This window comes from Phaethon aethereus (assembly GCF_964289735.1).
Source record: "Phaethon aethereus genome assembly, chromosome: 4".
Taxonomy (NCBI): Eukaryota; Metazoa; Chordata; class Aves; order Phaethontiformes; family Phaethontidae; genus Phaethon; species Phaethon aethereus.
Window position 1 is genome coordinate 20,438,689 of NC_138578.1, and position 72,089 is coordinate 20,510,777.

The 72,089-nt window shown below is 42.3% G+C and overlaps 1 protein-coding gene across 1 annotated transcript; it reads right to left on the bottom strand.

Moving 5' to 3' along the window:
- Positions 1 to 3,222: 3,222 nt before the first annotated feature.
- On the bottom strand, positions 3,223 to 57,325 carry RASGEF1B (RasGEF domain family member 1B; the record flags this gene model as incomplete). The annotated part of the gene is made up of 13 exons (XM_081999618.1): positions 3,223 to 3,751; positions 39,789 to 39,861; positions 40,520 to 40,643; positions 41,853 to 41,948; positions 43,911 to 44,006; positions 45,289 to 45,368; positions 46,115 to 46,217; positions 48,535 to 48,630; positions 49,926 to 50,000; positions 50,099 to 50,311; positions 54,595 to 54,732; positions 55,279 to 55,401; positions 57,149 to 57,325. The coding sequence occupies 13 exons, from the start codon at positions 57,323 to 57,325 to the stop codon at positions 3,223 to 3,225; spliced, it is 1,923 nt and encodes a 640-aa protein (XP_081855744.1).
- Positions 57,326 to 72,089: the final 14,764 nt, after the last annotated feature.

A 72,089-nucleotide genomic window follows, 5' to 3' on the forward strand; every position in this document is an offset into this window, starting at 1 on the left:
AGTGGAGTAGAGGCAGAGGATCACTGCCCTCAACCTGCTGGTCATTCTTCTTTTTATGAAGCCCAGGATACAGTTGGCTTTCTGGGCTGCCGATTCAAAGAAATATAAACTCAATAACATCAAAGGGTTATTAAGCAGACATCTTTATTACAGCGCCGGACACATGGGGGATATCTCCTCCTAACATGCGTGCCTTGAAACAAAAGTTCATCCTTTATATACCTTAAAGAAATGAATATTCACACATTTTCCGAGAAATCTCCACCTCCCTGCCCATCTACTACATTTACATAGCCAAGCGATTCTTTCTTATCATCCTTGTTTGAGCACTCCTGCTAGGATGTTTCTATTCTCAAGGTTCATTTCTCAGTCCTTGCTGACTCAAAACTCTCAAACTGTTCAACTGCTCAACCCTCAACTGCTCAAAACTCTTCTTTGTTTTAATTCCATGAGGTCTCTTGGTTCTACAGGCATGCATTTCCTTGTGATTAACTATTTACACATAGCTGAAATGTTAGCACTGAGGCAAGTATAACCTAAGGACTATGAAAGTAGGCTGTTAAACACAATCACATAGTTATTAGGCCAAAGAAATCTGTACAAAAGCCAAACCAATCATGCAATCAACAACCCTCCAGAAAGTACACACAACTACAAAAGGACATTTACAAAGCCCACACCTGACTAATTACATATGCTAAAATAAACTCATAGCTGTCCCAGGTCCTTGTTACACTGCAAGTGCACGTTGCTGCCTCATGTTCAATTTAACATCCACCAGTATCCCCAAGTCCTTTCCTGCAGGCCTGCTGCAAGATATGTTTTTCTTCAGTCATAATCCTCACTCTCATGAAAGATGTTTACATGACCTCATTAGTCAGTTAAAACTCATACATTTATGTTAAATTAATATTTTAGTATTAAAAGTTAACTATTAAAAGTGAACTATCCTAATTAACATAGCAAAAAACCCGCTCTCGAGAAGGAAGGCCCTACCAACAGAAGCCTCTTCCTCATGGAACATGCACAGTAAAAAAGGAGGACGCTGTGACTTTAAGTGCAGACGAGGCTTGCAAGAACCAATAGGAACAAGAGTGACTGAGCCAACTTGCAAAAATACTGATAACTGTTGCTCGAAATGTATAAATACCTCCCGTGTGTTAACTGAGGTGTGCTAGCTTTGTGGACCTAGCACCCCACTTTGCACAAACATGGAATAAAAGCAGGTATCTCGACTCTGTGTGTTATTGGCTCTTTGCATATCAGGTAAAGAACTCCGTTTTGGGACAGCAAAGCTTGGCAAGCACTTCTTTTTTTGTGTAGAACACATGGCAAACTCTCTAATACTAATTACTCTGGACAAGTTGGTATACTTCCTAGCACTATATAATCAAACAAATGGTGAGTTCCACTTCACTCTCAAATTACTTGCACTAGAGACCATAATTAGCAGAAAATTCCAAGTTTAATGGCCATCTGGAAGACAAGAATTTAAATGAAAATTCAAGAATGTGCAAGTACTGAAGAGAAGAAAACAAAGGTACAAACAGACTCCTAGAAAAGCTGTAAATGGTGGGGAGGATGGTGTGCTTTTACTGACAATGCAGTGCATACTTAAGCAGTCAGTTGTTACAAAAGGAGCAAATATCAATAAATTTAGGAATAGTGTGTTCTAAATTGTTATGAATCTATGGGAGACTTAGCAGTAACAATGACAATCTCTGAACCAGATTGTAAGAGATTAAAGGAGGGAAAAGGAAGAGAACTGCTTCTTTATCTTGTTATGTTACACTACATCTTTTGGAAAGACAAGAAAACAGAGATGGCATCCAACAAAAAAGAATAAAATTTTCTTAGAAGTGCTGAGCCACTCAATCAAGAAGGAAAATTTCTACTTCTGTTTCTACTGCATGATCAGAATTACATTTAGATTACTTAAGATGCAATATTTTTTGTTCTGAATGGCAAAGTCTGTCCTGCACTTAGCTAATCAGCTGGCTCTTCTCTTTGCTTCACTCAGTACTGTTACAACTCTGTCTCTGAAAGCACCCTAGAGAACCACCTAGTGGACTGCAGTTCAAGGATCACACCAGGGAGAAGACAGGTAATTACAAATAGAACACTCCTAAAACAAACAATTACTTAAACTGCCCAGGTACTTGTGATAAAATGTTAATACGGTTCCCTTGTTCTGGAAAAACACTGCTAGCCGAAGATTTCAGCTCCTTATGGTGACTCAGGCAGCCTTTCTGGTTCACAAGACAGCCTCTAACGTGTAATGCTGGACATGACAGATGAGAAATCACATCTGGTAACTCTCAGGTCTACCACAGTACAGACTCAAATGTGCCATGAATTCTTAACAGAATGATGAAGCTCCCCACAAATCCGAGGCATTTAATCTGGTGGCTGAAGTCCAGATAGGTTATGGCTACCACCACGTTAAAACAGATACTCAGGTTTTGTCTGAGTTACTTACTGCAAAGTAAAAGAGGGTCTAAGGTATATTTAAGGCTACCAGTCTCATACCTCTGTCCACAACCTCAGCTGTGACCATGAATATTTCTGGCTCTTGCAGAGGCTAGAAGTATAATTGGATTCAAAGAGGAGCAAGTAAAATTACGTTCCTACACCATGACTGTCAAAAGCTGGAGGGCAGGAGGAAGCTGCTAAGAGGATAATCACACCGTACAAAACATGTCATTATATTTTGCACTAGACTGACTTGAAACTGGGCTGACAAACTTTGTACCCAGCTCAGAATCAGTGTCTGTATTGTATCTGGGAGAGCTAGGGCCACCTGCTTCTTCCCAAGACATCCATGCTATAGGAATAAGAATCTGAACCCATGTGAAGGCATCCAGCCTTCTGCTCATCAGTGCTGCAGAGTATAGCTTAAGCTGCAAGCACTAGGCAAAACTAGACCTGAGAAGAGGCTTAGGCTCTGCTTAGCTGGCAGTAAAGATAAATCTCCAAAAGACTGTAAGACCCTCCTCAACTAGAACACAGAGGCTACCCACCACTCTTCATCTGAAGTCTGTGGGACACAGATAATTCTTGGTTAAAGTTACACACAAACTCAACCAGCATCTAACTACCACAGTGACAAAACCTATATAAAAAAGCTGGACACTTTTATCTTGATTTATCATGAGGAGAGGATATCATTGTGATAAAAGTAATATTCTTGTTACACAAGCTTATAATCCCCCTGGAATGAGCTCACCCAGAATCCTTTCGGACTCCCATTTTTTCAAAGGAAAACATAGCTTGCCTTTTCAAATCAGACAGCCATGTTGTCAGCTCTCCAGATACACCTTCCTTGGCTCCTCTCCTCCTATTGGCAGAGACTTGAATCCTTGAAGCCACTTTAAATGGAGAAGGATGAAGAGAGTGCTCTCCTTGAGTGCTAACAACATCCTGCAGCTTGTTCAACTGTATACACTTGCTCTGAAGTTCCTTGGTGAGTTCTGCTATGACCTTAGTCTGCATAGCCAGCTGTTCCTGAAGCTCAACAGCACGACTTTGATCCTCTTGCAACTCTTCATCTTTTCTCTTCAGCTCCTTTTCCAGTTCAAGCACCCTGCTGCAAAGAACATCAGATTGCCCATTGATCACATTGATTACTAGAGCTGGGTCTTTCAAAAACTGATGGTTGCCAGCATAGCCCACAGAGAGGTTTGCTAAATGTCTATCTGGTTGCCTCAGATGCTTGGGTTTCACAGATCCATTCCCCGTTTTATCCAGAGACCTACGTGAGAAAGTAATAAGAAAATTCATGGTAAGTAATGAATTTAGTATTTAACTGTCAGCTGAGATAGACAACTATAGTAAACATAGTTGATGGCTTTCATCCTTTGCAGTCCTGAAAGTCAGAGGAGAAAAGGGCAAAGAGAAGAGGTAGGTAGGTTGGTGGATACAAAGCAAAAGATCTGAGCTACCGTTTATTTTTTATGAGTTGGAGAAGAGATGTGTAAGCTCCTATCACCCTAACAAAGACAAAACAAACAGCTCTACTGCTGAAGCAAGAGAAGTGTTAAAAGCAAAAAAAAAAGTTGGCTCACTTCCCCATTGAAGAATAATTATTGAGTACACAGACTAATTTAACCAGTGGGTGCATATCTGCCTGGCATAAAGGATGTGTGATTATTAAGCATATGTGTTAATAATGATTTTAAAAAAAACTTTAAGGGTTATGACCATAAAAGCACAGTCATACTGATCAGAATAGGGGTCTGGCTAGCTTGTAAACTGTCTCCAACCATGGCCATAAGGACATGCCCAGGAAAGGGTATCAACAGGATGACCATATAGGCTGCTTGACTGAAATACTGTCTGAAATTTCATATTTCCTGAGCCCAATATGCTTTATTTAATCCTCAGTGGATTAAATCCTAGTACTTGGTCCCATTTCCCTTCTAACCCCTGTAAACATCATATCTGCAGACCCTGGCAGGACCCTAGTAAAAGGTTGCAGAGGTCTGCTTCTTGCATGTTTCTTCCAGTACAAAACCAGGGATGCCAAAGTTAGGAAAAACCAGCTTCAGAAAGACTTATCTCTATTAACCTTTTCTATACTATTTTTTTAAATTTCTGTCCTATCTCTCTGCTTGAATGTATGCCTCAATTCTTTCCCAGAATGACAAGTCCTAGGTTACTCAGTCCTTCCTCATACGGACATCACTCCAAAGGTTTGACCAACCTTGCTGTCTTTTGCTGATGACAAATCCAGGGCAGCACAGAGTTAGAACTAATTTACTCCTACCAAGAACAGGCAGCTGGCACTGTTTCTGCAGCTCTCTCAATCATTTAAAACTGGCTCACATTTCTTAGTGTAACAGCTACTGCTGTCAAGGAACAACTACCTTTTATGGAGAATTACTCCTTTCCATTGTCTACTCATGAAAAATGACCAGGAAAAAAAAGAGCTTGGACTCCTGTCAGAACACCTATGCTCCAAGCACTTGCTGCAACTAGCAGCCTTCTGTAGATTTGCAGTGACCCACCTTCTTCTCTGGACACTATTTTTGGCATATTTTATTGCATTATTTTAAAAGGAGCAAGAAAGAACTGCCTGCTGCTTAGACTGTATTAAATGCACAAGTTGAGGGTGGAAAAAACCTAATGTGTTCCTTTTGTCAGTCCAGTGTTCAACACTCACTAACCCACTGTACCCCAGAACTAGTCCTGGGGAGGGATGCCCACTTATAAACCCAATCTGTGGGCCACAACAGTGCCAAGTTACAGTTTGGTTTAGTTCAAGCCTAAGGCAGCCTCCACCAGGAAAGAAGGAATGAGCTTAAGGCTGTATTGTGTGGGCCTTAGCACCACACAGAGCTTTTCCCAAAACCCCTGCTCAGGCTCTTCATGAATCCTGTTCAATTGTATCCTGCCATTGCAGAAGACCACAGCACAGGAAATACCTGTCTTAGATGAAACAGAAAATTGTTTCCTTGAACTCTGATTTTTGCCTCATCAATAAACTATTTTAATAAGTTTTATAAACTTTATAAACTTTATAAAGTTAGTGCACTAACCTGGCCATCATGCTGCTATTGTGATCAGTCATCAGCAGGCCCAAAGTAACTGTTGGTCTGCATCATGAATGAAGTACAACTTCTTCAGATTGAGCCCCAAGTGATGTGGTTTAAGCTAATCTCTTTTACCATTTCATTGGAACCAGATAAGAACATTTCCCTGACAAGGTACACAGATCAGACAACAAGAAATAAATTGGGAAGCTTCACCAATTTGCTTTTACTGGCTAGTATAACCATACTTTTAACAGATGCACAATTCTCGTCTGGTTTGCAGCCTTCAATGTGTTAGAATTGAAATACTTGACAAGTTAGCTTACATTGCAAATCTAATTTTCCTTACAGTCTTTCTTCTCAACTCTGTCGTGCTTATTGGGACTTTGCATAGTATTTTTCTTTTGCCCCAATTACCTGGATGCATTTTGACAGCTTGGTGCTTCGGCTCGATAACAGGGTAGTATGTCAGAAATAAAGGTAAATCTGTACTGCACAGGAGAATTTAAAAAAATTGCACATCAAGGTACCAAATCCTATAACTCTGAAGAGGGACCTATGTGTCATTGCATACGGCTTAACCAAAGATCTTAGCTCAGCATTCAACCATATTTAAAAAAAACAAACCAAAGCAACAACCAAGCTAAACTAAATGTTACAATATATAGAGTAAAAACGGAGATTACAGGAAATATGTCATCACACACAACGCAGTGGTGTCACCGAAATCGGGAATAAACCTCGTAACACCAATGTAGTGTTAAAAGGCAGGCATTCTTTATTTTCAGCGCTGGGAACACGGGGGATAGCTCCTCCTCAATCGTGTTCGCTCGATCAGTTCAAAAATCAAACATTTATAGGCCTATGTTTACAAGATTAATACATATGCATCAAGTTTCCATACAATGATTGGTTAAGTATTCCTCGCCTACAATGTAAATGACCACGCATGCTCACTATAATTTCTTGGGATTTTACTTCCTTAATCTTTTGAGTCGGAGGGTTTCTTGAGTGGGTGGTCTCTGAGTCGGTGGTCGCGATCTCCCCCTGCCGGAATTACCTTTCCTACAAAGTTCACTTAAACTTGGCAACACTAAATAGGCCTTCACGGGCTGTCGGTCCAATATGCAATCATTCACCCCACAGTCCTTTGTTTTAAGACAAGACTATAGAATGAATAATTACCCACCCACCGGACCGTAGAACTGACCAAGGTGTTCCTTCTTTCTAGCTACTTGTTATTAGAACAAAACATAATACCATGTTACACTTAACTCCTTGATAATTAAATCAAGATGGGAAGGGTTAGGTGGGTTCTCGAGCAGCACTGCTGGTGCATAACACTGATACGTAACCTATTGCTATAGTTACGTCTTTTATTACTATCCTATTTTCTAATTATCGTTTGATTCCCCCATCAACTTGGTTACAGTGGCAGCCTCTGCTACTAAATGCAGTGGCAGTCACTGCATTTCAAAAAAACGGTATCACAGACCTTTTAAAATGACCTTTACAAAAGGATAGGGTGACTGCCCCTGGGCACAGAAACACCTACTATTTAGAGTGGATCCAGAAACAGAACAGGTGATGTTCGATTGAGATGAAAGAGATGACGATTAAAGTTCATAATATAATTAAGTGCACTAGAGTGAAAACGTTAGGAACTTCTGTCTTCCCATTGTATGTGCACAGTGTACAATGGAACAAGCAGTCAGATCTGACAGATCTTTGTTTCCACATGGTGCCCTTTATTGGCTACAAGTATAGGAAACTCATGGCCAAGTATATAGCAGGAATTAAGAAAAGACTGACAGGTAATTCAGCATTACAGTGGTTAATTCTAATGGAAAACTTAAAACCTTATTCTTGCAGAGTTTGACCAATCTTTACTCATAAGCAGTGAGACAAAAGCAAAAATAGAGCATGCTATGTATTTACTACAGGGCACCCCGCATGCTCTGTCGAGGGGTCTGCCACCGGGAGAGGCACGGCCAGGAACCGGGCAGACCCAAAACCCACCCAGCAGAGAAGGAGCTGCCCCCGCCCTCCCGCCGCGGGCTGCTCAAGGGACTCGGCGCAAGTCGGCCCCGAGTGCCCAGGCTTGCGCTTCTCAGAAACTGGATCCCCTCCAGGGACGCGGGGTGCCGGTGCTGCTGGGCCAGCACCACCGCCGAGACCCCCACCCGCCGGAGCCCGGCATCAGGCCGGGGAGGCCGCAGCTCCTCCGGGCTCCCCGGCCGCCGCGGCGCGGTCCCGGCCTCCCCAGGTCCCCGCATGCACCCGCCGGCGCCGCCCGGTGCCGCCTCCTCCTCCGTCCCGCGGGGCTGCCCTCACCTGCGCACTCGGCTGGGCCCGGGGCCAGAGACAGGACGGGGTCGGGCGACGGCAGGGACAGGATGAGGCTCCTGCGCTCGCTGCGGAGCCAGGGCCGGCGGAAACGCCGCTGCTCGCCTCGCTCGCTGCGCGTCACAGGCGGCCCGTTACGGGCGACCAGGAGGTGCGGCGGGGGCGGCCGCGGCGGTGCGCGCCCGCCCCTCCCTGCCTCCCTCGGCGGCGCAGGGACTGAGAGGGTGCTGGGCTGTCCCCCGCCTAGGGAGAGGCAGCGGCTTGCAGGGCGTCGGGAGCCTCCGGTGCGGTGTCCGGGCTTGGCAGGGAGGCGGATTCCCTGTCCCAGGCGGGCAGGGATAGGAGCCGCAGGGACAAGCCAGGCTCCTCAGCCCGTTCCACTTCTCAGAGAGTTAAATGCAGGGCCCAGCTCCCTTTGGAGAGGTCCTAGCGTGACTATCGGGCACACAGCAGAGTTGCAACAGAGATCCTGCAGCCCTTGTTCTCTGAAACTGACCCCCACGCATGGCTGTACAACCCTCCTGCAAGGCACTTTCTCATGTCCCAGGATCTGTCCTCATTCAGGCTGGAGCACCACAGCTCACCCCAGAATGGACCATTGCCTCTGTGTTCAACATTGGCTCTTGGTAGAATACAGGTTTCGCAAGAATTGCTCTCTCCTAGCACATATCTTTATGGTGATTCAAGACAGCTGTCTTCAAATCAAGGATTGTTAGACCTAAACAGCCTGCCAAACCATGAGTGAAAGGATTTTACAACAGCCAAACCTGCATGCACAACTCCTCCTGATGCTGTCAAGCAGACTGGGTCTAACCCCAACCTGTAGTCTCTAGGACACGGCTCTCCAGTTTTCTCCTCTACACTTATCCTCTCCTTTTGAGACTGTCTTTGCATTCACCCCAAATTTTTTCTTGTCCCACCCACAAACAAAGTTGCTGAGCAAAAGTTCCAGCACTGGAGAAGAAATACCAAAGGCAGTCTCTAAAGTCTTTGCTGGTATCCATTCTTTGTGCAATTCCTGGCAGCCCCACCAAGTGAAAAATCTCTAAAAATGCATATCTATGAAATACTCCAGGCAATGCCACCACATGCACCAACGTCAGTTTGCCTACCTATAAATCCTCCTTTGGCTTCAACAGACCTCAGTGTTCAGTGTGGCTTCCACAATTGCTGCCTACGGCTGAGATGAAGCAGCTCACATAAACTCTAACAGGACCAGCCTGAGAAGGGCTGCAAATTCTTTTACTTACAATTGTAGAATCATAGAATCATGGAATAATTAAGGTTGGAAAAGACCTCTAAGATCATCAAGTCCAACAACCAACCCAACACCACCATGCCCACTAAAACCTGTCCTGAAGTGCCATGTCTGCACGATTTTTAAACACCTCCAGTGACAGTGACTCCACCATCTCCCTAGGCAGCCTGTTCCAGTGCTTGACCACTCTTTCAGTAAAGAAATTTTTCCTAATACCCAGTCTAAACCTCCCCTCGTGCAACTTGGGGCCATTTTCTTCTGTCCTTTTGCTAGTTACTTGGGAGACCAACACCGAGCTCACTACAACCTCCTTTCAGGTAGTTGTAGAGAGCAATAAGGTCTCCCCTCAGCCTCCTCTTCTCCTGACTAAACAACCCCAGTTCCCTCAGCTGCTCCTCGTAAGACTTGTTCTCCAAACCCCTCACCAGCTTCATTGCCCTTCTCTGGCCACGCTCCAGCACCTCAACATCCTTCTTGTAGGGAGGGACCCAAAACTGAACACAGGATTCGAGGTGTGGTCTCACCAGTGCTGAATACAGGGGCACGATCACTTCCCTACTCCTGCTGGCCACACTATTTCCGATACAGGCCAGGATGCTGTTGGCCTTCTTGGCCACCTGGGCACACTGCCAACTCTTATTGAGACGGCTGTCAACCAGCACCCCCAGCTCCTTTTCCATGAGGCAGCTTTCCAGACACGCTTCCCCAAGCCTGTAGCGTTGCATGGGGTTGTTGTGACCCAAGTGCAGGACCCTGCACTTGGCCTTATTAAACCTCATACAGTTGACCTCTGTCCATTGATCCAGCCTGTCCAGATCCCTCTGAAGAACCTTCCTACCCTCGAGCAGATCAACACTCCCACCCAGCTTGGTGTCATCTGCAAACTTACTGAGGGAGCACTTGATCCCCTCATCCAAGTCATTGATAAAGATATTAAACAAGACTGGCCCCAGAACCGAGCCCTGGGGAACACCGCTTGTGGCTGGCCACCAACTGGATTTAATTCCGTTCACCACAACTCAGCGAGCTTGGCCATCCAGCCAGTTTTTTACCCAGCAAAGAGTACATCTGTCTAAGCCATGAGCTGCCAGCTTCTCTAGGAGAATGCTGTGGGAGACAGTGTCAATGACTTTACTAAAGTCCACGTAGACAACACCCACAGCCTTTTCCTCACCCACTAGGTGGGTCACCTGGTCATAAATGGACATCAGGTTGGTCAAGCAGGACCTGCCTTTCATGAACCCGTGCTGGCTGGGCCTGATCCCCTGGTTGTCCTGCACGTGCCCTGTGAGCACCCCCAAGATGAACCGCTCCATGATCTTCCCCAGTACTGAGGTCAGGCTGACAGGCCCATAGTTCCCTGGATCCTCCTTCTGGCCCTTTTTGTAGGTGGGCATCACATTGGCAAGCCTTCAGTCATCTTGGACCTCCCCTGTTAACCAGGACTGCTGATAAATGATGGAGAGTGGCTTGGCAAGCTCTTCCGCCAGCCCCCTCAGTACTCTTGGGTGGATCCCATCAGGTCCCATAGACTTGTGGGTGTCCAGGTGGTGTAGCATGTCATTAACTGCTTCCTCCTGGATTATGGGGAGTTTATTCAGCTCTCCATCCCTGTCTTCCAGCTCAGGGGGCTGAATAACTTGAGGATAAATGGTCTGACTATTAAAGACTGAGGCAAAGGCAGCATTAAGTATCTCAGCCTTTTCCTCATTCTTGGAGACAATGTTCCCCTCCCTTCCAATAAGGGATGGAGATTCTCCTTGTCTCTCTTTTTGTTGTTAATATATCTGTAAAAACATTTTTTGTTATCTTTTACGACCGTGGCCAGATTGAGTTCTATCTGGGCTTTTGCCTTTCTAATTTTCTCTCTACATGACCGCCAGTTGTCTTCCCCGCCAGCTTGTCTTATGGCACATGGGGACAGCCTGCTCCTGCGCCTTTAAGATTTCCTTCTTGAAGAATGTCCAGACTTCCTGGACCCCTTTGCCATTTAGTCTCCCAAGAGTCTCCCAAGGGACTCTCTCAACCAATATCCTGGAACAGGCCAAAGTCTGCCCTCTGGAAGTCCATGGTAATGGTTTTGCTGACCCTGCTCCTTACTTCACCAAGAATTGAGAATTCTATCATTTCATGGTCACTAAGCCCAAGATGGCCTCTAACCACCACATGTCTCACCAGTCCTTCTCTGTTTGTAAGCAGCAGGTCAAGCAAGGCACCTCCCCTTGTAGGATCACTTACCAGCTGTGTCAGGAAGTTATCTTCCACACACTCCAGGAACCTCCTAGACTGTTTCCTCTCTGCTGTGTTGTATTTCCAGCAGACATCTGGTAAGTTGAAGTCCCCATGAGAACAAGGGCTAGCGATTGTGAGACGTCTGCCACCACTTGTAGAATGCTTCATCTGCCTCTTCATCCTGGTTGGGTTGTCTATAACAGACTCCCAGCAGGATATCTGCCTTGTTGGCCTTCCCCCTTATCCTTACCCATAAGCACTTGACTTTATCATCACAATCATTGAGCTCTATACAATAGAAACACTCCCTAACATACAGAGACACTGGAATTCTCAACTACGAAATTACAAAAGACAAATTTATGAATAATTATAAATATTATAAATAAATGTTGGCCACACACATTTCACTGACTACTCAATACCTCAAAACACAAATGTTATAGTAATCAGAGAAGCAAGAGATGAGAAAACATGTCCCAGCAACTGCTTACGTGCTGAAAGTGAGCCGCTCTGGGAAGCAGCAATTCAGTTGGGTTCCCCGAGACATGGGGCAGTTTGTCAGCACTCTCTTTTTCCTGTTGCCAAGGTCCGTAAGAAATGCACTCAGGAGTCCGAAGACTGCTCCCTTATTATGGTACACCAGGGCTGTACGAGCTCTTGCTCTTTGTTGGTAAAGTGAAAAAGGTAATGGATATCCCCAGTTTGCCTACCAGGAGCCTTCAGAAATTATTTTCTCACCAGCAGCCCTATAATTAGAAAGTACACAGCTACAGTGAATATATCCTCTCATTTAAGCTCCTGGATATGCGTTACAGCTGAGCATATTGTTGATGCAGGTTTAAGGATAAGTCCCATTTCTACTGAAGTCAAGGGGTAAATTTTCATTTTACTTGTTACAGATTTTTTTGGTACTGTTCATGGCATTTAAGTTACATTGTTAGAAAACTGTTCCATTTAAAAAAACCCACTGAATTTTCCTACTACAGATTCCAACAGCAGTCTGGAACTTAAAAGATGTGAACAGTTCACACATTAAGGATGTTACCAACTAAGATTTTTGGTAAGGAAAACCTGGGTAACAAAGCACGACTAGAAGAGTTAAACTGAGATTTTGTGGAGAAAACAAACAAACAAATGATGATGTAATACTCAGCAATCTATCCTCTGCTTTAATCTCAAATGCACGAAGAAACAGCCCTGCACTAAGAGTGAGTGGCAAAAATTGAGCTATTAATAAATTCACACCTATGTAATTTATCAGCTGCAGTGACATCCTCAGAGCAACCCTGAATACATTTCTGTACATGCTGCAGCTGGAGTGCTGGGTACAGGTACATTGATTTTGATATCTGAGACAAATAGAAGATTCTAGTCTGCAGATCGGTAGGAGTTAACACACAAAAGATTAATTAAACTGGATCTGGTGGTCAAGAACGTGAAGAAGTAGTTGTACTTAAGCAGTAAACCACGAAGACTTAGTTGTTCCTGCACTCTTGAAAACTGTAACTGTAATGAGATCAGCTGAATCCACAGTAACTGGGGTAAAGGTAAAGGTAGCAGGGGGAGATTGTGACCACCGACTCAATTGAGGGACTACGCAAGTCACCCCCCCACACTCTTTCTAAGAGCATGCGTGCAAATTTGAATATGTGTAACCAATAATAAGTGATATGGTAATTACTAGCCAATGAATGTAAAATTGGGTGGGTTTTCTATTGCTTTTGCTAAACATGTAATGGGATAATTATGTGGTAATTCCTTGGAGTGGTGTGCTAGCTTTATGGAATACCACCTAGCACCCATATATGTGCAAATGTGCTATAAAAGAGTACCTCTACTCTGTGTGTATATTGTCGTGTTGCACACCGGTGCATATATATGGATCCCACTTTTTTTTTCACAGTGTCGGATGGTTCCAACACCATGGGAAAACCTACCTGAGGCAAAATGTACTGAGGGCAGGACTGTGAAAGAAATGGTTTTGGGGCTGCATTGGGACAGGAGGTATGAATGTCTACTACTTGCACAGCACATAAACTTTTGTAGGAATCTGACCAGGAACATGGTTGTGTACAGCTACTACACGCTTCATTATCAGCAGACTCAGTCAAGATGAGTCTGATGCTTGTTGTTGCACAGGCATAAAATAAACATTCCCATTTTAAGAGTTTGTGATTACAATAGACAAGGTGACCAAGGAGGGTGGAAGGACAGTCCCATACAGAGAAAGAAGTAAGTTGCCCAAGGAGTGACACAGGAGTAACTTGCAGATCTCTGAAAGAGACATGCTGTCAGGGCCCTGAGGGCACTAATAAGCCTTAACGGCCCTGATCAGCCCCATCTGGGACCTCTGCCTACACCCATGGTCCCAGGAGCTCTATTTAAGATCAACCTGGAGTTTTTAGTTCTTATCTCATGTATAGTGGTGGAGTGGTAGTAGTTTCCAGGTTAGTTATTGCTATAACCAGCTATTAAGGTCCTTGATCCAGACTTCAGCCTGGCTTGATCTTGCTCCTTACTACCTGAGTAGAAACATGCCTGGCAACACTGGACTTGATCCTAACCCATAATCTGTGGACTGAGTTCCTGGCTTGACCTTGGACCTGCCTCATCACCATGATGTTGTCCTATGATCTTGACTCTTGGTTAGACTGGCCATGATGTCTGGCTCTGCTACCTCGCTCAGGTACAGTGGGAGTGGGCCCTGGTCAGCAAGGCCCTTGCCTTGCTAGCTGTGTAATTTCTGTGCCCCTTTCACCCTCCTGGTTCACCTTTCCTTAACAGCCTTTCTTATGTTGTTCCCTAGCACATCAGATTACAGTAGACTATAGTCTTTTTTATGCATAACTTCAGTCACCTGTAGAAGCGAGGAATTGGTTATCTAAGAGCAACTTTGTCAAAGCTGTCTACTAAAATTTCCATGTGATATTGTAAGAAGCTTACTACCAGCTTGAGAACCTATAAGGTAAAAAGATATTAGGAAGACAGGGAGAGATGGGTGGTTCAGAGAACTAATCTGGTAAAGAAATACTTCAGAGATCAGAGAACCAGTAATACTCCCAGAAATCCTAAGATGCCCTAATCTAAAAATTTCTTAGATATATTACAGAGACTTTTTTTTTCTTAGAAATTGTTTCAGGGTAGCAATGTGTCTGGGTTACAGTTAGTGATGCTTTGGTCAATCTAGACTAGAACTTCATCTGATACCAGTTAGTTTAAAAACTTGGAAAACTTGCTACTTGTTTTGGTTTTACTGTGGGTTGTTTTGTATTGTGGTTCCCCAGCCCAAGCATGTTAGTATGAGTGCACTATAGGATTTGTGGCTAGATGCTGTGCTGTAGCATGACCTGCTTACAGGTGACTCACTTCCACTGAAAGCCACCAAGGAACACACAGCTTTCTACGCCGGAACAGATAGAAACTGATGAAGAAGCTGGAGATAGAAATCAGCACACCAGGCTGTTGGATTCAGCAGTTATAATAAGATTCTGGGCTAGCACAGAGCTGCAGAAACTGAACAGACACTTTTGCAATTAATGTTAGTGGAAGCTGGTTTACCAGGAGGTGGGTCCTTTTAGAAAAACTGTAACTGCATTCATGGCTCAAAGGTGTTTTCACAGAGAATGAAGAAGGAAGATTTTTGCCTAACAGGGATTTCTTTCCCCTCTGTATAGGAACGTCAAGCAACATCACTAATTCAGATGTACTACAGCATTATATATTGTCTTCAACTTTTTATATGCTCAGAGTCACCAGCTGTGTAACCTGCAGTGACCAAAAGAGCTCATCCTGGGTCCAAATAAATGTCTTATGTCTGACTTAGGAGTCTCTGATTTCTTAAAAGGCAAGCCAGAAGTTAGGTGGAGGGCTGCACCCCACCTGAAGGGGCTCCTGGCTAACTGTGACAGCAGTGATGCACAGGAAGCTGAGAAGGCAAAGGGAATGGCTGTCATGGTGTGCATGGGGGAAACAGAAAAAAGAAAGAAACAGACATTTGAACCAGACTCAGAGGTGTCAGTGGGTCTTTGTAATGAAGCAGGTAGTGATCTAGCAGCCTCACAGAGGGCTTAAAGAGAGAGATCTCTCTGAGAGCATGTGCATAGCAAAGCCCTCCACTGTTCCTGGCTGCCTTGCGCATTCACAGAGCTCCTCTAAGCTGCCCAAACATCCCCAAAGCTTCTGCAGAGGGTAGTGCCAGTAGACAGCCTGGAGAAGCAGAAGGTGCAGGAGGGATCAGCCTTTAGTGGTCTGCCTCATTTCCTTAAGCATAAGAACTTTGTGAAGTAAAACAGTCAAATGAAGCTTAAGCTTTCCTGAGGTCATACCACACTCAAAAGTCCATTTTCATCCTCTTTGTCAAAGCTTGCTTTAGAAACAGAACTCCTTGTCAGAGACCTGAGATCAGAATCACAGACAGCACAGCTGTTCTCTCTCTGCTAGAAATAAAGGCAAATAAAAATCATGTCCCCCACATGTGAAATAATAAAAGGTCTGGTACCTGGCACTTGAATGGGAAGTGCAGCCACACTAATTATCAACAGCCCAAACGGGCAATGGAAAGATTTGTAGTAAATAAAAATTCTAAGTTATCATTTAGAAGCCCCAGTGCTGACTTTCAGCAAGATTCCTACAAGGAGACACCACTTGGCACCAGTGATTTGGCACCACAGATATACTCCAAGACTGTTCCCCACATACCTGAGAGCCCTCAGGCTGCCAGGCTCCCCAGGGTGTGTGCTGTGCCCAGAAGGGCTGGTCATCCTGCAGCTGCTCCACCAAAATTCATGGGCTGAAAGGGGGAGATGCACCAAGAGCAGCAAGAAAGCAAGTAGAAGGGAGACAACATAACATGTGGATGCTTTCTCCATTTCAGCTGTGTCAACCAAACATCCTTCAACCAAATTCAGCCACATGGGGCAAAAACCCCCACATTAATTCTTTTACAGGGATGACTCTAAGCTGGAAGACTCAGGCAGGGCTGGAGTCCTGAAAAGGTAATTGACACTAATTATTAATCTGTCTTATAATAGCCTCCCACAAGCCCTAGAGCTTTTACAACCTTACTTCTGCTCAGAGCCTTGTAAATATGCCCAAAGTTTTATCTGTGTAAAAAAGTCAAGGGAATGCTTCTTCCCCAAGGACCTTGCAGTCTATGCAACCACGACACGCCAGCACTGGTGGGGACAAAGGGAAGGGCAGAAAAATGGAGTCCTTTGGCCATGGCTGTCCAGCAGATCAGTGACAGTCCATGTGTAGCACGCATGGCCTGACTGCCGGGCACACCTCATGGTCCCACCAGAACACATGCCATGTCCACCCTTCTCTTTGGTGAGAGATGGTGCTGCAGTCCTGGCTTGAGGCCAGGCTCACTGCAGCAGTTGTTTGGAGCACAGGAAGTACCAAGAGAGATCCTGTTTTTCTTTCTGTCACTGTTTGCCATAAAAACCCTCACCTCTTGCCTTGGTAGGAAAGGCAGCTTCTCATCCCTCTAAGAAGATCACCAGGCAAAGTTCACCACATTTTACCACCTTTCTTTGCAATTAATGAACAGATTGAATGACGCTAGCACACCTTGAGCAGTCTTTTGCTATGGATATGATAATAAAGTTTATGGCATACAGAAGAGGGACTGTACAAGGGAAATGGCATTGCTTCTTAATTCCCAAACAGAAACCAGCCATGTGATTACATGGACTAATGGATATTCATTTGCCATCTTTTGCCCAAATAATAAATAAGCATTTGAGTACTGCTTATTCAGTGCCAGTTCACTCATCAGGCCAGCTTCTGCTTGGCCATAACTTCCTCTAGCCAAGAATACTTCAGCCTTGGAATGAAAGCACAGCAAAGGCACATCGGGCAGCAGTTTGATAGGATTTCTGCATGGGAAAATTCTTGCCCCAAACCCTCAGGTTCCACCAGTCTCTCTCAGTTTCACTAATGTACTATTGAATACTGCAAGCTGGGGCAGTGCTAGATCCAGGAAAGAAGTGAACTGCAACAGAGCTCCACCTCACACAGATAATTTTGACATTTTTGCTGGTCCTCTGCTTTTTTCATTGCATTGAGAGCCAGCATCAAACTCCTGAACTGCTCCTTGCTCATCTTCATGGGACACTGAGCATCAGCCCAAAGTCAGCTGCTACCCTCCTCAGGTACAGACTGTGAATGTGGGCCGATAGAGGGCAGTAGAGGGCACCTAAAGGGCCTGTGACGGTATGTTAAAGAGCTTCTGTCTGGGTCATATGTAATTATTCAGGCTGAAAATAGTGTTACTAGTTTTCAGGAACCGCACCACCCACTTCGATCTGAACCATTTATATGCATGTATATATATAACCTGTAGAGCCCTCTGAGCTGGCCTTCTACATACTGAGTCTAGATCAGTTCCCACTTGCTGTCTTCCCCCACCACAGATGAAAAATGTCTCAAAAGCAAAAAGGAATAAAAGCTGTGTATATTCATGGCTGCAAGAGTCAGGCAAACTCAAAGGCTTTTAATGGAAAGTAGCTATTTTACTCTGGTACTAGGATGCCATCAAGATTTAGCCCACATGAAAGGCACTAATTTTTTTTAGTTCAACTATCACATTCAAAATATCCTGCTTTTGTTGTTACTTTTTGCATGCATACCTTTTCTAGTTTTGACCTAGTGAAAACCTAGGTTTTGGTCCCATTTTTACATCAAATCAAGTTTGTATGTGGGACTCTGTCCATGCATTTGAGCCAAATGGCTAAGTTAAAAAGTAACAAAAGACAACAAAAGAACCATGGACCTCAACTGCTTGTGCAGTGTTAAGGTAAGCTGAAGAAAGGCTCCAAGTTCTCATAGCTGCATAAGCAAGCTGATCATCCATCTGGGATCAGGAGGGTTGGCATAGTCCATGGTGCTACTGCCCTGCGCTGTTTAGCTCATTGGGATAGTTTTAGGTTCCTGTTAAAGATCTATCATCAACAGGGACACTGAACTGAAAATGTTCCTGCAGTGCTATGGAGAGATGGTGGTTTCTATGTTCTTAATGTCATTCCGTAGGCAAAATTTACTAATTTCTATCCCTGGCCAGCCTTTCAAAATTGAAATTTCAATATTGAAAATATTTTAAAACAAGTTTTGTGATACTTCAAAACTGTATTGTATTTGTCACTGGAAGCAAAAATGAAATAATTTCATTTAAACAGAAGATTAAGATTATGGAAGAAATTTTCTCTTCGTGACTTCAACAAGGTCAAGATTTGACCCAGCACTTACAGTTTAAGTCAAAGCTTCCCAGCGAGGGTTGTATCTTGCTAAATGTTTTGCAATTATAGACATATAAATGTTAATCAAACTACTACACCAGAAACTCTTTAACATGGACCCAGTTACAACTGCCTGTGCCATTTCTCCTATAGCAACCTGGAAGATGATACGTCTATATAACAATCTAGCCTGTTTAAATGCACCGTGTGACCTTAACAATAGCAATCTAATGAAAATGCTACAAGAACATGTTTAAGGCAACTATTTGGCTATTAGTTTTGTAATATGGGACATCACTACTCATGACCATTTGCTGTGGCAGAGAGCATATATTGATTCTACTGAACCCTGTACGCAAAATCAGATTGACATCATACAATGAAGTCACACTGAGGTGGTTATAAAGACAACTGGCTCCTCGGTTTCTGAATCCTGTGACCATGGTTATATGAGGTATCCTAGGGTCTGAATCAGTGAGATAGATACATCATTTTAAGCACAAGAACCGGCTCAATAAGGCTCCAGATAGGAACAGAGCCAGGGATCACACCACATACTACTATAGAAGCTGTTTGCTTTACACTGTTTTCATGTTAATACCTTATAAAGACCTTGGGAACAGCTACTTTTTTCTCTTCAGTATGTACACAAAGACTATCACTTCTCTATCAGAAAATATTCTACAGTACACTCTTTCCTGTTCATATTCTTCATTCAGCTTTTCCACACTCCCTTGAATGGCACACAGTCTCTTTTGTGTTAACATTACTGAGAAAATAAATGGAGACAAACTATATGTAATCAGGTGGTTCAGTATAGAGCTGAGAGACAATGTAACCAAGGTGGTAAGGAATTAAAATAGAATAGGGTTAGAAAATAGGTTTGTGAATTTGTAGCAAGTTGTAACTATAAGAACATTATGCACCAGCAGTGCTGCTCGAGAACCCACCTAACCCTTCCCATCTTGATTTAATTATCAAGGAGTTAAGTATAACTTTGTGATCATGGTATTATGTTTTGTTCTAATAACAAGTAGCTAGAAAGAAGGAACACCTTGGTCAGTTCTACGGTCCGGTGGGTAGGTAATTATTCATTCTATAGTCTTGTCTTAAAACAAAGGACTGTGGGGTGAATGATTGCATATTGGACCGACAGCCCGTGAAGGCCTATTTAGTGTTGCCAAGTTTAAGTGAACTTTGTAGGAAAGGTAATTCCGGCAGGGGGAGATCGCGACCACCGACTCAGAGACCACCCACTCAAGAAACCCTCCGACTCAAAAGATTAAGGAAGTAAAATCCCAAGAAATTATAGTGAGCATGCGTGGTCATTTACATGGTAGGTGAGGAATATTTAACCATCTTTCCATACAATTTCCATTGTATGGAAACTTGATGAATATGTATTAATCTTGCCTATAAATGTTTGATTTTTGAACTGATCGACGAACACGATTTAGGAGGAGCTATCCCCCGTGTTCCCGGCGCCGTGAATAAAGAATGCCTGCCTTTTAACACTACATTGGTGTTACAAGGTTTATTCCCGATTTCGGTGACAACAACACACCATACATTGCCTGCCCTGAAGCATTTATAAGCAACAATGAACAACACACAGTGCCTCAAGAATGCTAGCTTTACTTCCATGTTGTGAGGAGCATTCCTTAGATTTGTAAAGGAAGCTGAAGAATATGTTAAAATGAAAAAAGTGGGAAGCAGCTGAGCTCTGTGAGTGGATCTGCACTCACTTGATCCAGCAAAGTAATCGAGTACATGGTGCTCTGAAGTCAGCATAAAATGTCACACATGTAGCTTGGTGCCCTTATGTGGTTAATGTGACCAGGGCACTGCAGTATGGCACCTTAAAGAAAAGAAAGAAATCCCAAGCCTAGAAAGACAGCATGGAAAGATAAAATTTAATTACAGGGACCAAAAGAAAGGGTAGTGGGAATTGGAGGTAGGTCTTGCACATGACAAAGGAGCATTTGATATGTCTGTGAGTGAGACAGAGGTATAGAGAAGCCAGAAGTTCTGGCTCATAAGCAGTGTAACTGTACTACATCTGAAGAAAAGGCCAGCAGAATTTAGGAAGATTGAAGAGTTTCCTCAGACTATAAGATCACAAATCTAAGTGTGTTGTGTGGGCACACATTTTTCTGTCTTTAATTACATGTATAGTTCCTTCTATGGTTTCTTTATATGATTGTATACTCACCATGTCAGCTTTCTTCACTGCTCCCCAGCTCATTTCCTTTGATCTAGCAAAACTGACTCTTGCTTATGACCATGCATGGTTTTAATTCCTCTGTGATGTGGCAGCCCTCTGTTAGCCTAACAGAAAAAACCCCAAAACCAACAGTAAAAAGTGAGAGGAATATAAGCTAAAAGTGTCTTGTTTGATCCATGGGGATACACACCTGTGTCCTACAGGAAGTCACATAAGCAGAGATGGCACAAACAGAAAAAAGTGTGAGGGAATTGTCTGCTGCTTTAATTTATCAGACTTGAACAGCATTACAACACTATAGATGGAAGAGTATTTAAGATTGTAATTGAATAACTTTTTATCTATCTCTTCAGGCAGTTTATTTAAGAAGATTAGTAAACACATACACGTGTGTATGTGTGCATGCACAAAAGCTCTGAGGTGGAGGTTAACTAGAAGACCAGGGGAGCACAGTGCAAAGATACCTGCACCAGCTACATCCCAGCCTGGGCACCACACTGCCAAAACTGCACAGGCCTCATTTCCTGCATGGACCTGGCAAGGGTGTGTCAGTCCAGGTCCTTAGTGGCTTCCTACCCAACCACAGAACTGGAGTGTCTCCAAGGCACCTCTCTCTGCGTTCTGCCAATCTAACCAGACAAGACAGGGACCTACCTTTGAGCAGCCAGGTTAAATAATCATAGCAGTACTCCCTAACACTGATGCCAAACGTGTACCACCACCATGTTCTACACCAACTGGAACTGGAGGAAACTCCCTTTTTCCTCCCACTCTCCAAAGAGATCAATTTCAGTTCAGCATCCCCGGTGGTGGGAATATAGTCCTGGACTGTGAAACGGGAGCTTGACAAGCCTGAGGATGATCCCTGCCTCAGAGATGTCCAGGCCTCGCAATAAGCCCTTCCAGGTCTCTTTTCAGTTACCCTCCCTGCCGCTTTGGTCTCCTTTCTTTTTCCCAACTGCTCTTCTCAGGGCTACATGTCAGTTTTCTGTTCAGTGTGGACATCTGGTGGTCGAGCTGGTGATGGCAGCTGAACAAGGGAAGCGGAATAAGGGATGCAAGGTTTTCTTACACCTTGGCCTAGTGGTAGGAAAACCAAATTCTGCTATGCAGCAATGATCTATTTTCCTTTTTGTTCCCCCTCTACCTTGCCGCTTCTCTTCTCAAGCGGAATTCTCTTCCTCAAGCCTCAGGGATCTGCTGCTCCTGACTGTTTAGAGGAAAGGGCAGGATCTGCACACAAAAGACCGCAGGTTGCTTCTGCAAATGCAAATGTGCTCAGAGCCAGAGGAAGCTATTTCAGCTTGGGACTCGATCTGCAGAGCAAGCAACACAGCCCCAAGCAATGTCAGATACATAGATGCTCCAATATTGCAAAGAACAGCTTCAGTCATGCCTGGTACAAATAACCGCATTTTACTATTCCTTCTGACAGCCTGGAGGATTTGGCCGCAGGCAGTGTTTCCAGACAGTGTGTGTGACCATCCTGGACAACCTTCATCTGCTTGTGGTCCTCTACGTGCTCCTTTGATACATTTTGTGTTTTCCAGTATAGGCTTAATTTCTTCCTAAATAAGAAAGGAGGGAGGGTATGTTTGCCCTTCCTGCAGTGCTACCACATCTATTGCATCCCTTGGTGGCTGCTGGCACCTCTAGGCTCTGCAATAACCTGTGGCTTGGGAAATCCCATTGCTCCAGGCAAACTGAAGTGTATTCAGTGAATGAGTCGGCAAAGAGGGAGAAGGCTCTGCTCTACAGGCAAAACATATATGTGGACATATACATTGCACCATTAAAAAGGAGGCAGGTGGGGGGAACACAGATAACACAGTCAGAAATAAAACCCAAGGATGGGTTATTATAATATTCCTAATCCTAGGAAAAAACTCAGGAAGACTGCATCAACAGAGAGCGGTTCTTGAGTGTTCCAAGCAAAACTCATTAAATCACCAATCAAGACGTCAATCACTCACTGCTTCTGCAGGAGGGTTAGTCCCAACCAGGCTTTTTCTGTGACACTTAGATGATCGACCTCCTTAAGAAATATTTGTAGAGCTGCCTTATCAGAGGACAACTGCCTTAGTGCTGTGACTACAAATCAGCATGCGTCTCATCTGCAGGGGGTATCATTGTCCTATATCTTACTTAAAGGAGTCTGAGGAGCCTATGGAAAGTGCCATAGAAAATGCCCTGCACAACTGCATATGAAACCATCTCAGCAAAATTGTCCTGTTCCCTGCCAAAGAAGTAATTAGTTTCAGTTCCAATCTTTGTAATCAAACCAGACTCTCGTGGGAATTCTCAAAAGAGGGAAGCTGGAATGCATGTTCTCACTGCTGAGAGCTATTAACTGATTTTGCTTCATAACATTGACAGAAGGGGGTATCTGGAAAACTCTAGAAGATAAAACTCTCTTTATCTTTAGACACAGCACAACAGTACCAGCACCATGCAGATCTACCTGAGGTGAGATGAGGTGCTCCCCACACCTGAGGTACAAATTTCCTGACTTGTTTACTGCACCATCCCCACGTCACACAGCACTCATAGTACAGCTGTGCAGCAAAACCCACAAGCAATGGGCAAACAGTGAATTTGCAATGGCAAATGGCTTAGAACAAATATCAAATTGTGCCACTTACATGGAGGCATAAGAAAACAAATTGTAATCTGAAAGAAATGCAGAAGTAGATTTTTACCAGAGCTGGCATGAACTTTTTTTTTTCTTGGTTTTGTTTTGTTTTACAGACACACTCTACCAAATACAGGATAATTCAATGGTGCTCTCAGCTTCACCCTGTTTGAAAAGCAGCACAGGGCACTAAGCATCTCATATAGGCATTTTGCAAACATCTCTGCATCCTCCACTTGGCCCAGATCTGTGCTCTGAAATTGGTCTGACTGGTGGTAAAACTACATTTGTTTTATTTTGCCCCTCTGCCCACATTCCTGATATATAGTGAAACAAAGGTCTGAGACAAGGAAGAAGGTTTTAACATGTAAAATCAATCAAATGTGAGTTTTGTAAATTTCCTTTTGTATGCGAGGATTGTGTAAGATAAACTACTGTGGACAACTTCTTTTATCTTAACCAAGTAACTGGCAGGAACCAATAAGAACCAGTACAATGTTAAAATACAAGCTAAGCAAGTAGATAAAAGAGTTCCCCTGGAGGATAGGCAAGTTAAGGGGACCAAGTACTGCAGGAAACCACCAGAGGACCACTGACTCATTTAACAGCGCATGCGTCAGGGACATTTGAGTATGTTAAACATTTCTTGGAAATGTCATGAATATGGTAACAATTGCAATGTGTATGAACGTGTGTACTCTATATAATTCAGATGCTGGTAACATGAGGCATGCATGTTAGGAGATATCCCCCAAGCATCCGGCGCTGTAATAAAGATGTCTGCTTAATAACACTTTGATGTTATTAAGTTTGAATTTCTTAAATTTGAATTTCTTTGAATCAATAGCATCAATGCCAAAATATCTGAACATCACAAAAAAATAGGGCTGGATTAACACCCCATATTTTGTCCACAATTTTTTGTGTTTCAGCTCCAGCCTTTTTCATTAAACTTATTGTGTCAACATCACAACAGATCATCCTGTGAGACAGAACATTAAACCCAAATGGATTTCTGTTGGTGCTACCTAGATTACCTGCCAGAGTGAAAAAAAATCTACCCTGGGAAATACTATTAGCAACACAACACAGATGGACAGAGATGAAGCTGTGGTATCAGCTGTGCATCGCCCTTTGCTGAAACAAACAATCCTCTTTCAATATGCTTCCACATCAGCCTCTGGTTCCCCACTGTCAAAGACCATTAGAGATTTTTTCCCTTAACTTTGGTAAGCAGGGAAACAACTCACGCTCTGCCTGTATTTCTGTATAGGCTGTGGTAGAAGGAATACTTTCCATATACTTTAGGGAGGACAAGATTGACTGCAGATGTCTCACAGTTGTGCATAACACCTTTGTTGCTCCAGGAGCTCATTGTAAAACTGTTGTTTAGATGTACCTGTTGCAATTATATTTAATTTAGAGAATGCTGGGGACATCTCTGTACCTGATGTTTATTTATAAACATCTGTAATGTGGTTTGGTTTGGGTGGTTTGCAATGTGGTTTGCAAACCAAAGGATGAATTCTGAACCTGCAGCTACAACATAGCTCCTCCCATATAAGCCTCCTCAGAATCTCCTTTCCTGCAATGTAATCGTATTTTGTTAATTAATGCCATAGACAGAAATAAGCAGGCCCTTCTGTACAATGACAGTTTTGAGCATCTGGCTGAGGTAGGAATATGATAGATAATTTGAGTTCTATTTTAGAATAAAGCTAGAAAACCAGAGGAAGGTACATTTTTCACAAAACACTCCCAAGTATTGTTGCTACCTCTCCCCTTTTCACCACATACATACACTTACAGGACAGAACATTTCTACAGAACTGAATTTTCTTACACTACAGTCTGATTTCACCAGACTTTCACATAGTAATGACGTATCTGCCTCTCATTAATTACAGAAGTATGCTACACTGAACTCAAGGAAATTATTCTTCAGTCCTGTTTTACGACATTCAGCTTCAGAGGAGTTACTTCTTCTCCAGTGTTCTTCACAACTCCAATCTAGCCCGCAGACAGAAGTAATAGAGTAGACGATACAAGGAAAAAATGTGACACTGTCTATTTTATAAGGAAAACACTTGGTGCACTCATTTACCCCAGAAGATATCTGTGCTGCTCTTTAATTCAGTAAATATTTCTGGGTCTTTCTCACTCTGCTCATGCTTCATGTTTTTCATTGGTATCATCTACCTCGCATTCAGTTATTTTTTTTTCCTGATACCTCCAGTTCTTCTAAGCAGTAACAGTCTCACTAATGAATACATACAATAATATTGGGAATAAATTACTGGAATTAGAACAAAGTCCTACATGGATTACTTGTAGGAAGCCTAATCTGACAATGTTAACTGAGATTATTAACTTTAGGAAATCTTTATGATAGATGAACTCTTTCCCGAAGAGCAACAGCACTTTTAGACCTATATCCATAAGAATGAACTGACAGCTTTTTAAAAGAGGATGTTCAGAGTTGTACATCTACATATGCAATACAGTATCTGAGTGTGCAAGGGACATGTGTTTTTTCAAATTCACCTTGTGTTCAGTTCCTAGAAATTCAGTAGGATCTCAAAGATATTTTCCCTTGTTTTCTCCAATACATAATGAAGTTGAACAAACCCCTCTGGATTTAGATTTATTTGGACATTTGGTATGGCAAAATTTAGTGCTTTTCCCCTTAGCAGTGTAACTGTACATTTATTTTGCCAATCTACTGTGAGCAATCTCTAGGGCACTTAGGCATGGCTTTACGCCAGCCATTCATATCATTCTATCTTTCCAGCTGGCCAGGGGTGATAGGGAATATGATGTACCCAGTCTACTCCATGATATGCAGCCCATTCTTCGATAGTTTTGTTTTTGAAAGAAATTTCATTATCTGACTCTAGCTCAAGTGGCACTCCATGGTGATAGATATGCTTGTTTACTCCTCCTAGGATGCTACTCCTATTTGCTTCTAGTCACTGCGGCAATAGCTGTGTGACTGCAACGCCTGCTGGTCTTGCTGGAACCAAGGGGGGCTACATAACCTCCTGGCCAGTCTTCTCCAAGAAGAATGTCACTTACTCATACTTTGTGAGCATGTCATATTATTCCACAGATCTCACACTGACTAACTACTTGCATTATGGCTTCCCAAGACAAGCCTAATCTCTGTTCTCTGTCCCAGTAAGAAATCCAATACCTTGCAGCATGCCCAGCAGTTTTGTGGGCTTACCTGGCTGCAAATGGTTCTCCATTATGCTCCCATTCCAAATCTATGTATTCAGGTCAGGTCAGCTGGTCAGCCTGCTCATTGAGTTTCTCCTGCTGAATTGCCTTTAAGACAGGTAAAATACTGTCAGGAAATGAAGCATTCTAAAGATGACCACAGAAGAAGCCTATTTCTTTCTTTGTTGGCACTGTCTGGTTTTGGCTCAGTGGATGCAATGTTTATAGTATAAATGAGAACGGGGGTAAATAATGTGTTCACAATAACCACTAGTTATTTGTAGCATTTGCAACTCTGCCATCCTTGCTTTGGCTGTGAAGTGCAATCTGGAAACTGGAATTCTTCTGCAAGATAGAGCCCATTATTTCTAGCAAGAGGAGAAAAGAGTTAACATGTCACTTTAAGTACATGCTGAAGAAGGACTGCTTATGCAAGGTACAGGTCCTTCAATGTATGATGCATCTGGAAGGGTCTTCAAGCCCTCCCAGTGAAATCAGTAGTGTTCTATAAATGGAAAGAAATGTATAGGGTCGAGGACTACTCCATATTCCACCTGCTAAAGATGGCATCAACCCTATTTTTACCTTTTTCAGGAAGTGCAGCAAAGAGTGAGATGCCTTTCACTTCACTTGAGATAAGATGAATCAAGTTCTGGAGGTGCCTGGTTCTTCTCATTGTCTTAAATTACATGTGCAACACCCTGGCTTGTAAGTGTGACATCAGGTGAATATCTCAGTATACCAGGCCAAACACAAATGTAATTTGACACAAAAAGATTAAACTAATCTCAAGAATGAGCAGATAATCCCAGCCTCTAGTTGCTTTCTGTCTCTATTTCTGTTCAGTGTTTTGTCAAAAACTTAGTGTGTTTCCAAGATAAGTAATTTCCTCAACTTCTGTTGACTTCTTTAATGCTTTTTTGTTTCCAGCTGTTTGTACCTGGAAAAGCAGGAGCAGAGTTGGTCAGCCTGTTGCCATGAGCTTATTTACATCATATAATTCATTCTATAACCAAGTAAACTCCAGATTGTAAGCTAGATGACTTGCATGCTTATAGGAGGTTGTGGAAACAATGTGATATCAAACTGATATGTGAATGGACTGACAAAAGTAGCAAGAACGTGATTTAAAGCAACATGGTGAGAGGCAGCACTTAGAAAACATTTTTGCATTTTGACCAATGCTGGTAAATGGGGGGGGGGGAAGGGGAAAGAGGGAGAATAAATATATCTAAAAACATTTTTATATGATCATTGGGTTCATTCCCCAAGTATTTGAGTATTTGTTTCAAACAACTAAATATATGAGTGATTGCAGGCTTGTTGTTTTTTTCTCCACACAAAGTTACAGTTCTGTTTGGGGTTTTCAAAGCTCACGCCTCCTTCTGAAGTTAGATGAAAAAGGAATTATGAGAAAAAACTTATGTTGAATTATATGCCCCATTTGGTCACTCCTGCGAGAAATGTTTCAATGAGTTCAATTTTGACTTGGTAGGATGTAAAATTACAGGGAGAAAGCTCTGCTTGTGTTCTTGAATCTTTCATTCCTTTCATTTGCATTTTACTTTGTCCCTATCTCCAGAATATATGAGCACTTTTCAATGGGGCATTAAGCAAGATGACATTAAGTAAGACAACAACTGTTATGTATGTGCTGTATCTTACTTCCTTTACTACGAAGAAATCAACTTTTCCTGTTGGTGCAAAACAGGCTGTTGTGTCCTACCTGAATTGCTACTTGGTTTTAGCTTCATTCCAATTACAAAGTACCTATTTCAAGGGAAAAGCTCAGAGAAATAAGACTGTATAGGAAATGTGCCCCGGTAAAGTTTATTATGATGTTTAATTCTTATTGGCTTCACATGATAGCCTCAGACAGTTTCCTGGAGAAGATTCACCTTTCAAGGCACATGAACTGCCTTCTACAGAAAGCCCCTGTATTACAGAGAGGGGAAAACCTGTGAAGTTAGTCTTCATGATGAAGTTTTCTAATTGTCATTCATACTGACTTGCTAGCAAGTTAAATGTTTCCAGCCTGCTATTAGAACTAAACTGTGCAGTCCTTCAAACATCTCAGGAAGTTTATTTTATATAAATCGAACAGTGTAAGTCCTGGCAAAATTCAATCCATTAGCAAAGGAGATAGAATTATACAATGTACCATTGAGTTTTCAGAGCCACTGAAAATTTGCAGAGCCAAAATAATTTTCTTTCTAATATCTTTGGCAGTGATTCTTTAAGCGACCTAAACCACTCATTCATGACAAATGGCCCATGGCCAGTGAAGGAGGTGACTTTGCCCTCTAGGCCCCACAATTCTCTAGTACAATTCAAGACATGCTGAAGGTTTCTCTCAGCCCCTCCCTTCAGTTCCTCTGGAAGGATCTGGGTCTCCCCCAGCTCCTGAGCCAAGCCTGCCAGTCGCAGGTAAAGAATATCTGATACGCCAGAGCACCTGAACTCCTGCTCTGCCTGTAGGCATCTGAAGTACACCCCTGGGGTGCTGACTTCAGACGTCACTGAACACTTAATAGCTTTTCTTGACTGTAAATCCATTGCTAGCAATGAGAGTTTATGTATCTGTCACCTGCGTTTAGATACCTTCATCCGTAAGCCAAGTCCCACCCCTACATTGTAAAGAAAAGTTCTTTTAGACTGGCAGCCCACTGACATGAATGCAGCAATACTTCATTCCTCTCACACTGCTGTGAATTTTGGTTGAAATCTGAAGAGTGGTGGCTCATCAGGTTTACCCCCTCACTAGCATTCCTGCTAACACTTTTACCAACATTGACCCATACAACACAGTACCATAGTTCAGTGTCACTGATCAGTTCCTTAAGATGATGACTGCTGACCTCTTCCTATTAACAGTGCGCACAGCCTTTCCTACTATTCACAGGAAAAGAAAAGATTCCTGCCTGGCTAGTTTGCTGAGCCCTTTATACTCTGAAGCATTTGAAGATGTATAGATACAAACATAAATTTTTTTCAGAATAAATTCCCAGACCAACTGTCCAAAATCTTGGGGAAGAGAAACCTTTTTTGTTTGCCCCTAATTATTGGCAGTAATTGTTCTAGTTCCCTCAGGTTACATTACTTTGCTCATTTCCCCTTGGTTAGTTTTCTATCTTTTGGTCTCTGAGGCCAAGCAGCTGTTTAAAACAAGCCAAGCCCCTGATGATACATTAATTTCATTACGAGCCAACATGTTCACAAATAATTACTGAAAACCAGCTAAATATACAACTGCTACTCTTCCCAAGACATTATGCAACTAGTATTATTTTGCAAGGCAGTTAACAAAAAGGAAAGTTTTATTCTTTGTGAAGAAAAGCAGCATTTAAATAACCCAATGAAATACGCTTCTGTTATATAAATGGAAATTTTGTATAGACAGAAATATAAATGGAATTTACATAAATGCCTGCTTTGCAAAGAAGGTTTCTTAAGTATAACAAGTATTTAATAGCACATCAACAAAAGGTGTACTGTGTCCTAAAACCCTGTATTAAAAAAGAAACCTTCTGTGATGAAAATATTTGATTTTTTATGGACTGTAAGGAAAATTTTGTCTGTTAAAAAATTAACACTGTGATGCACTGTTCTCATACATGTACCTTTCTTTTTCCTTGAAACCTAATCTAATAACGACATATCCTGTGAATATTGCTCCAGAATGCATTATCATTACAGTGTTTTGTGAAAACAACTCAACTTGTATTGCAGTTTCAAGTTTTCACTGTAAACCTGTTGAAACAGAGATTCACAGATCAGATCTCCTAAATGCTCAGCCCTCAGAATTAAAGTTGGGTCTTCAAATGAGATCTGTTCTCTGCAATGTTGTTTGAGAATATATACTGCCATAAGCATTTTTTATGGGGGGCAAACAGCCTCTGAATATAAGTTCAGAGTTCAGATTATCAAATTGACTGGGCTTACACAGGGATCAAGGAACACCACATGCCATTTCCTCTAGGCCTGATTCTGAACTGCCATATAGAAATGAGTGCCAAAAAGTAATACATTAGCTCAAACAGAAATTAAGGTGAAACGGTAACATTTTCCATTGTTATCATCAGAGTAGATTGTTACCCTGACAGCAGCAGTAGCACGAAACATCATGTTGTATGCATCCCAATAAACATATCCTTTACTTATTTTTCTCATGTTTCACATGCTAATTTTCTAAACTATCACCTAACTACGCAGGTAAGTATATTCCTTACTAATTACTCTGATTTTGTATCAACTTCTGCTGTCATATTATCTTGTTGTTGGGTTACTATTGGTGGAATTTCACGTTATTTCCTTTTAAGCAAAAGATCACTATAGCCTCGTCTAGCAGATATAGCATATCTCTGACAGCCTTTATAAGAGAGTTGCTGTGGTGTTTCTAAGTATGAATGGAGCTTCTTTGCCAGCAAACCTGAAGTTCAACAGATGCATGTAAAACAAACTATTGTAACCTAAACTTCGCATGCTTGCGCTTCTTTCTATTCAGTACTGCTGGCTACAATTAGGTGATGTGTGTCTCAGGAAAGGGATGTCAATTCATTTCCTACCAGATCCTCTTTTCTATTACTCCATAGATCCTCTTCTAATTTCTTTTACGGAAAAGCGTAACTGCAACTCCCTGAACTGTCCAGGAAAGAGGAGGTCTAAGGAAAGTGTAACACCTTCTGAAATGACTGACTTGCTCCCAGCCCTAATTATTTCTGACTTTCTACCAAGCTCTAGTAAAAACAGTCCTCTGGTATATGTTAAGATCAGCAAGAAGCATAATTTTTCACATGTATTCTGTCTTGTTTTCATACTATCAATTTTGAGTAAATTGGCAAGATTAGAAGTTGTGGAAGATGGCCCAGTTCTGAAAGACACAGCAAAGAAAATGTAAGTATGTTTCTGTATTCCTAGAGAAACAGTAAACCCTCTATCAATCACAGTTGCACAAAGAGAAAAAAACCAAACAGCTCTGCGGAGGAATGTTGGCTGTGCAAATATGTTAGTGCCTTTATGGTTAAATAAAAAACAAATGCCTCCCATAGTACCTTCAAAACATACTTTTGTTGTTAGAGGCAGCATTATTAATAGATGGATCATTCACACAAATGGGGTCAATCTGTTTGACAACAAGATGAGCTTCTTTGAACTTCTTTGCCCACATAATTCATTTTATCCTGAATCACCAGCCTTGAACTTTCAACCACAGCTCTTTGTAATGGTCTTCTATATACACTTTTTACCCAGGAAAAACACATTTAAAAAGCAGTGAGGCATCCCAAATGTCAATGCAATTGAGTTACCAGACAATAAAGAAAAGCAGTTGAAAGGCCAAGGGACTATTTTTTTATTTACACATCCTCCCCTCCCCCCCAATGGTTATTAGAGCTCCCTGGACTGGTTTATGGCTTACTGATTCTTTCTAAGGAAAGCTATTTAATCTTCTGGCCACTAGACCGAACTTCATGACGTACAGAGGATCCTATGCTAACACCAAGACAGATGGCTTTGTTTTGTTTGTCACTCTCTAGAATGGACTGGCTCCAGATGCTGCTTTCCACTGCACCTAGAAGTCCACCTAGGAACCACTTCCCCTTCCAACCTCTGAACTTTGCAGGGCAGTGGAAAAAGCACTAACAGAAAGCAGAAAATCCTCCCCCTCAGTGTTATTGGCACTCAGATTGTTTGGCTACATAAATAACTGATGAAAAACAGCTGCTTTATTCACATTATCTTTTACATTTTTCTTCCTGAAAAGTAATCTCCATTAAAGGAGGACAGTGTATTTATTTGGTTTATAATGAGATATCCTTTTGGGTCATACTATTGCTAAAATTTTCTAATGAAGCAGAAAGAAAAAATCATATTGCAGAGAGCTTAATGCAGCAAAGTGTCTGTTGGTATCAAATGACACACTTTCTCACACTAAACTCTTGCTTCAGTTCTCACTGAACTTTATCAATTTCGAGTCTGAAGTATCCACTTAGCAGACACCTAACAACAGTAACCTTGTAAATGGCCTAGTTCCCTTGAAAATCCTCACCAGTCATGTTCTCAAGCTAAAAACCAACTGGTGACACAGGGCCCTGTGACTATAAAGCACAGGTTATGATACAGTTGCTTGGTAGAAGCATGCTATCTGGATCCGACAGCATCAGGACAGATGCAGCTGTGAGTGAATGAATGCACCTCCAGGGATTAGTCTCTCCCTTTATGTGGGGAAAGTCTACTCAGCATGACCAAGAGGAGACAGAGAGGAACTAAGAGAAAAAGCAGACACTGGTGCACTACCAAAGGATTGTTCTTCTTTTCCAGCAGAAGTACTGCAAGGAGCCCACAAGGGGTCCTGCTGCACACAACTAGTACAAGGAAAGCCACATAAAGTGACAGGGAAAATTCCAGAGAAGAATGGAAGTCTTGGAAAATGAGTGACAGTTTGCCTATTGTCCAAAAAAGTTCTTTTTAGTGCTAGGTCAAGCACCAGTTTCTGCACCTGTCAAAAACAGGCTGTCTAGGCAGGCTGAAAAAACCCGAACCACCAACCCCTGCCAAAACACGTGGAAGTATAAGGGTCTGTCTTGCTCTTTTAGTGATAAGAGTTGTAAACAGGCTTTTGCACTTTATTGCATGCAACTGACTATTCTTTTCATGATAATGCCACAAAGCTGTATCCAAGTAGGAGAAAAGGGAAATATTTGGATAATAGGGACAGGTATTGTTCTTGTGGGTTTAGTCAGACATGTAGACTCTTTTGAACAAGTTGGTTCACATGGGTCCATAAGACCCACAGTTTTTGTCTCTGCACCACAAGAAGAAAGTGCACCACAAAGAAATAAGTAATGTTTGAGCCATTTACACAGGAGACTTCAATGTTACTTTGGTCCTCATTAAGCACTAAGCATGTCAGCACTGAGCTGGGATTTTTCAGTCCTGGCTGAACACTCAACTTGTAGACTTAATGAGTTCTTGTAGCTCCTCATTTCAGAGGGTTTGTGATGTTTCCTTTTAGATTAGCCATAGAAGAGTCATTTTCTCTCTCATTTGCTACAGACAGGTGTGAATGGCTGTTTCCAAGCTAATGGTTCAACAGTCTGACAGTAGCTCAGGATGTTCAAAATTAAAGCTCAGCACAGTGGCTGTACCAAATGACAGAGCAGAGGGTACAGTGCACGATGAGATTTTTATCACTCTAACATCAAACACTGAGTTCATTAATGCCTACATGAGCAGCCTTTGGCTTGCCCGGGGCTAGGGAATTTGCATTCCCCTTTCAAGCACCAGTCACAGGCTCCTGCAGCTGCTACCCAGCTTCTGTGCCAAGGCAGCTGCAGGAGCCTGTAGATTGATCCTTCACATGGGTCTATTCCTTGAGCTTGTCCAGGTCCCTCTGTATGTGCTGCCTCTTCTCGGCAAGAAGCTAACCCACAAGACAATACACAGAGCCCACACTCTGGATGGAGGCTGTGTAATGCTATTTCTCCTTTTATTTACAAAGGCTTTACTCCAACTGCATAAATAACAAATTCGTTTCTAAACCAGGCTAGTAGTCAAACTGTGTTACAGTGGAGGAAGGAAAGAGAGAAGTAATTTTTACAGGTAAGCTCGGTTCAAAGCTCTAGCTTTCCCTAGAACTAAAAATGTAAAAAAATACTAAGGATAGCAAATATTGCATAGAACCATCATAGAATCTTTGGGTTGGAAGAGGCCTTTTAAGGACACCTAGCCCAACCCCCCTGCAATGAGCAGGGACAGCTTCAACTAGATCAGGCTGCTCAGAGCCCCGTCCAACCTGACCTGGAATGTTGCCAGGGATGGGGCATCTACCACCTCACTGTGCAACTTGTTCCAGAGTTTCACCACCCTCATTGTGGAAAATGTCTTCCTTATATCGAGACTAAATCTACCCTCCTTTAGTTTAAAACCATTACCCTTTGTCCTATTGCAACAGGCTCTGCTAAAAAGTCTGTCCCCATCTTTCTTATAGGCCCCCTCTAAGCACTGGAAGGCTGCAGTAAGGTCTCCCCAGAGCCTTCTCTAGGCTAAGCAACCCCAAATCTCAGCCTTTCTTCGTAGGAGAAGTGTTCCATCCCTCTGATCATTTTTGTGGCCCTCCTCTGGACCTGCTCCAACAGGTCCATGTCTTTCCTATGCTGAGGGCTCCAGAGCAGGATGTACTCCAGGACTGTAGGTGGGGTTTCACCAGCGCAGAGAGGCAGAATCAGCTCCCTCCACCTGTTGGCCATGCTTCTTTGGATGCAGCCCAGGATATGGTTGGCTTTCTGCGCTGTGAGCACACATTGATGGCTCATGTCCAGTTTTCCATGAATATGGAAAAAAAATGCCATTGCCAGCTTTTAATCCACCAGTACCCCTAAGTCCTTCTAGGCAAGGCTGCTCTTAGTTCCTTCATCCCCCAGCCTGTACAGATACTGGGGGTTGCCCTGACCCAGGTGCACGACCCTGCACTTGGCCTTCTTGAACCTCATAAGGTTCACGCAGGCCCACTCCTCAAGCTTGTCCAGGTTCCTCTGGATGGCATCCTGTCCCTCAGGCACGTCAACCATACCACTCAGCTTGGTGTCGTCTGCAAACTTGCTGAGGGTGCACTCAATCCCACTGTCTATGTCACTGATGAAGATATTTAAGAGTACTGGTCCCAATATGGACACCTGAGGGACACCACTCGTCACAGATCTCCATCTGGACATTGAGCTGTTGACCACTACCCTCTGGGTGTGACCATCCAACCAATTCTTCATTCACCAAACAGTCTACCCATGAACTCCATATCTCTCCAATTCAGAGAGAAGGATGTTGTGGGGGACCATGTCAAAGGCCTTAACAGAAGTCCAGATAGGCGACATCAGTTGCTCTTCCCTTGTCTCCACTGACGTGGTCACTCCACCATAGAAGGCCGCTAGGTTGGTCAGGCAGGACTTGCCCTTGGTGAAGCCATGCTGGCTGTCTCGAATCACCTCCCTGCCCTCCATGTGCCTTAGCATAGCTTCTAGGAGGATCTGTTCCATGATCTTCCCAGGCATGGATGTGAGGCTGACAGGTGGGTAGTTCCCAGGGTTCTCCTTGCTACCCTTTTTAAAAATGGGTGCAATGTCTCCCTTTTTCCAGTCTCCAGGGTCTTCCCCTGACTGCCATGACTTTTCAAATATCACTGAGAATGGCTTGGCAACTACATCAGCCAATTCCCTCAGGACTCTGGGATGCATTTCATCAGACATGTATATTCAGGTTCCTCAGGTGGTCTCAAACCTGGTCGTTTCTTACAGTGGGAGGGACTTTGCTCCTCCAGTCCCTGTCTTGCAATCCACCCACTCAAGAGATGTTGGAAGAGAGACTGCCAGTGAAGACTGAGGCAAAGAAGTCATTGAGTACCTCAGCCTTCTCCTCATCCGTTGTTACCAGTCTGCCAGTCTTGCTCATCAAGGGGGTTACGCTTTCTTTGACTTTCCTTTTCTGGCTGACATACCTGTAGAAGCCCTGATTATTATTCTTTGTGTCCCTTGCCAAGTTCAGCTCCAGCCTTGCCTTGGCCTTCCTGACCCCATCCCTACACAACCAGGCAGCATCCCTGTAGTCATCGCAGGATAGCTGTTGCTGCTCCCAGTGCCTGTGCATTTCCTTCTTGCCCTTTAGTTGGACCAGCAGGTCTTGACTCAGCTATACTGGCCTCCTGTCTTCCTTTCCTGATTTCTTACACTTGGGGATCAAGACCTCTTGTGCTCTGTGGAAAACATCCTTAAAGACCTGCCAGCTCTGTTCTGTTCCCTTGCCCCTGAGGGCAGTTTTCCAGGGGGTCCTATTGACTAACTCCTTGAAGAGCTGGAAATTTGCTTTCCTAAAATTCAGGGTCCTGACTTTACTTTTCACCTGCCCCATATCCCTCAGGACTGCGAGCTCCACCAGTGCATGGTCACTGCAGCCCAGACTGCCTCCAATCTTGAGGCCACCAATCACAGGTGTTGGTGACCAACAGGTCCAGTATCACACCCCTCTGGTAGGGCTGTCTATTACCTGGCATAGGAAGTTATCCTCCATGCACTCCAGGAGTCTCCTGGATTGCCTACATCACATCATGGAAGCTCATTTATGTGCCTATTATCATATGATTCTACTTCCAGAAGATGTGGAAGAGGAACATATAATTTTCCACTTAATTTTACTTAAACTAAGTCCTGCCTATAAGCCTCAACTATGGGGGAAGGATGTAGAGGGGAACATGGGAAAGACATCAGTTGATGAAAGCTTGGAGTTAAGTCTGCAGAAGCAGTATCCTCCTTTCAAAGAGTTAATCTCTTCCTTCTCCTTCACTTTAACTCAGTGAATGGGAGAGGAGGAGAGGAATCCTCCTCTACCATCAGGGCTCTAGGGCCTGGTGCTGATACTCATGGAATACATAACTCGGTGACTTCCAGCACCTTGTACCAGCAAACAGGATGTAGTTAAGTACAGTATCCCCACTGATGAAGGTTACTTCAACATGTTCTTACAGGATTCAGAAATTACATACTTGCCTAAAAAAAGGCATGGACAGAACATAAAAAGTGGCTTACCTGAAAAGTCAAGAGAAGCAGTGCAACAAATATATACATATTTATTCTTATTTCTTTTCTTTTTTAAATAACAGTGGCAGGATAATTGCAAATACCTTTTTTTGCCAAGTATGTGCTTTTGCTTAATGATTTTGCATTTGGGGTGATACACAACTACAGTTTCTTTTTTTCCATTGGGTTCTTCCTAGGATTAAGAGTGACTAAGTATTCAGAGCTACTACAAACTTATTAGGTGTGTAACACAGTGAACTACTTCACAGTCATAAACATAATCCATAAAGCAAACACAGGGAGACTGTTTTGTTCACAGCTGTAGTTGAGAAGAAGCCTGATCTTTTTTCCTTTTTGGCATCTTGCTATTTCAGTTTAGTGGACTGTGTTCTCCCTTGTTACCCTTTCAAAAAAGCAATTATAAAAATAACTTAATAAAAACATACTTTCATATTTCAATGCAGTTTGTACAGCAGTTTCTCAAAGACTATTCTAGAAAAGTCAAGTCAGCTTATTCAACCTATTATAAGAAGGTCAAGTATGGAAAATTAGAGTAACAAAACAGTATAGTAAAAATAAGAATGTCTGTAGTATGTAGTAGTTAGTTGTAAACAACTGAAAGAAAGAAAAAAACCTCACTAGAAATTATAAAATAGTCCAAGCTACATAGCTACTATATATGTGTAGCAGGCATGTTTTCTATCACAGCCTTGATTTTTATTAAGTTACATTTTTTAAAATAACTTAGAATAATAATGAGTTTGCCTACCAGCAGCCAACCCAAAAACATAATGGAAAAAGAAAAAAAAACAACACAGCCACCATTACAGTGGTGGGGAGAAGCTCTCCCCAGCAGCCAATTTGTTGTGTCCAGTTCTTCTCCTTCTTAGCAACCTTGATCAGGCAAAGTTCCTGGCTATATTCAGCTTATTAGGAATGGAAGTTCTTCAGTGCAGACTTTTGGGTTTCACTGAAAGGAATGGTGACTTTTTTCCCCCTCTGTAATCTACTGCCAACTCTTCAAAGTCCTTGTAGCAGCAATCTGCAGCAAAAGGAAGGGGAAAAATATTCCATCCAGGTGAGAAATGATCCACAGGTGGCATCTTGAGCTCTTTCAAGGATTCTGTCAGCACTGTCCTCAGTCAATACTTGAGCCTGAATCACAGATAAGTGGGCTGTGATTTTCTCTCATCTGTCAGATGTGAGAAGCTGCCTGTTTGTTCTTGAGTTAACTTGTTTCGTCTTTGCTGACACAATATCGCAACTGACTGCACATTTTTCATCACTTTGAATGCCACTTGGTGTACAGAAGAATAAACCAAGCTATGCCCCTTGGTAATCCACATAATGTAGCAATGGCAGAAACAGCAGCCATCTTGCGCACTAGACTCAGCCCAGAAGTGCTGACCTGAAAGGAAGAGGGAAATGTAAATACAGACAATCAATAGCATGATCACTATAATCTTCTCGGACAGCTTCAGAGTGGCTCGGATAAGGAACCTGTGAAACTGAGGTTCATGTTATCACAGATTTTCAAGCTCAGTCTTTTCTGTCCACTTTGCCACCCTGTGTAATGCAGAGTGTCTGTGAACTGATGTAACTCTCCCTTTCTGTCCTCTCCCCAAAATAACTGGGATTAATCAGATGGAATTGTTACATCCCATTTTGATCCCAGGAGAAAACAACACGGACTGAGGAGAATCCTTAGTGTTATGGTGTACGGTTGTCTCTCTGCAGTGGTGCAGAGTGGATCAGAAGAGTTGGGATGTTATATCCATGGTGTTAATGTACCAGCTGCCTGCAACAGTGACAAGAACACCTGACTAATGGTCTGTTCCTTGCGATATCAATAGTTTTAAGACTAAAGTGAAGGTATGGCCTAGGGGTGAAAAAATAAGACTGTTCAAGCACCTGCTTAATTCTGTGTCTCCATCCATGCACCTGGTTAGTTTTCTCTGTTGCCATGAATTCAACATCTAAAAAAAGCTGATTGGCAAAGCATGAGCTAAAACACTTTTCCATAATGGCTCACGTATCCTTCCACAATTAGTAAAATGAAAGAGTTGATGATTATCTTCAACCAGCAGTACAAGAAAAGCCAAAAATAAGATTTTGCTTAAATTTGTTTTTCCCAGCCTGGACTCTAAATTGTTACCTGGTTTCATGAACGCATTTGTCCCAGAGTGATCTTTGTGCAAACCTCATCCCTGTCTGAAAGGCTAGGTGCATAAAGAGATGCAATAGCTGCAGAAATGTCCTCTTGGAAACCAGAGTGCTCTGTATAGTACTTGTGAGGACATAGAGATTTCTTTGAAGGTTATTTTTTCCTACACTGAATAACACAAGAAATTAAGATAGAAAATAACTTATTCTAATTCCCATGCCCTAAGGGAGAGGATGGGACAGGGTTTAAGATAAAGACTGACTGTTCTCTGTTTTCCAAGAGTCCCAGATTAGAGGGGGGATTTACACTGATGCTGTGCCCCATCTGTTGAAACATGTAGCATGCCATTTGATTTTAACTGTTTAAGGTTTTAACAAACCTTAGTGTCTTCCATCTGTCCTTTTCAATGTGATTCTCAGGACTTTCGCTCTCATAGGAAGCCAAGTAAAGTGCTACAATTAGAAGCAAATACATTATGTTAGGCCTATTGGCATTTTAAAATTTGCTCTTCCTGGAAAGTGGACTGAAGTGAAATGAAGCAGGCTTGTATTATCCAACCCTCAGATTAGGGCTCCAGAATCCCCCTAGGAAGTATAGCATTGCTTATAATTACATCCAGACAATACTAACAAACAATGCATGAGAACAAAAACTACCCTGAGGGAGGAAAAAAACAACTAGTGAAAACTCGAAAGCATAAGAGTGGAAGAAAACACTCAAAAGAAAAAAACTGAGCTCAGAGACATGGTGCTTTGTAAGCAAACAGCAAAGTCCCCATTTTCTTTCTCAAGCAGCAACCTTTAGCGTAAAGCATCCTGAAAGTCGATATAAATACACTTCAGATTATATTTATGTGGACCACATACCAAATAATTTTTTTCATTCAATTTCAGAGAAAAAGATAATGTCAATTCTCACACACCACGTGCACATAGAAAGAAAAATCTTATTCTCTCTCACATTTTTAAGGGAGAAGCAATTTTTACTTGCCAGACAGAGATGTCTCAGGACTAAGTCTTCCTTTACTGTGAGGAAGCAACACCTTAACATGCGGAGAGACTAAGCAGTAGCCAGTGACACCAGACCCGCAGGAAGTCCAGAGCTCCTTACCATCATCACTGAAGACTGGGACAGTAAGCAAGTACTGTAGAATTTTCCGATTCCTTTCAAAAGGACATTCCACTTGCTTCCATGTCATAAATTCACTGACTTGTTTTGCCAGTTCCCAAAATTTCTGTCAGCATAGAAAACAGAATAAATGCTATATATTGAACAGTACTATTTACCCTGAACATTTTTTAAACAGAGAGCGAGATCTTGGCTTCAAGTCCAAGGCTTGGAATCTCCCTGGCTAGAATTGAACGTGATCTGACTCAACAACTGAGCTTCTAACTTTTGCATTTCTGTTTCAAACTGGGATGACTTCCCACTCCTCCACCCTGGTAAAATTGTTGTTATTTATGAATATAAATAGTAGATCATGACCTGCACTCAGTTTCTTTTCAAGGAGATGATTACACTCCTTATGCCCAACTTCTCAGTTTGATGATGCCCGTGCTTGTTTGTTTCGCAATAAAATATTTAGTAATTTTCACATCAAAAGTCTCTAGATGTTTAATACTGGCATTTCAAATTCCAGATGTTCCATTTTAGTTAGTTAATCTGAAATGCTCATTTTTCTCGCTGGAAATTTATGCCAAAAAATAAACATTCCTCCTGTAGTTTGTTGATGTCATTAATTGATAAACTCGTTCAATTGAAGTTTAACATGCCTCAAGTGCATGTGGATTCCTTGAGTAAAAGGACGTTCCAGATCATCACATAATCTAGCTTTAGAACCAGGCTAATTCAGGCCAGCAACTACAAGTGAAATGTACTGTAATTTTGCATGAGTGACCCAGGCTTTTTGAAAGCTGAAAGCACCAGAAAACAAATCATTGGGTAATCCACAGTGTCAGATAACAAGCATGACACTGGCGGCAGAAGAACTACTGAAAGATAAGGGACTCAAAACTCCTTCACTGCTGCTCTATCACATGTTTCTTCAGAGGCAATCTATGACTTACTTATAGGAAAATACTGCATATATATCTTGACAAAGGATGAACTCACCATTTACATGTGGAATTCAAAAAGAAGCTCTAAAATACTAAGTATAACAAACCTCTGAGTTGAAATGTTTAGATGAATTTGAGCACTGGGAAAAAGTTCAGATCTTTTTCCACCACTAAAAAATTGTGAATATCGAAAGGGTTTCTATAAACCTTCCACCTTCAATGTAACTGCTTTTTCCTGACTATCTCCCAGCTCCTCTGAGAAGTAACAGATACACTCAAATTCCACTCTAATTTTGCTCTCCCAGAATCCAGTGGAAGCTGAACTGCTTTAGTTTTCTGTTAAAGGGGCTGACCCATATCAATACCCCACTCAGTGCTCTACTTACTTCAAAATTGACATGACCATTTGGAAGACGACTGGCACAACCCTCATTGAGGAAGTAAATATCTTTGATCAAGAGACTGAAGAAAGGTATTACGATCTAAGGAAAGAACAACAATATTCTCAGTCTGGTCCTAAATCAAGACATAATGCTCTATAGAGGAAAACAGAAGGAAATCAGGTGGTACAAAAGGCAAGCAAGGTATCAAAGGACTAAGATCTGCATGATATCTCTCTCACTACGCAGATATTTTGCATTCACTACATTTCAAAATAAATGACATTTCTCTAGAAAGAAAGTCCTCCCTTGAATGGTAAGCTAATCCCTATAGTTTTGTTTCCAGTTTTGTGCCAAACTGCTTCCATTACCTTGAACTCTTTTTCGCATGTAGCTCCCTCAAGGTCACAATTAAAGTACCAAAGGCACTCCATTGCTTGTCAACTGTGGCTATGAGGTGTGTTTAGAACAACAATATGCCTAACTCATTTAATTTCAATGTTATGTTCCTCTTGTTTTCACTTTCTCATTCTTCCTTACAGATTCCAGAACATAAGACCTCAGAGGTGCCTACTTCTTACATGCAATTCCTGCAGGGTATCTTTTAGTACAGTTCTCCCTCTTGACAGGGACTTGCCTGGTAAATGATGGGAGATGCATGTTAAAGCACAGCATGAAAAATTTGAGGCTAGCAGCACAAATGGCTTTCAAACTACAATTCCCTGAGCTCCTGCAAGAAATTGAACCTTGGCACTGACTGGCTCAAAACAAAGCATTTCCTGCCAACTGAAAAAATCAAAGTATTTTTATTTGGAGAACGCTAGAACATTCTTACATTCTTAAAATGACTGTATTTTAATTTGCATCCTACAAAAATTTTCACAGCTGGACATCCTTGTTGCAACTGGGGATAAAACAAATGTAACATCACTTGGAAGGCTTCGCTGCACCATTTCAGTATCTGCAAGTTCTTTCTTTGAAGTCTTAAAACTCACCTTTCCCTGAAAAGAATCATCTTACATTTAATCTTCTGGTACTTTGAATGATATGTGAACAGATCCTTAGGACTCAAAAAACTCCACCCTGTTTTTGTTTACATATGTGTAACAACAATATAGACCAGCAGACTGCACATGGATTTGCTTCATCCTGCCTAGTAGTTTATTCTATAAGCACCAAGATCAGGTGCAGCACGAACTCCTAATATTATAAGCAGTCGATGAATAATTGCTTCTAAGTGGGGAGTGGCTGGGAAGCTAGTTGGCTCCTTTCCACAAGAACTACAACTGAGATTCTGCATTAATGTGTGACCAAATCCAGTTTATTCCTCAAAAACTAATTTATTTTAAAGAGTAAAGAAAGTTGCCATCTCTATTAATGCATAGTTCATAGCCACTTTTGTATGTGGAAGGTGGATTTTAACCCACTGCGTTACACAAACGCCTGATTCATGGCACTATTTCCACTAAAAAACTCCAGAGTATATTTAAAACTCATCTAAAGACTGTACACAGGAAGGGGACTCCACAGAGTCTAGGCAGAAGCTCTGTCTAGATTTGAGTTTTAGAATACCTTTTCTGAGTAAGTTTTACAGCTTCTCCACCCTAAACCATAAACCACTTAAAATTGAGCACAAGTAGCAGCTATAAGAACAAATTACTAGCAACCTCATTTCAATCCTTAACCTTTCCATCTGTATTACTGGTTTGTGGGATAAAGTTCTCTGCCAAAAAAGAAATGAGCTCAGGCTATGTACTTATTTTATTTAAATAATCAAAGCAATTACTTAACTTTTGCAGCTTTCAGTCAGCACCAAATTGAACTGGCAGCCGCAAGTTGATAATTTTCATTGAGCCACCTGGTTTCCTCAAATATTCCATTTACTTTCTGGGTAGCTTACAGGTAGTATTTAGACATTGCCAGTAAAGAAGGATTCAGTTGTGAGGCTTTTTATTCTTTTTAAAAGCCCATCAGGTGTAGAGTTGCTGAGAATCAGACAAAAGCTTACCATGCAACTTAAACACATTTAATTTTTGCCCACTGCCAAGTCATTTGTAAACACACCTTCTCCCTGTTGCTATGAGCTGTCAAGGACCTTTGAGTGGCTCCACGTAGGGCAGTTCGGTAATTATAAAAGTTGCTAGAAGGGTCCATCTGATGCTACAAAGCATGAAAAAATGTAAATAATGAGCCAGTGTCATCACCACACACAATTCTTTTTTGCTTGAGCAACTATTTTAAAAAGCAAAAGGCCTGCTGAATAGCACCACAAATACAGCCTTTTAAAGGACTGCAATATCTCTTTATCTGTTTATTTGATCAGAAAAGAACCTTGCTTTAAAAAATGTTCACTCAGCACAACAAGGGATCCAAAACAAGTCAGAGGCAGGAAAGCAAAGGCAGGCTTCATGCTCAGCTTTAATTCAAAAACCAAAATCATGAAACTGAGACAACAATGGGTCTTCGCACTAATATTCTGCTCTTCCTAGTATGCAAGTTTCTCAGAGCTGGTTCAGTTGCAATGGCGAAGTAAGATCAGACACCTAAAGCTGTTAGTGTCCTCACCTCATTACTCCAAGACTGACTGTTGCACCTCAGTGACTAGGATGACTGCATGGCTCACAAAGCATGTCCTTAACCAGCAAAGTCCAGCCTGCATAACAAGGTCGAATGAAATAGGGCTGTAATCTTAAGAGCAACTTCCTGAGCTGTGCAGCCACCCTTGACACAAGGAAGGCTACTTCCCACCCAAGGGTGGGGGAAGAAAGTGTGAGGTGGCTAGAGCTATCCAGTTTTAATCTGTTGTCATAACACAAGTCAAATCTCCTGGTGATATTAGTAAGCATTTCATGCTTGCGTGAAGTACAAAACATTACATTTTCTTTTTCTTACTAATAAATAACATGAATTAACAGATTGCCATTTACAGCAGGATATTTAACTTGTTGGTAAACAATCTGTTGGATAAATCACAAACTCATACACTGCTGCACCTACATGATCTTTGACAAAGGTCTCTACTACCTGAAGGTAATCGGCAATCAATTAGTTCAAGACAATTTCTCTGAAAGGGCAAGGCAGCCACAGTACAGCTCAACCTGATTTTCAAAGGCAGAACTGCATTAGGTCAATCCACACCATCCCTCTCAAATACATCTCCCTATCAAGAGGTTACCTACATTTTTATTTTTATTTTTTTAATAATTCTTAGGAGGTGGGTTTGGGAATTAAAAAAATCCAAAACACAAAACTTCAATTTTCTTCCTCTGAATCAAAAGAGCACAAGTTGGCTGAACAATTCTTATTACATCTTCTAGAATTTCTATTAAGTGCACAAACACACTAAGTTAAACATGTCATAATGAAGCCAAACTTGCATTTTAGAGCAGTTAAAAGTAAAATGCTGTTAACAGCCCTGTGTTGAAATATTAGCCAAAGTTACCTCAAGAATATCAAATTTGGCTGTCTTCACTTTTGCCCAAGTTTTCTTTAGCCGAGACACAGGACTCATGTTCATGCCAGCTTGATATAAGAGAGAAATTGTTGGAGTATTTTTAAAAAAAATCTTTCAAGTAGCTAAGGCTAGTAAGTATTTCTAAAGCAAAGGAGCTATTAACAATAATAAATATTTTCAACAGAGCTACTCAGAAATCAGACTCATAATTTTCTTGAAATTCCAATGTTAAAAACAACTTTGGAAACAAAATCAACATCTCTTACACAATGAAAGCTCTAAAAAAATGCCATGATATTATTTCATGTGGTTTTGATAAAACATTAATATACAGTAGAAAAGAGCAAAGGAGTTTTCTCAACACCACCTCTTACATATTTCATTGGAAACTACACATTTCTATGAAGTTTTCACATTTAAAATAAAAAAAATATTCCCGATATTTTCCTATCAGATACAAAAGAGGTGGAATTTTTAAATCACTAGGATATTTATAGTGTGATAGAAAATATGGAAGACATCAATCCTCCATATTACAGGAAAAGTTTCTATTCCAATTTAGCACTAAAGTTGGTTTCAAAAAGTGGGGATTTAGATCTCTGAACAGTTGCAATGAAAACTTTGTTTTTCTCTAATTTACACTATTGCAGTAAATAATTTCTTACACACATAACACTACAATAACATTGAAAAATTCTCCACCACTTCCCCTCCCAACTTCACACTGCTGTGCATGCTAAGCAGCAGACTTCCGTATAAAGCTTCCTTTTTCCAGATTCAAACAGGGACAAAATGTCTCAGGACACATACTTACAAATAATAGCCATTAAGGAGTTAAAGTTGCCAATGTTAAAACATTCGCGTGCCACATCAATGAAATATTCTATCACTCTTGCTCTGTGCTTCTTCTTCACAGGCTGCAAAAGATGTCTGGAGTGTTATGCTCAGCAGGAAACAGAACACTGTGACCCAGCCCCAAAAGAAACACCACCCCTGTTAAAAGTCTTTTCCATATGTACCACAACTTCACACTATGCTTTACATGTAGAGGAAGCCACACTATTGTGCTCAAAAGCCCTCAGGACAGCAAAGACAACCCAGACACTGGACAAATAGACAGCAAGGACAACAGGTAAAGAGGGTCTGCTAAGAATCATAGAATCATTTAGGTTTGAAAAGACCTTTAAGATCATTGAGTCCAACCATAAACCTAACACTGCCAAGTCCACCACAAAACCGTGTCCCTAAGCACCACATCTACACATCTTTTAAATAGCTCCAGGGATGGTGACTCAACCACTTCCCTGGGCAGTCTGTTTGGGCAGCTTGGCAACCCTTTCGGTGCAGAAATTTTTCCTAATATCCAATCTAAACCTCCCCTGGTGCAACTTGAGGCCATTTCCTCTTGTCCTATTACTTGTTACTTGGGAGAAGAGACCTACACCCACCTCACTACAACCTCCTTTCAGGCAGTTGTAGAGAACTATAAGGTCACCCCTCAGCCTCCTCTTTTCCCAGCTACATAACCTCAGTTCCCTCTGCTGCTCCTCATAAGACTTGTGCTCCAGACCCTTCCCCAGCTTCATTGCCCTTCTCTGGCCAAGCTCCAGCACCTCAACATCCTTCTTGTAGGGAGGGACCCAAAACTGAATACAGTGTTCGAGATGCGGTCTCACTGCCAAGCACAGGGGAATGGTCACTTCCCTAGTCCTGCTGGCCACACTATTTCTGATACAAGCCAGGATGCTGTTGGCCTTCTTGGCCACCTGGGCACCCTGCCAACTCGTATTGAGCCAGCTGTCGACCAAAACCCCAAGGTCCTTTTCTATGAGGCAGCTCTCCAGCCACTCTTTCCCAAGCCTGCCTGTAGCATTCCACGGGGTTCTTGTGACCCAAGTACAGGACCCTGCACTTTGCCTTGTTGAATCTGATAGAGTTGGCCTTGACCCATCAATCCAGCCTGTCCCGATCCCTCTGAAAAGCCTTCCTACCCTCGAGCAGATCAACATTCCCGCCCAACTTGGTGTTGTCTGCGAACTTACTGAGGGTGCAGTCAATCCCCTCATACAGGTCATTGATAAAGATATTAAACAAGACTGGCCCCAAAACTGAGCCCTGGGGAACACCACTTGTGACTGGCTGCCAACTGGATTTAACTCCATTCACTGCAACTCTTTGGGCCTGGCCATCCAGCCAGTTTTTTACCCAGCAAAGAAAATACCCATCCAAGCCATGAGCAGCCAGTTTCTCCAAGAGTATGCTGTGGGAAACAGTGTCAAAGGCTTTGCTAAAGTCTAGGTAGGCAACATTCACAGCCTTTCCTTCATCCACTAAGCAAGTCACCTTGTCATAGAAGGAGATCAGGTTGGTCAAGCCTTTCATAAACCCCTGCTGACTGGGCCTGATCACCTGGTTGTCCTGTATGTGCCTTGTGAGTGCTCTTAAAATGAACTACTCCATAATCTTGCCTGGTACAGTTCCCCAGATCACCCTTCTGTCCCTTCTTGTAGATGGGAGTCACATTTGCTAACCTCCAGTCAACTGGGACCTCTCTGCTTAGTCACAACTGCTGGTAAGTGATTGAAAGTGACTTGGTGAGCACTTCTGCCAGCTCCCTCAGAGCACCCTTGGGTGGATCCTATCTGGACCCGTAGACTTTTGTGTGTCTAAGTGGTGTAGCAGGTTGCTAACCATTTTCCCTTGGATTATGGGGGCTTCATTCTGCTCCCCATGCCTGTCTTCCAGCTCAGGGGGCTGGGTACCTAGAGAACAACTAGTCTTGCTATTTAAAGACTGAGGCAAAGAAGGCATTAAGTACCTCAGTCTTTTCCTCATCCTTTGGTCATTATGTTTCTGCCTGCATCCAATAGAGGGGTACAAAAAACAGTAAAGCAGAGAAGGGGTCAGCACAGAGGAGAGAAAAGACGCCTCCATTCACAAGGGGCATTCACAGGAGAGAACGGCAGGCCAGACACACTCCTGTGCCAAGAAGGGCTAATCCAGCATAACATCACCACTGTGCCACATGAACAAGGCTGAGGCACAAGTATGATGCTGAAAACACAGAACTTATTCCTCTTCAGTCCTGCACTGACTTCATCCACATGGGAAAAAGTATAGAGCTGAGAATGAAAAGTCAAAGGTCACACTGAAGGGCACCAAACCTGAAAAGGCTTCACAGTTTTTGACAACTAGACTGAAAAAAACCTTTTAGCAGAAAAAGTCCTTGCTCACCATACAGATTTCTGTTGCAACCAAGTAACTGAGCCTGTTAAACCATTCCACATAGGCTTCCAGATTCTGGGTCTTCTTTTGATCACTGTAGCAGCTCTGCAGATCGAAGAAAAATAGCAACTTTTAGTGTATTCTTAATCTTTTCTCTGAAAGAAAACTTTTGGCTTTTTGCCTTGCCATCCCCAAACACTGTCAAGTAACCAGAAATAACTCAATTACGCAAAGTGACAAAAGCTTAGAGTGAAAGCAGCAGTGATAGTATTTGAGCATGTATAACTTCTTCCTGAGCTCTTGGCTCAGTAAAGCACTCAAGCAGGCATGTGGAATGCATCACCTGCTGTAAGTCCTACCAGGATCCTTTAAGGATTTAGGACAGACTTATGCAAACAATCAAAGCTAAGTATCTGCTTAAAGCTTCCTTGAATATGAGCACTGTTTCAGTCCTCACTCCTGTCCCATTGATATAGTAGAGACATTATGCCCTCTGCAAGCACAGAAGGAAAACAGAGGCCAGCCCACTCCACTGGCACATTATGTTCAGTTGTTGACACCAAATTAACATACTGCATCCTAACTTTGGGAGATCAGCTCTACCATTTTGATTGGATTCTCCCTGTCCTAACCAGTGCTATTTGTTGTGCTGTAGTGCCTTGGAACGATTCCCACACATCTGAGGATTGCCTAAAAAGGCATAGACAGCAGTTTTAGTGATGTCTACCTACAAAATAATTTTCAGAGACTGTGTGACTGAACATCAAACTTGAGTCATTCTGTTCTGTTTGTCAGTTTTAGGAAGGACAGTAATTCAAGTTTTAACTGCCTGACTTTGGTATAGTTTATTTACAGATCATAAGTCATCTTGAAAGCAGCACTCCAGGAGATGGCAACTCTAGCATGGTTAGCTAAAAACACTGCATCTTTTCCCTTCACCTCACATGGATCTAGAGCTTACTGCTCTCTTTTTGTGGTGTGCTCTACCTGCAAATTGCCCAACTTGACAGTTTGCTGCAAAGAGTTTACTAAAAGGAAGAACATATGTTGAAAATGAGTAACACAAAAGCCAAAGTTAAACTCAGCGTTTTCCAGCTATAGACCACATAGGTGGCCTGGAGAAAACATTCGCAGTTCTCCCTTAGATCAAATCAGAAAAAACAGCAAATGTGTTAATTTAAGTCAATTTGTTGGCTGAGCTCCGGAGCTCCAGGAGTTGCCCTCCAGAAAGAAAAAGCATCAACAATGTTTTAAAGAGGAATACTAAAGCATTTTCACAATAAAGCTCATTTCTGTTGGTGCTCATTTGTTGCTGGAACTCACTTCCAGCTCATGGGGCACCTGAGCTCCAGTATGTGAAATGCTGCTTTTCAGAGCTGCTCCAGATCAGCTCCAATTACCTTGTCATTATCCAAAGGATCCTTTTGCACAAACGCCTGAACAAATTCTTCTGGTCCAATATAATTGAGTCTCTCCTAAATAAAGCACACAAGCAGCCAAGTCATATCCTGTGTTAACTTGCATTTCAAAAAGAGGGGAAGGACTAAATCATACTTGAAGTATAATAACTCACAAGCTCTATGTGTGTCAGCTGCTGAGCTAACACGTAGGGATCATTGCAGACGGTGATTATGTCCTTCTGGATGGACTGGGGCTTGGTCTTTAGAACCGTAAGGCGATCTGTGGATGTGGCATTAATTTTTGTGAGTACTTCCTCATAGTGGCTAACAGTGGCGAGCTTCCGAATCAGGTTCTGAAGAAGCTGCTGTACGTTCTTCCGATACATCTGTCATGACAGGAAACAATCAGGAGACATTTTCAAAATGTGAGAAGATAGTATTAAAGTCTGCATGACACCAAAACAGATGATGCTGATACCTGTATTTGTTGTCAACTTAGGATATGATCTACTATGTGAGTTTTGAATATTGGCATTTCATCAGACCAAAAGGAATCCAGCAAGAATTTAAACACTGATTGTGTCACAGATTCAACAGTGACCTGGTTAGCTCAAGGAATGGCAGAAAAGTAATGCACAATCTAATTCAGTAAATTCAGTAAATCAAGACCAGTTTTCACTGAAGTCAAAGTTAAAACTTGCAGTAAATCTGAGAAAAAGGAAATAATAAAATAATCTCTCTTTTCTTTCACCTCACAGGCCTTTCCATGTGACAGTTTAAGTTAACAGGAGTGACAAATTTAAGTAGGAACAGGACTCGATTCTTAAGTAGATACATCTGTGTAACTAACCCCAAGGTGGTTACTCTTTCAAATTCTAGATACCATGCCGTTAAAGGAAAACCTAAGCGGCTGAAAAAACGAGCATCATTTTGCTGATAATCCTATATTGGCAGCACAGTATAGTGTGATCAGTCCAAGGCAGGAATGTTTTCTGTATTCTTTGTCATTCCCTCCAAAGCTGCCATTTATATGATTTCCAAATTTACTCAAATGCAACAGCACTATCTTGGGTCAGATTCATTCTTGAAGTCAGTTGTGTTCAACCATGGCTGAATTTGTCTTGTTACATGGCAAATAATTGCTTTCTGCTTACATATATTTTGATTTTCTAGACAAATCCACACAGCATAATTTTTACCGGGGTGGGTGGTGAGAGAACAGGGGGATCTCAGGTTTTTAAAGAAAAGGATCTACATTTTCCTCAGGAAGACACAAAAGCATTACTTCAAGTGCTGCACTTCCATAAACAGGTGTTAGGTGACACACATAAAGACTTGCTTCACTGACCCATTTCCTTCCAAATTCTTTGAAATGTAAATCTTTCTAATGTAAGAGAACTTTATGAAGCATTTCTTGCCCAGCTGGTAATCAACTGAGAATGAAAAAAAATCTAAAATACTCAGGATGAATTCTGGTTACTAATGGAAGTCATGTAATAATCAGTGGGTTAAGCTTCAAAGCAAAAAAACAAACCTTGCCTGAATTTGTGGTTCATGTCAACGCAGAACTGACAACAAAATCAGGGTGAAAATGGGTGAAAATACAAAGCTGAACCACCTAATTCTGGTCAATCTGCTTCTGTAGCTGGAAAACCCCAGTGAAATGGCAAACTGGCACAGATACGCTCCAAACCAGAACAAGAAATCAGGGTAATTAGCCCACTTCTAGTCTAACAGCAGTTCAACATAACAAACATCCCTCTGTCCAGTGATGAGGTAAAACCCTCTCGGCACTAAGGCAGACAGAAATGTCAGTTTTCTCTCACACCTCACAGATGTACCTGAGCCCACAAAACAAACATCCCTCTGCTCTTTTGAGCCCGTCTCCTGTTGAGCAAAGAGGCAGTGACCTCGAGGCATTCTGTGCAAGGATAAATACGTACTGCACTTTGCACCCATAACAAGTATTTGCTGCTGGACCATTACTTAATCTCATGCATTTTTATAATATCATATATATATATATATTTAACAACACACCAATGAACTCACAGGGTATCTTTTATTAATTAGATATTAATTTGATTGTAGTAGGGCTACTACTCAGCCTAAACATATGGTCTTCCTCTAAATTAAGTTTACCCTTTCCACTTATTTATCCCACAGTCTCATTTTTTGTTCTATATTTACACTGACAGTGCCAATATTTATTTATATTTAAAAACCTCTGAGGATTGGACAGTATGGGAGAAAGTGATGGGACACTTCACTTCAAGGTCACCCCTTTGTGTCTGTCCCGTATGGACAGTGACTAGAAGTACTTTACTACATGCTAGATGTGGAATATCATATGTTAAATGTATTTCCACAGTCAATCTCACTATATATCATAGTGGGGGGAAGAGAAGTCAGTGCAATGTTGGGCTGCATATGAAAAGACATCAGGATACAGGATATGGCTTTGGTGTGACTGCATACACTCATCAATTGTTTCACAGAAAAAGCCAGTAATAAATGTTTATATGGAACTAATCAGGAAATGGGAGGCAACGGCTGATGGGAAAGGTTTCAAAAGATATAAATTCAAACAAAGGTCAGTTAAGTGGTAAAAGGGACCAGAACAATCTAGAAATATCTCATGAGCATGATGACATCTCAGGACATAGAGAAGGAAAAAGTGGAAGAAATGGAATTAAAGGGGTGGGCAGAAAATAAACCCACCAAAGCTTTTCCAAAGACCTTTTTTTGATGCAGCAATATGTTAGCATGGTGAATGGTTTTAGTTGGACTCTTACTGCTAGCTCTTAACAGTACTGGAGCACAACGAGCACAGCACAATGATTCAGGAAGCAGAATAAGAAGCTACAAATAGAAGAGCTGTGGTGAACAGGAATAGGAACCACTGCTGCTTTTGTATGCTTCAAGGTAATGACTCTCACAAATCCAAGCAATCTATAGAAAAGCAAGGTCAAGGAAGTTGCCATTTACTGTTCCAATCAGCACAGAATAACACAAGTCAATTTACTGCACCACTTGCTTTCCCTTTGTCTTACTAAAGGAAACCTCAAAGTCAAAAAATGCTCAAAACTAGGAAAGATATACAGCCTGCTGCCAGAGTAAGATTGCTCCCTAGCGCTCATTTTCCAGCAGTTGGTATGTCTGCCTTTCCCCTCAGTAGATGATTTCACTGTTTAAACTGTCTGTATTGCCAGAAACTTCATTGTACACAACGCTTCACCTGTTGCCATTTCACTTCTGCATCCACCAGCTCAACTTCCCCCAGGCTAAACAGCTCGCTCTCTCTTTTTGTGCCAGTGGGTGTGACTACTCAATCTTACTACTTTTCCTTGAACTGAACTTCAGTTCCCTATCTTTCTATTAAGAGTACCCAGAAACAAAGCAACAGTGCAGGAGCACTGTACAGTGAAAGGTGCCACCTGGCACCCCCACAGTGAAGGCAAACCTATTGCTTCTCCACAGTCCACGGTCCCCTTTAGCTATCTTGCAGCAACTCTAAGCTTGCCCATCAAATTTGGTATCTTTTTAATTTGTATTCCATACTGTATCTCACTCTCTTGTCTCATCTTCTTCTGTCCCTCCCCACTTTCATAACATCAAAATGTGTTTCAACTTTCAAATTCAGCTTAGGTTTGTTCTCTTCCATCCTTGTTTACAGTCTCTCAAGATCCTTCCAGTCCTTTGGCAGCACTTGCAACTCCTCCCAGTAAAGCTTACCTACAGACTTGTTAACATGCCATTTGCTGCCTCGTCCATATCATCATTGAAAAGCTTACATAAGGAACACCAGCCTCTGAGGGACACTAGAAACACAATGCCATTTAGCAATTGCTCTTTGCATTTATAGTTCTTCCAAATGCCTTTCCAGTGTCTTTTATAATCTTAGTATTACGCCAGCTACACGTGATCTGCGTATTGAAACCCTGTTAACTGCCTTTCCACTAAGTAAATTTAAGCCTTGGCTTTTGGCTTGAGATTATTTCAGTACTTACAAGACAAGCATCTGTTAAGCATCAAAATATTTCATAATGCCTCTGTCAAACTTCCACCTGAGAACTGGGACTTAGAAAAAGCTCATGTGATTTCCTCGTGTGCTCCATCCAGAGGAAGGAACACGACAGACTTCCTCTGAGTCCATATCTGATGCTTTAAGCTCAAGACAATTCTTCCTGGTCCTGTTTTCTTTTTAGAAACTTTTTCCCAAACTTGCTGTAAGTCTTCCACTGACCTACAGATCAGAGGCCCAATTCCAACACGCGTTCCTTACACAAATTGAAGAAATTATCAATATCAGTAGGGATTTCTCAGATATGCGAGGCTTCCCAGTGCCTTACCCAGTTTCTTCCAAGCAGAATCACTAAATGAAAAATACTAACACCTACCAAGTTGTGTCTGTCTGCACAACATGCAATTATATTATGGGTTTATGGACGGAGTGAACCTTGCCTGTGCTTCGAAAAGAATCTGCTTACGCTGTGTTGTTTCTTCCTAGGCCTAGGTACTGGACAGAACTTTTTGCCTACCAGCACCTTCATAATAAGTTAGCTTAGCCACCCAGAGCCATGCCATGTTATCAATACAACAAACCTGCAATATCAAAGCATTAAAGCAATGCCTTTTTATCCGGTAACTTTATGCACAGACAACTTACCTCATCACCACTGGATATTCTTTGTGCCAACTCCTTTAAGTTCCTCATCATTCTTTCATCTCGGAAATCATAAGGAAACGTCTCTGTCCATTCAGTCAACAACTGTAGGATTTTGGGTGCAATTTTTCGTATCCAGTTCTATTTAAAAACAGTAAGGAGGAATGTTACCTGTAACAGCAATACAGCACATATCTAACCCAAAGGAAATAGAATTCCCTTCTGTAGGATACTGTGGAGCATAAGGGTGTGAAGGCCAGTTAAATTTTTAAGCTTAATTTAATTCAGCATTGGTTTGCAGGCTAGAGCAATACCCACTGAAGCTGATGAAAAGACTCTTATTGGCTTAACTGACCTGGAAATTAGGACCCAGGTAGGTGGAAATCTTAGAATGATTCCCCTCATTATCAGGAGTGTCTCAGTGCAAGACATATATTAGTATTTCATTATTTATCGCTAACTATGAACAGTGCAGCAGCAGCAACAGTCTTCATGGAGTACAGGCTGAGCAGTGTGGAAATTTTCCATGAATGTCAGTAAATAAGGGGTCAAATTCTAGTTGCTTGTATCAGGCTTTCAATCTGTTTAATCCTATTGAGGACTCTCTTGAGTAGGAATATTTTGCTGTGGGCAGGGTAGAGACATTTGACTGGAACTAACAGAGACCTTGAGACTGAGGGATCTTACTTTGTCCAGGCCAGGCTCAATTAGTCTCTGCTGCTCAACGCACAGATGGCAGACTTTGGCCATGAGCTCATACGGATGCATGAACAGGCGTGAACTGAGAAGGAAGGTGAAGATGTATGTCCTCTGCAAACAAGAGGAAGACAGAGAGAGGGATAAATTACCACCACTTTTGTATTTTCTCAAAATGCATTCCTGACAAATTGGTTCCTAATACTTTACTATCTGCAGAAAAAAACTCTGCATGTGGCTGTGCCAAGAGCTATTCCCACAGTAGTAAGCATTTGTCATTGCTTCAGATTCAGCATTATAAATTTGTGCTTAAGCCAAGCTATGCAAGATTTAACCAAGGCAAGGCAAGGCAGGGCTGGTTTAGCTCTCCTGTTGCACACAGCTTTATTATAAACTCAGTACCTGAAAATTTCAACTCACCTTCTCTTGATCTACAGTAAACCTTTGTGAGAGCCATTTCCAGATTACATAACTCTTTCTAGCCTGACAATGGAACAGAGTTCATGTTGCAAGTCCAAGCTACTTAGAATACCAACAGAAATCTTAACTGCTTCCACAATGCTAGTAAAAGTAAACAGTCTTCAGAAAAAGAAAAAAAAAGATGCCAGTTGACCAGATTGTTGAGCTGACTCGATTTCACCACATACGCCATCTTTACTATGCTATGTTTGCCTGTCTGACCTTAGTAAACTGCACACTATGACCTTGTACTTCCTTTAAGAATCCCCAAATACTGTTCGTTTTTCATAGCATTGCTTGTCTCCTGGGTGAAAGGGAACTACATAGCTTAATTTTACAGAATAAAAATTAGTAACTCATGCTAAGGTTACAAGAAGAGGGACTTTATCTTGCTTTAATTTTCCATATACTATGATTTGAACTCATTGTGAGATGCATATTCAAAATATCCACTCCACTCCCCACATTGCCAGTAGTTAAGTATCTATGGCACCCACAAGAAAGATTCTACAATGTTCTGGTTCTAGGGACTTGGAATAAATCATCATGTTTGATCAATTGTTATCTAAATTGCTACATGTTTAAATTTTACATTAAGCATTAATAGATAAGCACTAGCTTAAGCACAGTCACGTGCTGCTGTTAACTCTGACCCAAGTTAAAAAAGATCCTGTCTTGGAAATGTGAATAGATCTATGACAATAACAGAGGCTGAATATAACAGGAATTATGTCTTCAGCAGGAGCATTTCAACAAGCACAGATGCAGCTTCATCATTCCTCAGTCATCCCCAACTGCCCCCCTGACCTTTTGATATCATTCTTCTTTTCTAAGAATTATATAAAATATCTCAATGCACGGATGCATCCAGACAGGCCAAAAATTCTCAGGTGACAAATGTCCTGTTGTCATGTCCAGCCTCTGCTGATTCTGAAGAGTGTGGTACTAGTTCAAAACTTCAGTTGCTAATTGTAAAATACATATGGACCTCAGCTGAGCAATGGGAAACACACATTGAACACTGTTTTTAAACTAAATACATTCATCCTGTCACACCGGTGGTCATGCCTTTCTTCTCACCTTGCCTGACAGATTTTTAAGGGTCAATGGCACATACAATCCAAACAGTAAGCCACAGTAGGTACTTACTTTATAAATGAGTCACCAGGGTTGCATGCCTCACAACAGGACTAATAAAGAATTAGATTTCCTAGGTTAGGTGAGTTACCACATGCTGCACTCAGATGAAGCACATGTTTATCCTACTGTTGCTGATCAGTCACTTGAGCCTATTCCTTAGCAATCTGATGTGACACATTCTGCTTTCGCTGCATATGTGAAAGTTCCCCTTTACGAGATGCATCAGGCCTAGCCATGTAGTTAGTTGAGTGTATAGACTTACGTCAGGATAGTAATCTACATTGGGTACCAAGTGCTGGATCAGAGCTTCCAGAGACCCCGACAGGAGGTTGTTGTCATGGTAATAGAGCCCTTCGCAGCTGTCCTCTTTTGGCTGATAGAGGTTCCTGTTGTAGCTGCTGCTGTCAAACATAGCTGCAAAGGGAGGTGTCTGTGGCATCCTTCCCTGAGAAGACACACAAAAGAGATATGAGATAATTACCAGAAGGTGCAATGTAAGAGGCTTTCTACACTCCAGAGATAGTACTGCTCTAGTAAGAAAACCCAGCATCACACCCTGGGTTGCTTGCACACAGCAGTAAAGATTGTACTGTCTTCCAGGCTGTGCACTGTCTCAGAGAAGGGCCAACACAGGCTCTCATCACTGCCTGTCTATTACAATTGCCAGGTGCTTCTTTTGTATCTGGCTGTTTCTTCATTAAATGACAGATAAAAGGTCAAGGTTAAGAGTTAGAAGGAGCATACAAGAATCCTGACAAGTTTTGGGAACTCAGACTTTCTGTAAAGCTTTTGGGGACATGTCACAATGTTGATTGACAACTTTGAGCATATCCTGACAGCAGCTACCTAAAAGCAGCACTCTGATGGGGAAGCGTGTTCAGGCTGGCACAGCTCCATTCAGTGCAGAGGGAGAGAGACTGCAGTGAAGCCCTGAAGAGGTTATGTGTGAGGAGAGACTCCTTATTATGCAAGACAACAGCCATGTAACTGCAACCAAAAGCTCCAATTTCCAAACTCCACCCTGGTAAATCAGTGCTGGGTTTTTCAAATTACACTGTGACAGGTGTGACTCAGCCTAAAGCCTGATGCTTCAGCACATCTTTCTCCACCTACTCTCTGAGTGGCTCCACAGAAATTTGGAAAAATACACCTGTGTATAGTTGCTTACCAATGTTGTCCAAGTTCACCAATGATATCAAAGATGTAGATGTGAGCAGAGTCAGAGATTTGTGTAAAAAATCCATCCCTGTGTTTTCCAGCTTCAGATTTTCTTAATACTTAAGGAAAAATAAAGCAATTACATATCAGTCTCCATCTCAGTGCCTCTGGAATAAAAATGTCTTACCAAGGAAAAGATCAGCTAGTGCTGCAGGCTGTTCAGTCATCCAGAGTAGTAGGCTGGCGATGAGGAGGCTACCCAAGAGCTCTTTTGGTGACACAGTATGTGAAAAGGCCAAAAGAGAAAATCTCTCTGATTACTGGAGAGTTGAGTTATACCCTCCTTCCCTCTCCTCCCCCCTCCCCTACCTTCTGGGAGTAGCAGTTCTTGTCAGAACCTGGGTTTTATAGCCTTGACTGTAAGTTAAGTTTGTGCCCAATTTTAACCACAAATATGTGCTGGTTTTAACTCTACTGGGCCAGCTGCATTCGGGGAGCAGACAGAACAAATGCAAAAAGGTATTGCACACTGCTTCCCATCCTCCCCACAACTGGGAAGCAAGGGAGATCAAACTGAGAAGATAATATCCACCGGCTGCCGTGCTCATGTATTGACAGAGCATTTGTGTGTGCCAGAGAAAAGCATTAATGCCTCTGAGCCATCATTGTAAGTGCAGATGCTGTTGCTTGCTTCTCCATTGTATCAAATCCTATTTGGGAAAAGGCTCTTTAAAGCCACAGACCTCAGTGAACACCAGTCTGTGAAGGCACCCCATTTTGAGAACAGCTAGCAATGTGACAGCCTGAAGATAAATAGCATGCTACCATCTGTGTCCTCTGCAACTCACAACAAAGCACTTTTCAGAGTGAGCTCAGTGGATATGAGAAGCTATTAAGTTATTAGCTAGATTCATGGGGACCTGAAGCACCACACAGAGAGCCACAGACTTGCTGCTGCTGGCAGCATGTCTGGACAATGGAGGCATTCAAACCAGCACAAGACTGAGGTATTCAGTAAGTTAACAGTAAGAGAAATCAAAAAAACAGTTGCAAAGACAAGGAGAGGGATGGTGAAGAGAGCCTCCTGGCCTACATGACCCGTGCTAATCCCACCTTGTGAGACGCCAAAAGAGATCTGCATCAAAATGGGAAAGAGTGAGGAGTCTCCATGTTTGAAAAGTGGTATTAGTCACTCTGTGCAGCTGTTCAACTAGTGATTCAATTCCATCCTGCCCAATAAATGGAGAGAAGAGAAGAATAAAATAAATACATGTGCCACAGCATAAGAGCATGCAGTGCAGGACTGCACAAAACAACGTTCCCGTACAAGAGAGTTCAAATCACTGTGCAGGTGAGGTGCAACCCAACCACGGCCACGCTCTGCAGTGATTAAGCATTCTGATGCATAAAGACTCTTGGCCTTTCAGGGTCTTTGCAAAGCCAGCAAATTTTAAGAAACAAAACATTACTAAGGAGCTGATAGGAACCTTCTGCAGCATTTCCTAGGTTTTCATACTGTGTAAAACTCACCATGTTTTAATCACAAACCACAGACTTGAACAAATCCAAAATATTCTGCATCCCACTGTTGCTGATGTCCTGTTTGCCCCAAAATTCAGCATTCTTTTCACCTACTGTAGCAAAGTTTATTCAGCCAAAAGGCAAGTGGTAGTGGACAGTGTGTAAACACTGCCACCCATCAAACATTTGTAGCCACGTGGCTCCATGGTAGTACTCCACAGAGAAAGTGAGAAAGGTTAGTTTACATCTGCAAAACAACTAGACCAATACTGGCACTGTAAAAAACCAAGGAGAGTAGTTTTCTCAATGCATATCTTGTATTAACCAAAACAGCCCAGTTCTGTGCGAGACTGGAATCTGCAGAGGTTTTAGCCAGCCTCACCAGCAATTCATTGTGATTTCATACAACCTCACCACCCAAAGCAGACTCAGGCAATACCTCATTGCATCGGTGATACAATGTTTGGGGAAAAACCTCCACTTCCACCATACCACTATCTTCCAGCATGGTAAAAACTGAAACAGGTGTGAATCACAGAAGGGTTTTTCTCCAACATATTTTACATGCACACTCTATATTACTGCCCATTAAAATACAAGGTTTTTTAGAAGGTCAGCAGGCAGTGCTTAAATTCTAGTAACTAACTTCCAAAGGGAACGAGACCTTTTTGAAGCTTTCAGTCCCCTAAGTCTCAGCACAACAATTACCGCCACGACCACGTGGATCCTTCTTCAGACACAACTATATTTGAGACACACAGAGCCTGCTAGTACCTCATCAAGAGGGAAAAAAAAGTCATCAGGTCATTCATAGTTATTCATAACAATAAAACAAAATTCCCAAAAGTCTGGCCCTGAAAGGTACATATTGGCTCACTTGTTTGCTATCCATTTCTGGAAGCTGCTTGATAGACATGGTTCAGTTCTGCTTCAGTGAGACAGCAATCTGTACTAGCTAAGAGATGTTCTGTATGCTCCACATTCAGACACTGGCGATTTCACTTGTAAGTGAACAAGACACAGGACATGTTCTCCATGCGATGAAAAGGCATGATAATCAAAGTGTGACAGAGATAAATATAGCATAGCCAACAGGATGATTCATACAACACATGCTTTTCCAGCAGGACTCCTTTATCACCTTGACCTTGACTCTTCTGCTGTATTTTATATGGAGGTAGAGACACAAAGCAGCATCCTTAGTTCTAATTAGCTCAGGAGCTAAATACATAATCATAACACCAAATCATACCTTCAGAATAACTTGAATGGAATTGAAATTTGATCACAGATCATCAGATCACAGTATCTGGTCCACAAAGCCTTGGTTGGCATAAAGAGCAGAGGACCTAAAAATATTTATAAACCACAGCAATACAACGTATGACGAGCAGAAATTAGGAAAAAAGACAGGAATCATAGAATCATAAAATCTTTTGGTTGGAAGGGACATTTAAAGGTCATCTAGCCCAGTCTCCCTGCAGTGAGCAGGGACATCTTCAACTAGATCAGATTGCTCACAGCCTCATCCAACCTGACCTTGAATGTTTCCAGGGATGGGGCATCTACCACCTCTCTGGATAACCTGTTCCAGTGCTTTACCACCCTCACTGTGAAAAATTTTTTCCTGATATCGAAATCTGCCCTTTTTTAGTTTAAAACCATTACCCCTTGTCCTATCGTTACAGGCCCTGCTAAAAAGTCTGTCCCCTAAGCATTAAAACTGGAACTTTTTAACTGGGCTTTGGAAACATTTATCACTAATATGGAAAACATTTCTCTCTCCTCTCTTTTTTCTTTTTTTTTCCTTTTTTTAAGAAGGAAAAGAATGGCACTTTTTTTTTTGTTAAAGATCTGACTTGAAGGAAAGAGCGATAAAATAATTTCCAGGCTCTACCAGTGATGTTCTCCTGTGACAGAGAGAAGGCAGTAACACTGCATTGTGGAAAGAGGAATAAAAAATTTTTTCTGCATTTAGTATAATTGTGGAGAATGTGAGATCTTGGGCATTAAAGTCCAAATTCTGTCTTTGAGCAGCCTCTGACAAGAAAGAGGTCTCAATCTTCCCGGTAACAGTAGTGTAAATAGAAAGCTAGAGACGAAGACGATGTGCTCAAACCCCTGCCATTTCCTGCAGGACTTGAGTTCCAGTTTGGCAAAACTAAGGGAATCAGACACAGTTTCCAGGCTGCCAAGTGCTTGTCCAAACCTCTATGTTCAGCAACAGAAAAAAAAAGATCTGTTTTCTGCCAGTAACGGTGGAAGGTTGCATTGGTTTGTTTTCATTTACATTAAAGAGCTCAGCCTGCATGTCAGGTGTATAAAACAAAACCACAATAGAAGCACCCACTAAGGGGTTCAGTAGTAGCCACGAAAGGTGCTTTAAAGCCACTGCCAAACATTTTCAGCCTCTCTGTTATGTACAGGTATCTCCCATACTACATCCCTCAACCAGAGGAATCGTGACTGAATTTGTTATGAGTCTCAAGGCACACCTCCTCATAGAAGATGCAAACCTCAGATGCACAACTACATTCCCTCAGAGCTGCTTCACCATACAGTCAGAAACCCCAAACCACATTTAGCAGGTGATTACCATCTCCCATTGTTCTTAAGGATGCCATTATAAAATTGAGGTATGACAAAACAAAAGACTGCTGGGAAAGCGCTACGACTCTTAATAGCTTGCACCAACTGGGGAAAGTCTGAGCAAGTCAGAATGAGCCTCGGCTTTAACATACAGAAAGGAAGTAAGGAGTTGGGACTTGCCAGCAACATCCAGCTTTCTCTTAAGTATTTCTGAAAGTGTGGAGTATTTCTGAAAGTGTGGAGTATTTTAGACAATGAGCCAGGCTACCCAGAACAAAAGCATACCAGACACAGAGGCCACTGGTTGAATTCCATACAGCTGGGTGTGTTTGCTTTGCTTACAAAGCATTTGGTTTTAGCACTGAAAGGTAAAATTAAGTTCTACAGCTCAAGCTATTGAAAAGGTAAGAAACCTGAAAAATTCCCAGATTAGTGTTTCATATGCTGTACTTGCAGAAACTAAGATCACAGGACTATCCCAGCTCTAGTATTCCTGCTTCCATTCTTCCACGAAGAATGTGCCATACAATTCTGGCATGTGTGACTTCAGCATCAACTTTGACTTACAGTTACTTCCTATATATTGTCCTTCTTGGAAGTACTTCTTATTGACTGTATCTTTATAAGAGGCAGAGTACAGAATGGTATTTCATACTCACATAGGAGATCGAAAGAGGAGTGACATGGGCTTTTTCTTCCTGGCTGAAATCAAGAGCAAGATTAAGAGCAACTCAGAAGGAATCCACCACAGAGTAACAGGAGGACTGCAACTAACCATAGGTGATACTGCTGGACAGTGACATAACAGTAGAAATACATTTTGCACACAGCAGAGACCACTGAATTGCAGTCTCTGGCAGGACAAGCAAAGATCTGAGGCAGGCATAATGAACCCAACTGAGCCTTGAGATACTTCTTCATTTTCACTAAAACAGCAGAGGATGAACAATTTTGTAAAGTTCTCAAAAAATTACCCAGGCAACAATAGGCTGCAAAGGAAAAAGAAAAACCCCAGTAAGCAAAGAACAGACCAGGAACCGAATTTCAATGAAAGGCATTTTCCTCCTGAATGTGCAAAGGAACTCTGTCTTGGATCTATAAATAGATCCAGCTGATGATGTGGGAAGGTCAGATGCAGCACTGCTGACTGATAACTCACGTATGAGAACTTCGGCACAATAATTAAGCAGATCCTGAATCACTTGAAACGAAAGTCCTTAGATACTGAACTGCAAAAGTGTGATGGATATGAATCCATTCACGTGTATGCTTGGGAGCATTAGGAAAAGTGCAGGGGGTTTAAGAATGCCTTGAATTTCTCAAAATCTGCAAGGGTGGAAAAAGGGAAGAAAAGAAACAAGTTCTTTTTGATGCTAATGTGCTGTAATCTATGTCTGCTGCTTAAGCCCCAAGAACTAAACCCCCTTCTTCCCCTTCCCCATGCTCTTCTGTGGGGCAGGAAGAGTGACATGAGTCTAATGATGCTGAGGGTAGCCATGCCACAGCATTGCCGCAGTGCCTGACAAGTACATGCAGGCAAACTACATCATGGCAAAAATCCTAACTGCAGGAAAACTACCCAGTCCAAAGGAGAGGACAGGACATATGTTCCTCCCAGCCAAAACACATGAAACAATTTGTATTGCTGGACACACAAAAGTAGCAGCCTTGAAACACAGAACATGAAAAGACAATCACACGTATAACATACTAGCTTTCTCAATGCACTTGTATCTTACCATGATCGCAATGCAGCTGAGATTTCTATCTGTAGGTTAAAACTGAGGTGGCCACAATTATTAAAAAAGACACTATATGAAGTGTGCTCCATCACTGACTGATTAACCTTTTAAAGTTAATTTGTAATTTATTTTTTAATTTATAGACAATTTCTTTATCTGGATGATGTCCTTTTAACATTTTAATTCAATTTTTAGTTCAAAATAAGGCTGTTCTCCCACAAATGTGGGTTTTTTTTAACATTGTAAATCTCTTTGATATTCCCACTTTTTTTTTTTCTGGTTTCAGAGGAGAAGTTTAAAACATGAGCCATACAGGATAGGTATCTGTTTTAAGTGACATGATGGATTAGCACAGCAGTAATTATATGTCACAAGCCACCAGAGATTCTAGAAAAGTTCAGTCCATTGCATGCTCCATAGCGACTCCTGTAAAGCTCAAGTGATTTACAGAATGAATGAAATGAAAAAGGATGCACAAAGGCCTCAGACCAGCCAAAGCATGCAATGAAATACTCCCCATCTTAACAGACAACGCATGTAGCTACTCTTCTCTACCAAAATTTATGAGAAGACAGCTGGACTGAAAGCAAAGAAGTTTTGATAGAGAAGCAGTACTGAGATCATATTAAGAAACAGCACACCCTCCACACACCCTGGATCTATTTCCTTTAGAAAAATTCATAAACGGACTGTCTTCCAAGAACTTTGTTTAAAACCAAAACAATGCACAAGCTGAGTGTGATCTCTTCAGTCCTACATGCTCAATTTCGTTCAAAAGCAAATACCATCAGGAAAGGGAGACAGCCTAGCGGCTGGCCAGCACAAAGAAATTGCCTGGAGCTGATAATGGCAAAGCTGAGAGCTTTGAAATAAGAGTACAAGTATACTAAATGCAAAGAAAACCCATGCACGATACTAATGCCTTACAAATTTTGACTTACTAAAGCAGGGTGGGGTTTTTAGAAGTAGACAGCATTCCCCTAATTGCATCCAGTGAAGTACAGAAATTTTGCCATTTCTGCTATTGGTAACAGACTGCTCTTAAATATTACAGTCATAGAAGATTAAAATCCCACCTTTCTATTCAGCCAGCTGCAGACTGGCTTCATCAGGGCTCCCATCCAGCAGCAAGGTACAGAGCTCTACAGACCCAAGGAGGTTACCTTGAGCTGCTGCTCATCAACCAGCTGTTGAATTGCTGCAGTTTGTAGTCAGGAGTTTTAAAGCAAATGAACAGAAGTGATGATTTACTTCAAAATACCATGCTGTAAACCAAGTGATTCAACAGCTGATTCTCAGTGGCTTAGCTGTCCAGGAACAGGGCGTGGGGTGGACAGCTGGGACCTGCAATGTCATCCATGCTATGCCATCCCCACTAGTGAATCTGAACCCTGACACACTATCATTTCCGTAGTATACTTTGTGCCTCCTTCATACTTCAAACTGAAGAAACAGAATATTGATGTTGTCAGTAGAGATGGGAGTAGTTTCCCCTATACTATCATCAGAACAGTATCACCGATTTCAATGTGGTATTAAGACTCCCACTAACCTTGGGGAATATGATCCATTTTATGCAACAGGGATGTTGTAATCTGTAATCCCGTAATCCTCTGTAATCCTAACCCACCTCAGGTGACCAAGGCCAAAAGATACACCTTCGCTTATCTCCATGGTCAGTAGCTAAGCGTGGGTCCATCCTAGTTCACAGTGATAACCAGCTTCATCAAGAATTGTTCACACAACTGTCCACAGTCAACAGAAAAAGCACCATTTCAGTGCTTAGACCTGGCAGCTGGGAGCTTGCATCTGCTTCTGACTCTGCTACAAGCTCCTCGCGTGGCTTTAGTCAAGTCACTCAGTTTCTCATTACTGCATTCCTCTGCTTGACAGTACAAAGAAGGATTAGTGTGGGGTTATTTCCTTTCATTAAGTTCCAAGATCTTTTTTCAAAAGGGGTACAGAAGGTGTATCATACTATATTAATGCCAGAAGCACAGTATGAGCCTTAAGCATGAAGTTCTCTTGACACTGTTCCCTCTTCAACCTCATCAAAGCAAGACACTTTCCAAATCCAAAACCTGTTGCCCTTTGCAGACGTCCATGCTTGGCCTGTTGGTGAAACCTACAATACGCTTCAGAAGAAAGCGTCATTCCCTTTTAGACATTTCCCATAGTAGACAGCCAAGTTATAATTTACAAGCAAGCTGTAATAGTGTTAAATAACAGTACTTAATTTCATTTAACTGGTTCTACCTAAAACCTAATCACCAAACGTCTCTTTTCCATTTAGATGATGCAGAAAAAATGCTGGTTTAAGGTGAACAGTTCACATAATCTGTTTTTGCATTTACTAAGACCTTATGTTTCCATAAGCAGTACAGAATTTTTACTGATGTACAGCAGGTTCAAAGCAGTATATTTAGGGTTTCTGCAGTAGAAATGTTTCAGTTAAAGAAGCACAACAACAACAACAACAAAATACACCTTCCAATGTTTAGGTTGAAGATAAAAAGGGATGGTCCCACTTTGGCAGTTGAGAAAGCAAATACAGCTCTGTATCCAGATCAGTTACATATACTTGCCTGACACCCATTTATACCTGGGCTGAATATCAGCCAGTGGTTTTTAGACAAGAGCTGGGTCTGGGATATAGGGGACCTGTAAAACAGTTACTCCAATCAGCTTGACTGGCTCCTTGGGAAATCAAGGAGAAGAACAGTCTAGCCAAACTAACTGAAAAGAGTTTTTCCCGTAGTCTAGGCAGGGCCATAGCAGAAATCTCCTCCATAAATATTTATCCTCCATCTTATTGCTTATGAATCTAAATGTCTTGTGCTGGCTGATGCAGACTCACACCCTTCCAGGATCATCTCTCTACTGGTGTGCAACCTGGTGTTCTGGCTCTATTTCCAGATGTGACAAGATGCAGCAGAGTACCTGACCCCATGGGTGGGGCAGGTGACCTGAGGAACATTTTACTCCGGGGAGAAGATGCATTTTATTGAATCAAAATCAAAATAGTCACAATATGTAGACCTGTGTCATGCAGTGCTATTCTAGAGCCGCCCAGGGAGACTGAACTGTATTGTTTCTGTGATCCTGCTCATTTTCTAATTAAAAATACAGCCATAGTGAATACCATCTGTTCACGTTCCTCACTGTAGTGATTTGGTTTTTTTAATACTACTTCTCACAGCAGCTATAGCAGAGCAGAAATTAGCAACAGCTTTTGGCTAGAGGTAATCTTTGCCTCCTGTTTGTAAATTATGTATTTTCCTTGCCATGGCTGCAAAACACTCTCTGGAACTTTTGTTTCCAAGCTCATTTTCTAGCAAGTGTTTATTAGATGATGTGGCTCAGTCCCACAAACCCACGCCAAGCAAAGGGCACTTGTCAGTGCTTGCAGAGTACATCTACTAATATTTGGGAAAAAATGCTTAAGTATGAGCAATCACAGATTCTGCCTCCTTCATTGAAACACAGGCATCCTATTCCAACTGACAGCTGTACTGCCAGTCATCAGAACAGCAGAACAGTGCTCATATGACTGAGGAAAAGGAAGACATGTTGAGACAAAGGCAAAATTAGCTTTTAATTTAGAAATGTTGCACTAAGATCCAAGGAAATAAATGGTACAGACCATCTCTATCTCCAGAAGTTGAGGGCTGTCTTCTGAAGACTGCTTTAAATTAAATCTATGACAGCTACCCTGCTCAGCGCTGGAGCTTTGACACTAATCTCTCCAAATGGGTGAGAAGGATCACAGTTAATGTAAGGAGCTCTACAGGGACACAGTTGCAAAGAACGACACACCCACATCAAGTATGTGCAAGAGTGAAGTGAGCACCACGGCTTGCCCTTCTCCAAGTGACTTGACTGAACTCCCATCGCATTTTATAAGTGTAATGACACTCCAGTTAAAATCACTACTAGCTGACTGACTGCAACCTTGGGTAGAAAGAAAAGTTCTAAATCCTGTCATTTAGATAGGAAATATTTGGAGTGTGAACTATCCAATACTTCTTACACCTCCTCTCTTTGCACAAGACACCTAGAGCTTCATATTCAGAAAAGCTTAGAGACACAATGGATCCCTGATATCAGAAGCATTCAGCATCAAACATCACTTAACCCTTTTACAGATTACCATTTCAGAGGCACTTGAGAGTACCAGTTCTACTCAGTTTTAACCATTTAGATTTGTAACACTTTTCCAAGGGTAACAATGATGGCCAAGTAGCCATGTAGTCAAAGGTAGGCAAGAAAGATCCCATCCACACAATTTGGTCAGTTCTGGTAGGTGTCATAACACCAGACCCTTGCAGCAATATAGCACAAACTGGCAATATGATCCACACACAGCTCCTTCCCATCTTCACCCCAAGAAAACCTCACTTTTTAACTACTGTGAGTTACAAAAATAAACTCCCATGTTTTCAGCTTTTTCAGTTCACATTACTTCACTGATGGGGCTCCAGTTTTGAACTGTGCCTGTCATTTCTGACACCGTGTGACAGCAGCTCACCCTGCAGACCATGAACAGGTACAGTGAGTCACTGCATTCCCCAAGGACTGTTAGATAACTCATACAACTGGAGCACAGGTAACAACACACTGTGCTGTCCCCAAAAACCTCAGCAGAAAGAAACCTTGAAGAATGTGAACCAACAGGGATTCATTGTACCAATATAAAAAACCATTTTATTCTGTGTGGCACCACTGTGAGCTTAACTCCCAATAAACCTAACCTAATTTATTCCCCTAATAAACCAGTACTTTCTTTCCTTTTGTACAAAGTGTTAACAAAACCTAAAGGGGCTTGTTTCAGTCCTGTCTGCTTAAAGGAGTGATATCACTATTGCTAATCCAAGATCAGAGCTGGGTCTTACCTATTAGGTCTCTCCAGCACAGCTCAGCAGATAGCTACTTGTCTTGAGTGTACTTAGCATTGATTTTCAGCTGATTGCCAGCTTCTCTCAAAGTCATCTCATTTGGAAGCTGTAAGATAAACCTGAGGGACCCATCCCTCAAACTCCCATCAGCTTTCAAAGTAGACAGACCAGAGACCCAGTCCTGCCTGTGTTCTCATTTCACACAGATGGCACATTATCTCAGCCCACCGTAGCTGTAATCTCACTGAAAGCAATCCCCTCAAACACTCCTCACTTAGACGGATAGCTGTCTGTCTGAGGTACAGACTACCTGTTTGTTCATGGCTCTTTTGATTTTTCAGGCCATTATTACCCAGGCCAGACTTCTGAGAGGAGTTAGCCCTCCTCTGCTCTATTCAGGGAAACTCCTCTGAAAGAGTTTTCCTCATCCCTCAGTGCTATATTTAATTTTACACACAGGCAGACAGGGAGGCACTGCTTCTTGTTAGGACTGCCTTAGTTTACAGTCTGGCCTAAGCACAACATAGTTGACGAGCAACACATTGGTCCTGGGTCATTTAACAGCCGTTACTGTGCTTCTGCCCCTGAACTGCTCCCGCCTCACTCAGCACTGGGGCCTGAAGTTTTACCCCAGTCACACACAGCAGATACCTAGCAAAAGAGAAGCCCGTAAACACACCTGGGTGACACCACACCCACACACACCTGTCCCGCCCACAAAATGGGTATTTTACACAGCCCTACAACCATAATCTGGCAAATTAGTGCTTTTTCACCCCTCATATGCAAAACAGCAGTTATCAATTGAACCGATGGGCTTAAGAAAAAACGAGGAAAGCTTCTGCGAGGAATATAGCCACAGAAAGTTCACATCGTGCAGTTTTAGGACCCTGTTCCATGTTAATACAGGGAAGGGGACAGGGATAAGGACCCAACCACCGCACCGCCAAGTGCTTTTTCTGCTGGGTTGAGTCTCTCTCCTCTCCCCAGTATCCTGATCCCCCAGAAACAAGCAGCTCTGGCTGTACAGAACTGGGTAGCTAGCAAGGAGATAAACACCAGGAGGAAAGATGGACACTCAAGCACGGCAGACGCCCCGGACCGTACCTGGAAGTGGTCGCAGGCGATCCAGGCCCCAGCCGCTGCTTTACCGCTCACAAACACGCATGGTCCACGGATCAGCTCGGCTCCCCACACCGCCGCTTCCCTCGCCGGGACTCCCCGGGCGAAAGGCAGAGCGCCGCGAGACGCTGCTTCCCCACCCCGCCCTCTCCCTCGGGCCGCGGGAAGGGCGGGGTGCGCTCGCCCTCGCAGCGCCGGTGCCGGCGGAGGCGGAGTATGCGCACGGCCCGCCCCGGCTGCAGAACCAGCTCCTGGAGAGGCTGTTGGAGCGGCCTAACCGAGCCTGCTGCTGTGGGTGCAGCCGGCGGGCGGATGTCGCAGGCGCTGGTTTCAAACCTGGAACTGAACCTGTGTGTGACTGGACTCGGCTGAGACGGTCTGAGAATGCCTACTGCCCAGCCGGCCCTGCATCTTGCCGCTGGCGGCAGTCATAAGCGAATGATCACAAACGCGCAAGAACAGGACACAAGTACATGATGCTCCCTCCACGCAGTCTCCCAGCTTGCATTTTCAGCACGGGGGTTTCCTGCGCCGCGTGTTGTTTGTCTGTTCAGTGATCCTCAGCAGATCGTTCTTTCCAGTATTCGTCCAGTTCCCCCTGCAGCCCATTCACAATGCTCTTCGGAAAGGACTGGTGCAGATCCACTACAACTCCTCAGAGAGCCACTGCCCCTCCTTTCTCTTGAACTCGGCTTACTAGCTTCCATCTGATATCCCCTTGCTCTTGCACGGAGTGACCAAACACTTTGCTCCTACGCACTCTTTCCAGAGCACTGCATTTTCTCCATTTCTTGCACAGCGTTCTCAGTCACTTTTCCAGGCTGAAAAGTCCAGGTCTACCCAGTCACTCCATGAATGGGGTCCATATCTATGATGATCTTTGTTAACCTTCACCAACCTTTTTGCAGTACTTCTAAACAGTCTGAGATGACGGAAGCAGAGCTGCACACACACAATTCAAGGTGCAGTTGAATGTCAGATTTAGGGAGCAGTATGCCAACTTTCCCTGCTCTCCATCCCCTCCTAGCAATTCCTATCTATGCTCAATTTCCGTTTTTGCCTGCAACTGGGCACCATGCTGGAGCCACCCCTCCGAACACCCAAGATCTTCCAACCAAGTGGTAGCAGCCTGGTCAGAGCCCATACTTTAAAATGTGAAGCTAGCTACATGCATCAAATCTTTCACTAATTGAAGAAAAACTGTCCCCAGTAGTTAAATGGCCAAAAGACAGGTGCCTCTGGCTACTATTTCTGCACACAAGCATAGAAGGAGCACATAAACCTGAGTTCCTTTGGCCAGGATGATTTTGAAGGCAGTCACACAATCCTGCCTACCTGCATTTCAATTTCTTTAAACTGAGTCACTAGAAAGAAATACTTCAAAAAAATCTATTTTTAGAATAATTGAGCCGGTGAGATAACTAATAGCAAAGGGACCCCAGTATAACGGGCCTTTGCCCACACAACTCCTTTTACAGAACTGTAACTTAAAGGCGCATGTGATCTCACTGTGGATTCTAGAAATTACTTTCAAGTCTTCGAGTCCTGGATTCACACAAAAGCCCGCTCTGTCCCGTTGCACAGTGTCACATGTAATGTGAACTGTAACGAAATTACATTGCAATGTTATTTCTGAAGGAAGATAACACAATGCCAAGTCAGAGGTCACAGCACTTACTCACATATCCTGGTCCTTTTCACACTTTGGTGAGTGTGTCAGAGGATGGTGCAATGTATCTTCCTCAGGCTCTGCTCTGTGATGTTTCTACCTCCATTTCCTCTCTGTGACAGGTTTCCCAATGCAATAAACTGTTTAACTTTCTCAATTCCTTTTTACCCCTACAATTCTCTTCATCAGACGACTCTTGTTGCCATAACTACAAGAAATCTACCAGAAAAAGATTTAGACTCTATCCACGTAAAGGGTTTTCCCTTTTTCCTTTCACCCCTCTCAGATTCGAGGACAAACATTTTTTTCCCCCCTCCCCTTGTGTCCTGTATTCTCAGACACGATCTGTGATTGAAGCAGAAATATTTTGCTGAAGTAACTGCATGTACAGACACATTTATCCTAGTTTATTTTGATGCAAGCTGACAACAGCCTGTGAGCTCCCTGGCAGAAAGGACTACCCCAGAGCGGCGACGGGTGGTGCAGTGAACGACAGATTTTGCATGA